The 71876-nt window shown below is 49.4% G+C and overlaps 4 protein-coding genes across 4 annotated transcripts; 3 read left to right on the forward strand and 1 right to left on the reverse strand.

Annotated features, from left to right (window-relative positions):
• Positions 1 to 19922: 19922 nt before the first annotated feature.
• On the reverse strand, positions 19923 to 21447 carry LOC100303800 (RING-H2 finger protein ATL3J). The gene has a single exon (NM_001165434.2). It carries the CDS (start codon positions 21206 to 21208, stop codon positions 20015 to 20017), a length of 1194 nt encoding a protein of 397 aa, NP_001158906.2. The 5' UTR covers positions 21209 to 21447; the 3' UTR covers positions 19923 to 20014.
• A 14788-nt stretch (positions 21448 to 36235) lies between these two features.
• LOC100274866 (uncharacterized) lies at positions 36236 to 37135 on the forward strand. The gene has a single exon (NM_001149127.1). The coding sequence runs from the start codon at positions 36395 to 36397 to the stop codon at positions 36695 to 36697; it is 303 nt and encodes a 100-aa protein (NP_001142599.1). The 5' UTR covers positions 36236 to 36394; the 3' UTR covers positions 36698 to 37135.
• Positions 37136 to 43571: 6436 nt separating this feature from the next.
• LOC100278820 (uncharacterized) lies at positions 43572 to 44467 on the forward strand. The gene has a single exon (NM_001151970.2). The coding sequence runs from the start codon at positions 43579 to 43581 to the stop codon at positions 44134 to 44136; it is 558 nt and encodes a 185-aa protein (NP_001145442.2). The 5' UTR covers positions 43572 to 43578; the 3' UTR covers positions 44137 to 44467.
• A 3050-nt stretch (positions 44468 to 47517) lies between these two features.
• LOC100275085 (uncharacterized) lies at positions 47518 to 48342 on the forward strand. The gene has a single exon (NM_001147658.1). It carries the CDS (start codon positions 47639 to 47641, stop codon positions 47942 to 47944), a length of 306 nt encoding a protein of 101 aa, NP_001141130.1. The 5' UTR covers positions 47518 to 47638; the 3' UTR covers positions 47945 to 48342.
• Positions 48343 to 71876: the final 23534 nt, after the last annotated feature.

The following is a 71876-nucleotide window of genomic DNA, read 5'->3' on the forward strand; positions in this document are numbered from 1 at the left end:
CCGGTGCGCCATCGAACAGACAGCCTCCCAACGGCCACTTTTGGTGGTTGGGGCTATAAATACCCCAACCACCCCACCATTCATTGCATCCAAGTTTTCCACTTCTCAACCACTTACAAGAGCTAGGCATTAAATTCTAGACACACCAAAGAGATCAAATTCTCTCCAATTCCACAAAAGGCTTTAGTGATTAGCGAGAGAGATTTGTCGTGTTCTTTTGAGCTCTTGCGCTTGGATTGCTTCTTTTCTTTCTCACTTGCTCTTGTGACCAACACTCAATTGTAATCAAGGCAAGAGGCACCAATTGTGTGGTGGCCCTTGCGGGGAAGTTTTATTCCCGGCTTTGATTTGAGAAGGGAAGCTCACTCGGTCCGAGGGACCGTTTGAGAGAGGGAAGGGTTGAAAGAGACCCGGCCTTTGTGGCCTCCTCAACGGGGAGTAGGTTTGCAAGAACCGAACCTCGGTAAAACAAATCCACGTGTCACACTCTTCATTTTCTTGCGATTTGTTTTGCTCCCTTTCTCGCGGACTCGTTTATATTTCTAACGCTAACCCGACTTGTAGTTGTGTTTATATTTGTAAATTTCAGTTTCGCCCTATTCACCCCCCCCCCCCCCTCTAGGCGACTATCACACATGCGTCCTTAACACAAGGCGCTGGGCACTCAGATACCTATAAATACCCCCGCACAGTGCCCGTGAGAGGCTAGATTAATAGAGCTATTGCCCCCGAGCACGTAACCCTGTTGTCGCCACTGTTCACCCCTGTTGGCCTCCTTGCTGCTGAGAGCAAGTTCCAACAGCAATCCACTCATGCTAAATTGCCTAAGAAGAAAACTCCTATTGCATCAAATGAACCTAATATTTCATTTAAAACTTTTGATGCTTCCTATGTGCTTACTAACAAATCTGGCAAGGTAGTTGCCAAATATATTGGGGGCAAACACAAGGGATCAAAGACTTGTGTTTGGGTACCCAAAGTTCTTGTATCTAATGTCAAAGGACCCAAAACTGTTTGGGTACCTAAAATCAAGAACTAAATTTGTTTTGTAGGTTTATGCATCCGGGGGCTCAAGTTGGATCATCGACAGCGGGTGCAAAAACCACATGACTAGGGACAAAAGAATGTTCTCCTCCTATGAGAAAAACCAAGATCCCCAATGAGCTATCACATTCGGGGATGGAAATCAAGGTTTGGTCAAAGGATTGGGTAAAATTGCTATATCACCTGACCATTCTATTTCCAATGTTTTTCTTGTAGATTCTTTAGATTACAACTTGTTTTCTGTTTCTCAATTATGCAAAATGGGTTACAACTGTCTTTTTACGGATACAGGTGTTCCTGTCTTTAGAAGAAGTGATGATTCAGTAGCTTTTAAGGGAATATTAGAGGGTCAGCTATACTTAGTTGATTTCAATAGAGCTAAACTCGATACTTGCTTAATTGCTAAGACTAACATGGTGTTGGGGCGAAGGCAAAGACGCCACCCTTTGCTCGAAGCCTCCGCCGCGGTCGCTGGTCTGACAAAGACAAAGCGGGCAGGGACACCCTTCGCTTCATTCAGCACCAGACGAAGGCCTGCGGTGACGTCTCCCCGCAGCGCGGCCTCGTCCTGCTCTAAGGCCCACGCGTGATCTGGCCCATTGTAACGGGCCCCGCGTGGCCGCCTTTGTGTTACGGGCCTAGCTTGTAAAGGCATTCTTGTAGTCACAGCTTGTAACCCTGCTTTATGGGAATATTCTGGGGATAAACTAGGTGTCTGAGGGCACATGCGTCCTTAACACAAGGCGCGGGGACCTCAGATACCTATAAATACCCCCGCACAGTGACCGTGAGAGGCTAGATCAACAGAGCTATTGCCCCCGTGCACGTAACCCTGTTGTCACCACCGCTCACCCTTGTTGGCCTCCTTGCTGCTGAGAGCAAGTTCCAACATTTGGCGCCCACCGTTCGTGCTACGACCAAACCACCCGCGATGGCACCCAAGAGAGCTAACCCGAAGGCTGACGAGGCTGCGAAGGCAGCACTGCTCGCCGCAAGGAAGGGCAAGGCCCTCGCCCTCACCCAATCCACCCACCAAGAGCCCACCGGCGACAATATTCCCCGCATCAGCGAAGATGACACCTTCCGCACCTGCGGGCCCGAAGGACAATCGCAGCCGCCCCCAGGCTTCGCCCCGCTGGAGGGCGCGGATCTCACCGAGGACGGTGAGGTCCTCGGCGTCTCAACAGAAGAACAGCTACAGCTACGCGCCCTGTGCCTCAAGAACCGCAACCTCCAAAGGCAGAAAGAGATACTGGAGGCCAAGCGCCAGCGTGTGTCCGCACTAGCCAAGGTGCGGCAAATGATACGCGACGAGGAGCAGAAGGCCCAAGACCTCGAGCGCGAGATCGCGCTGATGCAGCGCGAAGGCCACCTCGGTCTACAGCAAGAGCCACCCCTCCAACAGCGCGCGCAACCGGAAGACACGCGCGAAGGCCACCTCGGCCTGCAACATGGCCCACCCCTGCAGCACCGGGCGCAGCCGGAGAACCCGCGTTTCCCCCACCATGACTACGCCTTCCAACACGGCGCGCCATTCCAAGGGGTCAACTACCTCGACGAGCGAAGTCCCCTGGCGCCACACCTGCAAGTGACGCCTTGGCCAGCCAACTTTCGAGCAGGGGCGTATCCCAAGTACAACGGCAGCACCGACCCGGCGCAATACATAATGAGTTATCAGGTCGCCGTTGCATCCGCCGGAGGGGACGACGCCACAATGGCGAAGTCTTTCATCATCGCCCTAGAGGGCCCAGCACTCACCTGGTTCACAAGATTGCCTCCGCTGTCCATTGATTCGTGGAGAAGTCTCAGGGACAAATTCCTGCTCAACTTCCAAGGGTACCGCCCAGACACCGACGCCTTGGCCGAGCTCTCGCTTTGCAAACAGCTGGAAAAGGAGACTCTGAGGGAGTACTACCGCAAATTCTTAACACTCAAGTCACAGCTGCCCTCTGTCGATGATCAGATCGCTATCCACTACGCCATCAACGGCCTTCGGGTCGGCGTCCTCTACAGCCACTGTATCAGAGATCCACCCAAGAGCTTGCAGGAGCTATATCAGCTCTTCGAAAAATATGCCAAATCCGAAGAGCTCCACCAGCGCAAGGTTGAGTCACAGCGGAAACCCAAAGATGCCCCGCAGTCCAGCCGCACGTGGACGAGGACTCCGCAGCCAGACTCCGGTCGAGACGGCCGCAGTCAGCAGCAAGTGCACAACATCGCCAACCAGCAGCCTGCTGCGGACCCCCCCCCCCCCCCACCGTCGCCAGGAATATCCCCCCCAGGGCCGCGGAAATGGAACTCGTGGCAGGGGCCGAGGGCGCGCGCAGCCGCCGCGCCGGTTCTACTGCCTTTTCCACGGCGAAGACTGCGCCCACCAAACCAAAGACTGCCCCGAGACGAAGGCAACCAGAGACAGAATGGCGCGGGCGCAGCCAACCGACAATCCCAGAATTGTCGCGCATAATTACCAACCACCCCCTCCACCATATATCCACGCTCCCGCCCCGCATCCACCGCACCACGCTTACCAACACCATCAGGAAGTACAAATCGTACCTCCTCCACCCCCACCGCCACACCAGCAACATCAAAACATCCCCCATGCCCCAAAGCAGGAAGACTTCGCCGATCAACCATATCGCGGAGTCATTCACATGATAACAGGGGGCTCCAGCACCGACTTCGACACCAAGCGGCAGAAGCGGGACCACTACCGCAGCATCAACCACGTCGCCGTCACTGGCCCAGTCGTGCAGACGAAGTGGTCCCACATACCGCTAACCTTCGACGCGCGAGATGTCGACCTGCGCAGCGCCTCCCGCATCGACGCTATGGTCATCAATTGCAGCGTGGCGGGCTGGGACTTACACAAAGTCCTAGTCGACAACGGCAGTCAGGCGGACATCATCTTCCTCCATGCCTTCGACCGCATGGGTATAAGCCACAGCTTGCTGAAGCCTTCGGACAACCCCTTGTATGGTTTCGGCGGCAAGGGCACCTTTCCAGTTGGCAAGATAGAGTTGCCCCTCTCCTTCGGTGTAGCACCCAATGCCCGAAGTGAGCAAGTAACCTTCGACATTGTCGACATGGTATATCCATACAACGCCATCATGGGCCGGGGCTCCATCAATAAGTTCGAAGCTGCCATCCACGGGCTGTACCTATGTATGAAGATACCAGGTCCGCTAGGCGCCATTACAATCTACGGCAACCAGCAGACGACGCGCAACATAGAGCGGGACTTCGTGCCTGGCCAGAGGAACGTACACTGTCTCACGACCCAGCGCGAGGTCCCCGCGCCCGCCAGCCCAACCGATAAGCAGCACGACAAGGCACAGTTGCAGAGCCAGGACGGGACCAAGACTGTCCCCCTCGATCAGGCCACGCCCAAGCAGACAGTCACTATCAGCGAAGACCTCACCTCACTTGAAGAAGAGAGACTTCTCCACTGCCTGGCCAAGAATAAAGATGTCTTCGCCTGGTCTGCCCTCGATCTGGTCGGAGTCAGCCGATCCATAATCGAGCACAGCTTGGGAATTGACCCTTCGGTGCGACCCAAAAAGCAGAGGCTTCGCAAAATGTCAGACGAAAAGACAGAGGCCGCCAAGGCGGAGGTGCACCGCCTCCTGGAGGCTAAATTCATCGAGCCAGTGGCTTACCCCACGTGGCTCTCCAATGTTGTAATGGTGCAGAAAAAAAGCGGGAAATGGCGAATGTGCATAGACTTCACCAGTCTCAATAAGGCCTGCCCAAAGGACAATTTCCCGTTGCCACGGATCGACAAAATAGTCGATAGCGCGGCCGGATGCGAGGTCATGTCTCTCCTTGACTGCTTCTCCGGCTATCACCAGATATACATGAAAGAGGAAGACAAGGCTAGCACCAGCTTTATAACACCCTTCGGCACTTATTGCTTCGTCAGAATGCCGGAGGGTCTCAAGAATGCCGGGTCCACCTTCTCCAGACTCACCAAAACAGTACTCGAGGGGCAGGTCGGCAGAAATATATTTACATATGTGGACGACATCGTCGTCGCCAGCAAGAATAAGGAGGACCATCTCGCCGACCTAGCCGAGACATTCGCGAACATGCGAGATGCACGACTCCGCCTAAACCCGGAAAAATGCGTCTTCGGTGTTCGTCAGGGCAAGATATTGGGCTACCTGGTGTCGCACCGCGGCATCGAGGCCAACCCAACCAAGATCCAGGCCATCGTCGGCATGTCGCCCCCACAGTCCGCCAGGGACGTCCAGCGTCTGACAGGCAGACTGGCCGCTCTCAACAGATTCATCTCCAGGTCCGCCGAGCGAAGTCTCCCCTTCCTCAAAACACTCCGCGGAGCGAAAGACTTCGCCTGGGGACTAGAGCAAGCAGCGGCCTTCGCCTCACTAAAACAGTACCTGTCGGAGCTGGCCATCCTCACAAGCCCCGACTCCTCGCTCCCCCTATTGCTCTATGTCGCGGCTTCGCCGCACGCGGCCAGCGCGGCACTAGTGCAGGAGCAGACAGTCAAGGGCGCAGTCAGACAGTGCCCTGTTTACTATGTCTCCGAAGTCCTGACACCGTCCAAATGCAACATGACAGAGCTGGAGAAGATCGCCTACGCAGTTGTTATGTCCTCGCGCAAACTGCGCCATTACTTTGAAGCATTCAAGGTCCGAGTCACCTCAGACAGGGGGCTCGGCGAACTATTCAGAAACCCGGAGGCATCAGTGAGGATTGCCAAGTGGGCAGCCGAACTCTCCGGCTACCACATCAGCTTCGAGCCCAGGACAGCCATCAAGTCGCAAGTCCTGGCAGACTTCGTCGTCGACTGGACTGGGCCAGTAGCACGGCCGGACCCGTCCACAGAGAAGATCTGGACCATCCATTGCGACGGCGCATGGTGCCATGCGAGGGCAGGCGTCGCTGCAGTCGTCACCTCACCAGCCGGAGTCAGACACAGATATGCAGCACACCTCAACTTCGCTCTGGAATCCGACAAGTGTACAAACAATATAGCAGAGTATGAAGCGGTTATCCTCGGCCTCCGCAAGCTAAGGGCCCTCGGAGTCACCACATGTATCATCAAGACAGACTCCAAGATAGTTGCTGGCCAGGTCGAGAAAGACTATGCAGCAAAAGACCCCGCGCTCATGCAATACCTCGCGGCTATCCGAAGTCTCGAGAGACAATTCAAGGGATTCACCCTGCAGCATGTGGATAGGGCCAAGAACAAGGAGGCCGATGCATTAGCCAAGGCCGCCGCCAGGGGCGAGCCCCTGCCCTCCGACGTGTTTTTTCACACCATCGGCACGCCAGCCGTCCGGAGCCCCGAAGGGCTCCAGATAACTAATGATAGCGAGGGCCACCGAATAGTCAACCTAATCATGACCGAAGACTGGAGGGCACCAATAACCCTGTTCCTACAGGGGTACTATCATCCAACCGACGTCAGTGAGGCAAAGCGCCTCAGACATCGAAGCCGGGACTTCGCACTGATCGAGGGCCAACTATACAAGAAAGGGGTCAGTCAGCCAATGCTCAAATGCGTCACCGAAACCGAAGGCATGCAGATCCTACGCGAAGTCCACAGTGGCACGTGCGGCTCGCACGCAGGGCCAAGGGCCCTGGCAGCCAAGGTGATCCGACAAGGGTTTTACTGGCCTGCAATGATCTGCGCCGCAAATCGAGTCACAAGGTCCTGCGAAGCCTGCCAGAAGTTCTCTCCTCGGTCAGGCAACCCCTCGCAATACACAAAGCTGATCGCCCATACATGGCCTCTCCAGCGCTGGGGCCTGGACATTGTCGGGCCCCTGCCCACCGCTCAGGGGAACCTTAAGTTCGCCTTCGTAGCCGTCGAATACTTCACCAAATGGATTGAAGCGAGGGCTGTTTCCACAATCACATCAAAGACTGCCCAAAAATTCTTTTGGCAGAACATTGTTTGCCGCTTCGGAGTACCGTCCGAGCTAACAGTTGACAACGGCAAGCAGTTTGACAGCCAAGATTTCAAGGATTTTTGTTTCTCCATCGGCACCAAGCTTGCCTTCGCTTCAGTCTATCATCCGCAGTCCAACGGGGTCGTGGAGCGTGCCAATGGGAAAATCTTCACAGCTGTCAAGAAGATGCTCCTCGATGAAAAAAAGGCAGATGGACCGATTTGTTACCGGAGGCAGTCTGGGCGCTAAACACAACTGAGTGCAGGGCGACCGGGTTCACTCCTTTCCGCCTTCTATACGGATCGGAGGCAATGACCCCGCAAGAAATAAAGCATGGGTCCCCGCGTACAGTTCCGTCAGCCGTCCCTGACGTGGACGAGCCAACCTCAAAAGATCTCATTGACGGAGACCGGGTCTTCGCCCTACAGGCCCTAAACAAATACCAAGCCCAGACCAAAGCATGGCGCGACCACGCAATCATCCCGAGGGAGTTCAGCGCGGGGGACCTCGTACTCATCCGAACAGCTCGGACGGAGTCCAAGGGCAAGCTGGAGCCCAAGTGGGAGGGCCCCTTCATAGTCAAGTCAAAAGCTTCCCCCAGTGCTTACAGGCTCACAACGCCAAATGGCGAGGACCTGGAGCACTCCTGGAACATCGACAACCTTCGCAAATTTTTTGTTTGACCCATTTAGAGCTGATTTCGCCCTTGTAATTCGCTGCAACCAATCATGTACCGGCCCGCACTCTTTTCCTCCCGGGGGGTGAGGTTTTTAACGAGGCGGAGCCATGTAATATATGTGAGAAAAATCCCCCGCAAAAACACGTGTCGAAAAAAGACCGCGACAACGGTCTTCGGCATTCGACCAATTCGAAGTCACCGCGAGGCTAAGCGCTAGCCACCCTCGCGTGCGACACATCCGCGCAGAAGTCGCCTAAGGGTGCAGCCGGACCAAGCACAACAAGTGCGAAAAAATCCGATGTCTATCGCGAAGACTATCCGCGCAGAAGTCGCCTAAGGGTGCAGCCGGACTAAGCACAACAAGTGCGAAAAAATCCGATGTCTATCGCGAAGACTATCCGCGCAGAAGTCGCCTAAGGGTGCAGCCGGACCAAGCACAACAAGTGCGAAAAAATCCGATGTCTATCGCGAAGACTATCCGCGCAGAAGTCGCCTAAGGGTGCAGCCGGACTAAGCACAACAAGTGCGAAAAAATCCGATGTCTATCGCGAAGACTATCCGCGCAGAAGTCGCCTAAGGGTGCAGCCGGACTAAGCACAACAAGTGCGAAAAAATCCGATGTCTATCGCGAAGACTATCCGCGCAGAAGTCGCCTAAGGGTGCAGCCGGACTAAGCACAACAAGTGCGAGAAAATCCGATGTCTATCGCGAAGACTATCCGCGCAGAAGTCGCCTAAGGGTGCAGCCGGACTAAGCACAACAAGTGCGAGAAAATCCGATGTCTATCGCAAAGACTCCGCGCAGAAGCCGCATAAGGGCGCAGCCGAACTAGCACAACAACAGCAGAAACGATAGCATCAAACCATCCGTGCTAAGAACGACTATAATCACAACAGCACAGCATAACCAACCATACCAGACAAAGGCACACAACGTCCTCGCAGGCACAGGCACGCGAGGGCACACAACTTCATCGTACAAACCCCCACACATATACAAGCGAGGGCACCACACTCTACATCGGCTCAACCTTAGGAATAAGTCCCATCTCTCTATAATTAAATAACATCATCCTAAGCTCCTCACCCGCAAAAAGACTTCGCAGTTCCCTTTCCCCTGTACTCGCAGCGGCCGGCAAAGACAACAGTTCCTGACGACCAGCCCTACTCACACGAAGCCGAGCCCCCTCCTCCGCGCTAACCCTACATTTTGCAACCGCCCTTCGTCGTCGGCGCCCGGTGCTAGGACCTGGCACGTCTGGCGCGTCCGCGGCGTGTAGCGAAGCCTCCGCCGCAGCCACGTCCAAGGCCGCAAAATAATCCAAGTCCTCCTCCGACGACTCCTCAGTCTACTCAACCGAGCTCCCAGAGTCAGTAAAATCAAAAAACTCAGATACCGACCCACCATATTCATTCCCACCTTCCGCGGTCGAAGCCGCCAAAAACTCAGTAGTAGCGGTTGCGTACGCAGGCCCAAAATCTTGAACCTGCGCAGCAACCAAAGTTCAGCACAGCATCCAAAAATTCCCCAACCCTAAACACCTTCTACGCCACCTGCGAAGACCCTGACACTGCGGGAGCCTCCGCCGTTGGCTCCGTCGTTGGCTCCGCCGCCACCGCCGCGGGATCTTCAGCACTCGGCACTGCAGCTGCGGGGGCATCAGGGGCGCCTTCGGCCACCTTCGGGGGCAGGTCTTCACCGGCCACAGCGGATGTGGGGGCAGCCGTCGCGATCGCTGCGGTCTCCGAGGTTGGCTCCAGGGCGACCCCAGTCACAGCCTTCGCGGGGGTCGGCTCCGGGTCTGCCAGCGCACTGTTCAGAGCCCCGAAGTCGTCCACCCGCTCGCCGCGCTCCGCCTAGGACAAGACACACAGATTCAGCAAACACACGCACAGCCTGCATACAGCAAACGCCAAACAAACAAACAACGTTACCTGAGCCCTCGCAGTCTCGGCCCGCTCCCTGACCACCTCACGACCGTACAGACCCCACATCCGGTCATAAAGGGCCCCGGCGGATTCCTTCACAACGGGGTCTTCGACCTTATAGATATCTCGCTCAAATTCTTCATCCGCCTGGTCGAAGGCCTCGAAGTGCCGGCACCCTTCGCGGGAGAGAGCGTTCATCGCCCCCTCGCAGGTGACCAGGGAGGCGTACGACATTAACCCCCCCGCAACAGCTGGAAGTTCCAGCAGCTCCTCCTGCACCCACTGCAGACAGCGAATCCCGGGCTCTCGGTCCGGCACCTCGAAGTCACCGGTCCGCGCACCCAGCTCACGATATGTATCCATGAGCTGCGTGCGCGTCCGTTCGGCCTCCGCATGCATCGCGGCCTCGGCCTCCTTCGCGCGGCTCTCCAGGGCGGTGAGCCGCTCTTGTAGATGTTCGGCGAGCTCCTTGGCAAGATTGCCCTCCGCCCGCGCCAGCTTGGCCTCCGCCTGCGCAGCCTGCCCCTTGGCGACGGCCTCGTTGGTTTCCCTCCTCTCCGCCGCCAGCTGGCGCCGGAGGTCGGCCTTCTCCCTCTCCAGGGCGGCCACCCTGTCCGCCAGCTTACGGCACTTGCTGTCGGAGGCCGACTTCTCACGGACAGCGTCAGCATGTTGTGTCCGAAGTCTCTCGACTTCGGCAGACACATCTGCCGTGAGGGCCCCCGATGCAGTACGACTGGCGAAGTCAGCCACCTGCAGAACATACGTAAGGCCATTGACGTAAAAAAAGGGGGGGAGAGACTATAGCTCAGCGGACCTGACTCAGCGCCTCCGTCGCCTGACTCAGCGCCTCCGTCACTCCCTTCAGCCGGCGGGTCGCCACGCCCGCCTCGTCCCTGACCAACGCGAGGGTCGACACCTCGCCTTCGGCGCCAAGCGCCTCGCCTCTCGCCTTCGGCACCATGACGGCCGTCGCGATCGCCGCGCCAGGCGCAGCTATAGCAAGCTGGCCCTCGCCCGGCCCTGCAACGCGTCAACAAATTAAAAAAAATATATATATATATATATATATAATAACAATAATAGGCCAGCGACTTACCACCAAGATAGTCGTCCACAGTAATATCGGTGCCGAAGTCGGCAACACGTTTGCCCGACAACGGCAACGCTTGGGCTGCCTTCGAAGCCTCCGCCACTCCGCTGGCCGGCGGCACCGCCTTCGTTGACTTGGAGCCTCCGGCGCCCGCCGTCGCCTCCGGCGCCTTGCTAGGAGCAGCGGCGCCCGCCTTCGCCGCCAGCGGCGGCTTACCTCCGCCGGAGGCCACAGCCTTCGCAGTTCCCCGCTGCCTTTTCGGCCGAGCTTCGTGAATCCTGACAGTCGCCTGGCGTTTTTGCGCCGCCCCTTGGCGATCCTTGTCCATCACTGTCCACACAACAGCACCGATATTTCGCCCGTAAGGAAAAACTCTCCACTGATGAACCATACGAGATGTAAAACAGTCCTCCTCAGCCGCGCAGGGGATAGGAACATTTTTCGGCCAGCAACCCCCGGTAACCCTCAGCATCCGAGCCGAAGACTCCCGGAGCTCGGGCGAAGACATCCTTTCCCCCGGGGCCGCACACGTCCTCATTAACTCTCTAACAAAACTATCAGACACCCCAAGTCCTCCCATCGCAGTACCTAATTTTCTCTTTTTTGAGAGGAGGGGGGCGGCCGCCAGCGCAGGGTCGCCTCCAGTCTCCACCGCCGGTTCTTCCCACGGCGGTCCGCTTCGTCTTGACCAGGATAGCCATCGTACGGCAATTGATTTAATTCAAAGACCCTGTTCAAGCGCTCATTTGACCCGCGGATATCAAAGCTGCGCTGGCCTTCAGTCCTCGGCACGTAACGTCCCACGAGCCGCACCGCCAAGTCCTCCGCATCACGCACAAAGGCGGCCGGGTCACGATTTCGCAAATTCAGTGCGAAGGCAGGACTTCGCACCACCCTTCCTCCGTGAAAAGGCATCTGGCGAGGGCACGCTTCGCCCAGCGCCCAGCCGTGCGCCAAGGGCCAGACCCCGTACGCCACGAACTCTTCAACTAAATCACGCCCACTGCTCTGACCGGCGGCGCATCGGAGGGCCCCTTCGTCTGCATCCTCTTCTGCCACTTCAAAAGGCGGATACGCAGAATAATAATGAGAGCACATCTCAGACACGGGGAGTCCCTCATGGCCTTCGACAGTACCCTCAGCAACGTAAAACCAAAATTCATTCCAACTGCCCCACTTGTTGCGGGCGCACGGAACCAACTCCACTACTGGCATTGTGGTCTTGCCGGTCTTCGGCGTGAATGTGCATGACCCGAACTGGGCAACTCCGTCCCCAACCATCCTCTTCTGCCAATGCAAACAATAATTCTTCGCAAAAACTTCAACAGACGGCTGCCCGCCGTACGAAGTCGTCGCCCAGACATACTTCGCCAGCGCCACCATGGCATTCGGTGTCAGCTGATGTATTTGAACATTGAATCTACGCAGGACTTCGCCAACAAACCGGTGCGCAGGCAAGCGGAGACCGGCGGCGAAGAACGCCTCGAAAACGACCAACTCACCCTCCGGCTCGGGGACTTCCTCCGTCCCCGGAGCACGAGCAACTCCGCCGCCAAAGTAGCCCAACCGCTGCATATCTTCAACGCGGGCTGACGTCATCCGTGACACACCAAAATCAACAGAGTCGCCGGCGCGCAACTCCTCCACCATCACGCTACTCAACGTCTCCTCAGACGAGGCGGCGGCCGGCGGCGTGGTGTTGGAGGAAGAAGAAGAGGACGGCATTGCTACGTACCGTCGGCGGCGGCGGGCGGTTTGCTTCACTCGAGCCAGAACTCCGGCGAGCAAAAGGAGCAGCGGAAGAAGAAGAGCAGCAAGACGGCGGGAGGCTAGGGTTTTTACGGAGCGCGGAAGGCAAGGTTCAAACAGCGCCGACCCTCGCCCCCTTTTATAGGCAGAGCGCGGCTCTTCGGGAAACCCGCAATCCGAAAGGGCGCGGCGCCTCGGGAAACCCGCAATCCAACAGTACGCCGTCCATCAACGGTCACATCAAAAACCCCCGCGGAACCACTTCGAGCGAGGGCAGCGTCTCCGCCATCTAGCGACGTCTTCGGCACCAGGTGACTCTGTCGAACTGGTCCCTCGGAGGGCAAATGTTGGGGCGAAGGCAAAGACGCCACCCTTCGCTCAAAGCCTCCGCCGCGGTCGCTGGTCTGACAAAGACAAAGCGGGCAGGGACACCCTTCGCTTCATTCAGCACCAGACGAAGGCCTGCGGTGACGTCTCCCCGCAGCGCGGCCTCGTCCTGCTCTAAGGCCCACGCGTGATCTGGCCCATTGTAACGGGCCCCGCGTGGCCGCCTTTGTGTTACGGGCCTAGCTTGTAAAGGCATTCTTGTAATCACAGCTTGTAACCCTGCTTTATGGGAATATTCTGGGGATAAACTAGGTGTCTGAGGGCACATGCGTCCTTAACACAAGGCGCGGGGACCTCAGATACCTATAAATACCCCCGCACAGTGCCCGTGAGAGGCTAGATCAACAGAGCTATTGCCCCCGTGCACGTAACCCTGTTGTCACCACCGCTCACCCTTGTTGGCCTCCTTGCTGCTGAGAGCAAGTTCCAACACATGGGTTGGCTCTGGCACCACCGACTAGCCCATGTTGGAATGAAGAATCTTCACAAGCTTCTAAAGGGAGAGCACATTTTGGGACTAACAAATGTTCATTTTGAGAAAGACAGGATTTGTAGCGCATGTCAAGCAGGGAAGCAAGTTGGTGTTCATCATCCACACAAGAACATCATGACGACTAACAGGCCACTTGAGCTCCTCCACATGGACCTATTCGGCCCGATAGCTTACATAAGCATCGGCGGGAGTAAGTACTGTCTAGTTATTGTGGATGATTATTCTCGCTTCACTTGGGTATTCTTTTTACAGGATAAATCTCAAACCCAAGAGACTTTGAAAGGATTCTTAAGACGGGCTCAAAACGAGTTTGGCTTAAGGATCAAGAAGATAAGAAGCGACAACGGAACGGAGTTCAAGAACTCTCAAATTGAAGGCTTTCTTGAGGAGGAAGGCATCAAGCATGAGTTCTCTTCTCCCTACACGTCACAACAAAATGGTGTAGTGGAGAGGAAGAATAGAACTCTATTGGACATGGCAAGAACCATGCTTGATGAGTACAAGACTTCGGATCGGTTTTGGGCCGAGGCGGTCAACACCGCTTGCTACGCCATCATCTTCCTCCATGCAAGCACATGTCCATTCGGTTTTGGGCTGAGGCTCTTCGGATTCCTTAGGAACATGTCCATTCGGTTTTCACGCTAAGGAACATGTCCATTAGGGATGTGTTCCCTAAGGAATCCGAAGAGCCTCCACAAGCACAATATCAACCATCTTCCTCCATGCAAGCATCTCCACCAACTCAAGATGAGGACGAGGCTCAAGATGATGAAGGAGAAGATCAAGAAGATGAGCCACCTCAAGAAGACGGCAATGATCAAGGGGGAGATACAAATGATCAAGACAAGGAAGATGAACAAGATCAAAGACCGCCACACCCAAGAGTCCACCAAGCAATCCAACGAGATCACCCCGTGAACACCATCCTAGGAGATATTCATATGGGGGTAACTACTCGATCTCGTGTTGCCCATTTTTGTGAACACTACTCTTTTGTCTCCTCTATTGAGCCACACAGGGTAGAGGAAGCACTTCAAGATTCGGATTGGGTGTTGGCGATGCAAGAGGAGCTCAACAATTTTTGTCAGTTTCTGGGAAGATCCCTCGTGTCTTGGGCTTCAAAGAAACAAAACTCCGTAGCTCTTTCTACCGCCGAAGCCGAGTACATTGCCGCAGGCCATTGTTGTGCACAATTACTTTGGATGAGGCAAACCCTTAGGGACTATGGCTACAAATTTAGCAAAGTCCCTCTCCTATGTGATAATGAGAGTGCAATCCGCATGGCGAATAATCCCGTTGAACACAGCCGCACTAAGCACATAGCCATTCGGTATCACTTTCTGAGAGATCACCAACAAAAGGGGGATATCGAGATAGCCTATATAAACACCAAAGATCAATTGGCCTATATCTTTACCAAGCCTTTAGATGAGAAAACCTTTACCAAACTTAGGAATGAGCTAAATATTCTTGATTCTCAGAATTTTGATTGACACTTTGCACACATAGCTCATTTATATACCTTTGATCATATCTCTTTTATGTCTATGACTAATGTGTTTTCAAGTGTATTATTATGTTTACTCATAGATATTGAAAGGGAAATGGAGTATTCGGCAAAGAAGGCGCTTCCACTCAACTCCATTGATATTTGTCGGTACTCTGTATCGTTCTCCACTTTGGTATAATCTTCCCTCATATTTTTTTGTTTTCCAAAGGGGGAGAAAGTTTGAGAAAGGGCTTATATCTCACTCACAAGTATCCATTTTTGGCGATTCATGCCAAAGGGGGAGAAAGTATGAGCCCAAAGCAAAAGGACCGCACCACCACCGAATTTTAAAAATGAAGTTTTTCAAATTGATATCTTATTGTGTTCAAAAGGGGGAGAAAGTAGTATCTTCAAAACTTGCAAAACCCTCTTGAACACTAAGAGGAGAATTTTATTTAGGGGAGTTTTGTTTAAGTCGATGGAAAAGCATTTGAAATAGGGGGAGAAAATTTCAAATCTTGAAAATGCTTCTTCCAATCTTATTCATGTACCTTTGACTATTTGCAAAAGGTTTTGAAAAGAGTTTTACAAAGAATTTGCAAAACAAAACTCGTGGTGCAAATGAGGTCCAAAATTTTAATAAGAAGAAAACCATCCATGCACATCTATTGAAATAAGTTTATTGGTTTCGATTCCAAGCAACCTTTGCACTTACCTTATGCAAACTAGTTCAATTCAGCTCTGTTATATTTGCTTTGGTTTGTGTTGGCATCAATCACCAAAAAAGGGGAGATTGAAAGGGAAATAGGGTCAAACCTTTTTCTATATAAATTTTGGTGGTTGAATTGCCCAACCCAAATTATTGGACTAACTAGTTTGCTCTAGATTATGAGTTCTACAGGTGTCAAAGGTTCACAACAAACCAATACAAGTCAAAAGAAAGGGTTCAAAACTAAGGAGCAAAGTATACCGAAGGCAACCATGGTCTGGCGCACCGGACTGTCTGGTGTGCCACCGGACAGTGTCCGGTGCACCAGGGAGATCGACGCTGAACTTGCCAGCTTTGGGAATTTGGTAGGCCGCTCCGCTATAATTCACCGGACTGTCCGGTGTGCCAGCAGAGCAATGACTACTTCGTACCAACGGTCGTCTGTAGAGGACATTAAATGCGCTACAGTGCGCGCCTACGCGCGCAGAAGTCAGAGCAGGCGCCAGAAGGCGCATCGGACAGTCTACAGGACCTGTCTGGTGGCCCTAATTGTCAGAGCTCCAACGGTCGGATCCCAACGGCCTGGTGACGTGGCTGGCGCACCGGACAGTGTCCGGTGGCGCACCGGACTGTCCGGTGCACCATACGACAGAAGCCCTCACCAACGGCTCTTTTGGTGGTTGGGGCTATAAATACCCCCCAACCACCACACTTCAATGCATCCAAGTTTTCAGCCTTCAAACCTCATACAAGAGCTATAGCATTCAATACAAGACACAAACAAAGAGATCAAATCCTCTCCCAAGTCTGGAATCACTCCAAACAAATTAGTGACTAGAGAGAGACTTTTGTGTTCTTTTGAGCTCTTGCGCTTGGATTGCTTTTCTTCTTTCTCATTCTTGTTTCCATAACACTTGTAATCAAAACAAGAGACACCAATTGTGTGGTGGTCCTTGTAGTGGACTTAGTGTCCCATTTTATTGAGAAGAGAAACTCACTCGGTCTAAGTGACCGTTTGAGAGAGGGAAAGGGTTGAAAGAGACCCGGTCTTTGTGACCACCTCAACGGGGAGTAGGTTCGCAAGAACCGAACCTCGGTAAAACAAATCACCGTGTCATCCATTCTTATTTGCTTGTGATTTGTTTTCGCCCTCTCTTTCGGACTCGTTTATATTTCTAACGCTAACCCCGGCTTGTAGTTGTGCTTAAGTTTGTAATTATCAGATTCCGCCTATTCACCCCCCCTCTAGGCGACTTTCAAGTGCCTTTGGGTAATAACTGGGTTTATTACTAAAACTTGGCTTTACTAATAGTACTAAATGTTTGACCAACTAAAAGCAACTGCTTAACCTCAACCCCACATACAGCTAGTCCACTTTAGCCACACAGGACATTTGCTGAGTACGTTGATGTGTACTCACCCTTGCTTTACAAACCACCCCCACCCCAGGTTGTCCCCACGTACTCAGTGCTCAGGAGGTGATGCTGTCAACATGGAGGACTTTGAGGAGTTCTAGGACTACGACGAGTTCTAGTTTATTTTAGTGGCAAACCCCCAGTCAGCTGCCTGTGTAGGCTTATCATCTACATTTCGTTTCTCCGCACTTTGATATTTATGTTGAACACAATGGTTATGTATTAGACTCTGTGGATGTCTTGGACATCTTGTTGTAATAAAGTACCTATCTGCTATTTATTTCGAGCATTGTGTGATGATGTCCAATTATGTAATCGCTGTGTACGTGAGTTTCTGATCCTGGCACGTACATGGTTCGCATTTGGTTTACCTTCAAAACTGGGTGTGACAAGGTGCTAGAAGATTCGGTGATCATGTAATCGAGGACTAGAGGTGACATGCATGGAGATGGCAGAGTGAGAGGATACATTATGCAAAAGACCAGAGTGGTTTGGGCCTCCAAACCACCACTGGATAGTTGCCTGGTTTGGGTCTTAAAACTTGGGTGGAGTTCCAACATAAACTAGAAACGGGACATGGAGTCATCACGAACCTTGCGTCGATGCGAAGCAAAATCATGAAAAGCCCATGGTCGTGAGATCTATAAATCTTAAGTTCGATCGTAACGCCCTTAGAGTTAAAGTGGTTTATCTTTAATTACCTAGGAGCAAGTTAGGAATGTTCAATATATCCCTATAAATAAGGGGGGATGTTGGTCCAATGAGCATCACCTCTCCATCATATCATTTTTTCATCATTGTTAGGTTTTTTTCCCTCATCTAGACTAATGAGTGAGATCCACAAATCCATATCTAAATTTTGCAATCTTGTCATTTGTATACATTCTGGCACAGTAGGGCTATCTACTAACTCATTTGGTCAAATTCTTCACGGTAAGATCCCGATTCAATTTGGAGCATTTTAGTTCGTTGGAGTTTTGTTTGGAGTTTAGACTTGATCTTCTAGGAGAACATTTTAACTCCATTCCTAACCTTTGTGCAAAATTTCATCTCGATTCGAGTCCATTTGAGCTATTTTTTGCACTTTTGGAAGAAAAAACGAGGGTTGAACAAGCCAAACTCGATTGGACTACCCCTCAATCTCGACCGGGCCAAAATCTCGACTAAGACGACCCTACACCTAACTAGGTCGGCTTTTGGTTAGTCATGAAAGGACAAACCTGACCAGGTCGACCCTTCGCTCTGGTCAAGCCACTTTTTGCTATGTGCAGTTTGTGTATTGAGTGCCTTTTTTAGTTTTCGTGTGTATAATAGTATAAGCCTATCTCCATCAGCTTACTCATCTTTATACACATATTCAAACTCCACTCTACCAACAGTGCAATCTATAGTGCAAAATAGTGTTTTGGATGACTATGGTTGAACTGTTGGACACGGTCTAAGATCTGATCTATTGTTCTAGCGGGTTTCAAAATTTGCATAGAAACTTTTTATTCATCAAACAAGCAACATGTAGTTGGTTTAGGTTATTTGTGTGCACTCTTTCTTCGCCTTTGCTGAGCTTAGGAGCGACGTTTTCAGGCTTCAAAGTGTTCCGTGTGTGCATTGAGTTTTCCGTTGATTTTAGTGCTCTGCTATGTTCTCAGGTCATATCCGAGGATATTCTATCACTAGTTTGGCTCGAGATCGAGCTACTCGTTTGGAGATTTGGAGGGGGGAGGGGGGGGCGGGGTTGAAGGATTGATTTGAACAACAACCACTTCAAAAGCGCCTTTCATTTATCTTGTTTGGTGGACTGAATTGGTCCTTTGTCGGCACCTTCCAGTGTGGAGCTCCCGTACGGGCGTACCACCCGTAACAATGTCGCGTGGGTGATCAAACCAACAAAATCCTGTAGGGAGCAGTTGAGCATGAGCATGCATGCTGATGCTGCTCCAGTGCTCTCCCGGCTCCCGCCTACCGAAATGGTATTGGTAAGCTAAACACGACGGTGAAGCGTGAAAACTATAGTGGTGTGGCAAGTGACAAGGGCTCGCTCCCGCCGGAATCGTTGCACCAAACCATGCGGGCTGGGTGGGCGCTGGCCGTTGCCTGCCTCTGCCAAAAGCAACGCCCGCGCCGTGGCTTTGACCACGGTTGCAGGGGCGCGCGCCGCCCTCGTCATGATCCTCAGCTCCTCAGTTGGTGGCCAAACCATATCCACTGCTGTGCTGATGGCAGGGGCACCGCCACAGAGGACGCATCGTCTGCGCCGCGATGCCTTGGCCCCCAGGTCGCCGCTCCGCTAGCTGCACGGGAGACGGGTGAGGGCGCTCAGCTCCTCCGGCTTTGCTTTCAAGGGGGGCGCGCCGCCACTCATTCGCGCGCTGCGCGTGGTGGCATATGGCAATGGCAAGCGGCTCCCGTGTTCGAATGCGCTGGTACTCAGCTGGGAATAGGCATGTCATGAATTGCACAGATCCGGTTTAAAGTGCAATGCCTGCTCGTGAGTCGTGACAGTCATACTCGTACGAGACAATGCCTGCTACAACAGCGATGCATGTACATGTACTCCTGCTGATAAGAGATTTTTCGACAGTCTGAACCAGACAGAGGCCCGTACGTAGTTTCTGTGTTGTATTGTGCACGCAAAGATCAATTTCGCTTGAATTTGCCTGGAAGGGAGGAAAACGTGAGGTGTACTGTCCATGCTGGCATTTGCGAGTGTGTAAACTGCTACGTTGTCAGTTGTGCTAGACACACGGTCCACACGCACAGAGTGAGATGGACGGTTGACACTGGACGGTTGACACAGGAAAGGGGGAAAACGAACGAACAACTGAAAAGCATCACGTTGTTGGTTTAGTATGCTACATTAACCCACATGCAAGCGCATTCTCGTATCCGTCTTTGTTGGCTTCTTATCTCCTCGTGTTCCAAAATGCGAACTCCGAGGATATATCCATGAACTGTGTGACTGCTGCTGCTTACGCCTCCCATGCCATGCATCACAGTCGTCACAATCAACACAAGGTTCCAAAACATTTGGATCACCTCAACTCAACTCCTGAACCAGAAACTTCTGACACAGAAGCCCCCTGTAAGCTGTAACCTTACTCGACTACGTTTTAGACCCCGGCGATCCAGCGGTACATCGCCATGAACGCCGTCTCCTCCTCGTCGTCGTCGGACCCCGGCGCCGCCGACATCTCCGCGGCCTCCGCGTCCCACAGCCACGGCTCTTCCTGCCGTTGCTGCTGGCTCTGCCCCTGGCTCCAGCGCGAGCTCCACCGCTCCGAGAGCGTGTAGGCCGACGACGCCAGCCGGTCCACGTACTCCCGCAGCCACCCGCGCGAGGAGCCCGCCGCCTCGGCCACCGTCTCGCCGGGAGGCGGCGGTTGCGAAGACGGCGACGGCGCTGGCGCTGCCGCTGGCGCCGATCCCTGCTCGGCTGAAGGCTTCTCCTCCTTGACGGCGCTGGATTCCCTCGCGGCGGCGATGCGCGCGACGCGGGACACCACGGCTTCCACCTCCTCGTCGATCTGGTAGTCGAAGGCGGAGCCGAGCGAGTAGGTGCGGCTGTTCCTGTTCCTGTCCCTGTCCCGGCCGCCACCGGCCGCCGCGGGCGAGCCGCGGTTGCTGACGGTGCCCATCTCGACGAGGAAGCTCGATCCCGGTCCGGGCCGGTCCCTGGCCCTCGCCTGCGCGGCGGCGAGCATGCCGGAGAGCGAGGGGTGCGGGAGCGCGACGGCAGCGCGGCAGAGCGGGCAGGACGGCGTGGTGCGCAGCCAGGCGTCGACGCAGGCGGCGTGGAACGCGTGGCGGCACGCGGGAAGCAGGCGCAGGTCGGCGTCGGGCGTGAACGGCGACAGGCAGACGGCGCAGTCGGGCGAGCTCTTGGGGAGCGCCGCGAGCGCCGACGCCATGGTGAACAGCGGCAGGGAGTCGATCAGCCGCTGCTTCTCGTCGCCCGCGTCCTCCTCCTCCTCGTTCTTCCCTGCGTCGGCTGGAGCCGCGGTGGCGGCAGGCCGCCTCGCCACGGATGCGGCCGCCGAGCCCGCGTCGTCGCGGTAGGTCCGCGGGCGCGGATGTCCGGACAACGGCGGGGAGGAGGAGGAGGAGGAGGAGGAGGAAGAGCGGGCGGAGAGGAAGCGGAGCAGGAGGTGGATGGAGACGGAGGCGAGGAAGACGAATGCGAGCAGCGCGGCGATGATCATGAACGAGGGGAGGAAGGACGAGGACGCGGAGTAGGGGGAGCTGCCGCCGGTTGCACCGGCGGGAGGCGGCTGTAGAGACGGGGAGGAGGAGGAGGAGGAGGACATGGCGACTGGCGAGCGAGGCTAGGTGCCTAGATAGACAGGGACGATGGGTCTCACTCTCACCGCGAGACCCGGGCTGCCGCGGCTTTTATTCGCGGGGATCTTTGGAGTGCGTGGCACGGTGCGGTGGTGCGGAAACAGAGGCCGGCGCGGGAGTAAATAGTGTGGGTTGCTTTGCTGCCGTGCCGGGTGGCGGGTGTGCTCAGCTCGGTCACTACTCCTGAGTCCTGACCCTACACTACAGAGGTCAGCCGTGTAAACCAATCCATGTATGTATGCACTCCGCAACTGCACAGCTACACTGATGAACAGACAAGGCCCGATTTGTAATTGCGTAAAGCTGCTCTTTCTTAACATGTACTAGTAACAACAACTCCTCCTCCCCCCGGCCTGTATAATCCTTCACAAGGGAACTAAACTAATGGATGTTACTATGTTAGCACATCCATGCATCGACGGAGTGCCGCAGTGACCGACGAGCATTGATTGCAGAAGACGGAGGAGCCATCAATCCGACCGAATCCATCACAGAACAATCGATCAGATCGACATCGATTCTCTGTTGATGCATGTGGGGCCCGGGCCGTCTCCCGGCCGAACACGACAGCATTACGGCTGTACGTATATGTACCGGCGCACCCCGTAGATGCTTAATGCTTTGCTCGCTGCTGCGCCACGAAACTACAGCAGTACAGCGTCAGTGGAAGCCCATAAAAGCCGTCGGATCCGGAGACGTAGTACCGACAGGTAGCGTAAAGCGGCACCGCGTGCACGTATTGTCGACCTATCGTACTGCATACGCTTAAATGGCGCCAAAACATTCATTTGCGTGTGCAGCACAAGTATATATATTACTACTCATTCCGCACCCTTATGGTGAGTAATGACGTGTCATCGTCTGACAATCGCGAGAACATCTGACTGGCCTAGGCCCTAGAGGGGGGGAGGAAAACTGTTACAAAAGTTTCACATGTGATCAATCCCAACTGGTGGCAGTTATTGCCTAAGGGTCGCACCCCTTGGGGACCCTGTGTACTACACTATATATACATCTATCTCTGCAATAAAGAAACGATCCCTGTCATTTGTCTCTGTCTTCTCCATTTTGCCACTGAGCACTGCAATAGAGCGCAACACGTTATCAGCACTGTCTCAAGGGAGAAATCAGAGAAGGGGAAGAGGAAGAACACGCTGTTCTTGACAAGAACAGCAAAATCGATCTGCACATCAACAGCAAGGTATGGAGCATACCGTTTCCATGCGCATACGCCGTATGCGCGAAGTTCTTCATATTATTGATGATGCGATGTTGGAAGCGTTCACCGTTGGGCAAGCCGCAGCGCTTCCACCGGTGCACGCGATCCCTGAACGCCGTGTGCAAGTGCAAAATGTGCACTTCTGCGTTACCTATGGATGGACTGCGGTGGTTCCGCTGCCAGTGGTGGAGTGTGGACTCCCCACTGCATCCCCATCGCCACCGGCGCCGGTGTTTGACGCGGGATCGTCTGCATCGGCCCCCATGGATGTCGATTTGGAGGCACCACCACCGCCTCCGCCCACTGCAGCGGCAGTTGCTCGTCGTTCGCCAACTCCACCAGTGCCTGTGGTCGTTGGGACCATCGCTGCCCGTCGTGGGCAGCCCCCTCGCGCCGTCAATGCTCCACGCGGACGTGTTATCCTCACTGGCCACCGCCCAAATGGGGTGGCACCATCTTCCTCCTCCAGTAGGAGGGCCTAATGGCCCTCTGCCCGGCCCGTGGCGGTTACCGCTGCGACGGCCGGTTTGGGGGGAGGGGTGGGGGCGCAGGGCGCTCCTCGGTCGGCACTCGGCCGGCGCACGGTGCGGATCCGGCAATGGCGAGCCCCGGCACATGGCGCGGCCGCACGCCCCGGCGCGGGTGGCTCCGGTCAGGCGCCCCAACGTCGGCGTTGTCCGACCTCGGACATGGCGCGCAGGGAGCAGGCGGGCTCCCCTGGCGCGGGCCCCTCCCTCGGGCGCGGCCCCGGTCAGGCGCGCTCGGCGCGGCTCCACCAGAGCGCGGGCGCGGAGCAGGCCCCGGCGGGCGCGCGCAACTCGCGCTGGGCGCGGGCGCGGCATGGCTGCCTCCGAGGGCGCTCGGCCTCGGGTCCGGTGGAGGCCATCTCCGTCTTGGCGAGCCAGGCGGCGCTCGCTGGCTCCATGGCCGGCTCCACGTCCTGGCGACGGCGGCTTGGCGCACGGCGCGGAGGCGCTAGCTCGTCGCGGCCCTCGGCGGCCGCACGGGCGCGGGACGGTCCCCGGCCGGCCAGACGGGCCGGCGAGGGCACTCGGCGCGGCTCAGCGCCGGCAGCGGCACCATGCGCGCCCGAGGGCACTCGGCGCGGCTCAGCGCCGGCAGCGGCACCATGCGCGCCCGAAGGCACCCGGCGCGGCTCGCCACCAGCCATGGCGCGCGCGGCCACAGGCGCTCGGCGCGGGCCCGCCGCCCTCCCTGGGCGCGCTAGAGGCTAGGACTTTTGGGCTCCCTGGCGGCGGCTGGGAGAGCCCTGGTGGCGGCGACGGCTACAGGGGCGGTTAGGGTTAGAAACCCTAGCCGCCCCAATATAAAATAGGCTTTTGGGCCTCTGTTGGGCCGCCTGGGCAGGCCAGCTAGGCTGGGCCGGCGTGCAGGCCTTCTGGCCGCTGCCTGGCTCGCCTGGCAGGCCGCCTGGGCTACTTTCAGAGGCCTAATATAGTCTGTTTTACCATTTTAAATTCTGAATTTCAGTATAAAGACTCCGTTTTATATGTGTTTCAATTCAAAGTTATCTTAGGCGTCTAAATTCGTAATTTAGACTGCATATATTGTAAAGACATATCTGTTTTATTGTAAATATAGCAGATTTTAGTTCGTGAATTATTGTTTGTTTTTACATTAATAATTCACATATCTCTACTTGCTATTATTTACGCATTCATTTATGTTTGCATATAAATATAGCATTTATTAAGTTCAGACTTAATAAAACTTATGCAAAAATGAAATTACATTATTTTGGATTAAGAGCATAGGGAGATAGAGTCCTAAGCATTGGCTGCACTAAATTCTTTATAGAATTTAGTAGCCCAGAGACCGTGCTTGTGGCAGCATTTGGAATGCCTATCTCTATGAGGTCTACATCCCTCGGGATGATTACCTATACGTGCTATCCAAAATGACAAGATATGGAGTTATTGAATTTTACTTTGATAATTAGTAGAGCATGGGTAGTGGAGACCTAAGCATTGGCTGCGATTTGTTCATTCATGAACTTATCTGCCTAGAGACCATGCTTTTAGGCAGCAAGTTTCTTGCCCACTACTAGATCTACCTCATTAATTTGAGGATTATCTATACTATGCTTACTAAAATTCAAAGTATTTATTCAATTGGAAGGTTTGGAACCTTCAGGCAACTCATATCACATGTAAGAGTTAGTGAATTTTACTTTGATAATTAGTAGAGCATGTGTAGTGGAGACCTAAGCATTGGCTGCGGTTTGTTCATCCGTGAACTTATCAGCCCAGAGACCGTGCTTTTAGGCAGCAAGTTTCTTGCCCACTACTAGATCTACCTCATTAATTTGAGGATTATCTATACTATGCTTACTAAAATTCAAAGTATTTATTCAATGGGAAGGTTTGGAACCTTCAAGAAACTCGTTACATATGTAATTTTGCATATTGAGATTACAACATCACCATTGTGACTATTAATTTATGCGTAAATTAATGGATGTCCATGGTAATGACTGTAGGAACATGTCAACCAAAGAGTTCGAGGAACTCGCCCTTGATGGGCATAACTACCCAACTTGGGCTTCAGATATTGAAATAACTTTTGCTTCTCGTGGGATCATTGATGCAATAGCAGCACCCATCACTGGTACTGATCCAGTGAATGAGGTTAAAAAGAACACAGCACTTTTCCTTCTGAGGCTTTACATCCATAAGGACCTTAAGCAAGAGTACCTTATGGAGAGATGCCCTCATAACTTGTGGAAATCTCTCAAAGAGCGCTATGAACAGCAAAAGGAGCTCATATGGCCGTCAGCCAACCATGAGTGGAACCACCTTCGTCTGCAAGATTTTAAATCTGTTGCAGAATATAACCATGCTCTTCATAGCATTTGTTCTAAATTGAAATTTTGTGAGAAAGAGCCCACTGAAGCAGACAAGATAGAGAAGACTCTATCTACCATGCTTCCAGAGGATAGGATATTGCATCAGCAGTATCGCTCTAGCAATTTCCAGAGATATTCTCAACTCATGCACACATTGACCCAAGCAGAAAAGCATCATGAGCTTCTTCTAAAGAATGCTCAGCAGCGCCCTCCTGGGTCTGCCCCTCTGCCTGAGGTACATTTCAATGTGCATAAGACTGAGAATAAGAAAGGATTCAAGAAAAACTTCAAGAATCCTCCTGGACCTCACAAATTCAAGAAGAACAAATTCCACAAGAAAGGTAAAGGAAAAGGAAAAGGAAATGGCAAGCCTCTACCATCTAAGGGCAACAGAGCTTGCCTTAAATGTGGTACTGAGGGCCATTTTGCTAGGGACTGCACTTGCCCTAAGCACCTTGTTCTTTTGTATCAACAATCCCTAAAGAAGCCAAAGTCTGATAAGCCTGGTTTTGAGGCTCATTTCAATTCTACTGAAGCACCAATTGAGGTTGGAAGTTCTTCACTGGCTTCTGGTGACCTGAAGAACACTCTTGCTAAAGAGCACCTCAATGGGGTTGACAACAAGCCTCCACTTCTGCAAGAAGATGAATCTGATGATATGATCATTGAGTATATGTCAAAGGATCCATTTGGAGATTTGGCATAAATCTCTCATGCTTGGAGATTTGATCATGATCACTGTGGCTTGTGTGGTTGTTCTATACTGTCTTTATAATGTTGTTGTAATAAGTAGAGGTATACAATCTCATGTGTTGAGATGTAACACACTCTACAAGACCAGTGTTGGGTCCTGTGTGTAATGCGAACTCATTGGATGAGTCGCCATACCATTATTGTAATATTGTTTCGACATTGTGATATTTAAATATCATGTTATGTACAGTACTAAGTTGCATCACACAAATTCTTATTCAGAATTTTATTTATGTATAGATGCATAATGATGACAACTCGACGGAAGAGGAATTATGCCTTGTGGACAGTTGTACCACAAACTCTATACTTAGGGAGATCAAATACTTTCAGACTCTTAAGAAAAGAGATGGGAAAGTTTTGACCATCGCCGGACGCGATGCTGTGATAGTTGGCTCTGGTCGAGCAACTATTACACTCCCCATGGGTACTGAAATTGTGATCGAGGATGCATTATTGTATCCTGATTCTACACGTACCCTCCTAAGTTTTAGAGATATCCGGCAAAATGGATTTCATATTGAAACCCATGATGAAAATCAAGAAGAGTTTCTCTTCTTGACCAAGCCGAATAAATATGGCAAGCGCATATGCGAGAAAATTCCATCACTCACGTCAGGGTTGTACTATACATATATTAAAAGCAATGCACATGTTGCATACAAGGTAATTTTCCAAGATGTTGATGCATTCCAAATTTGGCATGATCGACTTGGTCATCCTGGCGTAGGGATGATGAGGAAAATTACAGGCAATTCAATTGGCCATAATCTGCCCACAACAAGTTTTCCCAAATCTCAGGATTTTGTTTGCACCGCATGTGCAACTGGGAAACTTATTTTGAGACCATCATATCTCAAAATTAAAGCTGAACCGCTTAAATTCCTTGAAAGAATTCAAGGAGATATTTGTGGGCCAATTATGCCAACTTCTGGGCCATTCAGGTATTTCATGGTACTGATTGACGCATCTACTAGATGGTCACATGTGTGTTTACTATCAACACGCAACCATGCATTTGCCAAGATAATGTCTCAAATTATCAAGTTAAAGGCAAATTTTCCTGAACATCGGATTAGTTCAATCCGAATGGACAATGCTGCTGAATTCAAATCTCAGGCATTCAATGATTATTGTATGGCGCTGGGGATTCAAGTACAGCACTCGGTACCGTATGTCCACACCCAGAATGGTCTGGCTGAGTCACTAATCAAGAGGATTAAACTCATAGCAAGGCCATTATTGATGAATTGCAAATTGCCTTCGTCGTGTTGGGGTCATGCAGTTCTGCACGCTGCCGACCTTATACAATTACGACCAACTGCATACCATTCAACATCCCCAATACAAATGGTACGTGGAAATCCTCCAAGTATTTCCCATTTGCGCAAATTTGGATGTTGTGTATACATTCCAATCTCACCACCTCAGAGAACAGCTATGGGCCCACACAGGAAAGTGGGGATCTATGTGGGATTTCAATCTCCGTCGATCATTAAGTATTTAGAACCCTTAACAGGGGATCTATTTACAGCCCGTTTTGCTGACTCTATTTTTGATGAGGAACATTTCCCGGCATTAGGGGGAGAATTTAAGTACCAAAAAGAATGCCAGGAAATAAATTGGAATACTCAATGTGTTCCAGGTTCTGATCCACGTACTTCAGAAACTGAACTGCAAGTTCAGAAAATTATACATTTGCAAAGACTTGCAAATGAACTGCCAGATGCATTCACTAATTACAAAGGTGTCACTAAATCATTCATTCCTGCTAGGAATGCACCAGAAAGAGTGGAAGTACCGAATAAGGCCACTCAACTCCTAGAGAGGAGAAGTATGGTGAATAAGCGCTGTTCTGTTGCTAAGAAGCAAAGAACAATAGTGAATGCAAAAGGACACCAATATGATACAATGTATCATGTGGATTGTGATGATCCACAACCCAGCTCGGATGTGCACATAACCGAGGCTGGGACATCGGAAAATCCTAGACACATCAATTTGGGAAATTCTGATGAGTCTCTAAGGAATGATGAAATTGCCATCAACTATGTTGAGACTGGTGAAACATATGATAGAAAAGCTACCAATGTCGACATATATTTCTCCGAGCAGATTGCTGAGGACCTTCAAAATGATCTAGATCCAAAGACCATGGCAGAGTGCAGTAAGCGCTCGGATTGGATCAAATGGAAGGCAGCAATCGAAGCGGAGTTAGCCTCGCTTTACAAAAGAGAAGTTTTCTCTGCTGTAATACCTACACCACGTGATATCTTCCCTGTGGGATATAAGTGGGTTTTCATTCGGAAACGAAATGAAAATGGTGAGGTAGTGAGATACAAAGCAAGGCTAGTAGCACAAGGGTTTACGCAAAGACCCGGCGTTGATTTCAACGAAACTTATTCACCAGTCATGAGTGCAATAACATTCCGATATTTAATATCTTTGGCAGTGCAAAATCGTCTATCTTTGCAGTTGATGGACGTAGTGACCGCATATCTCTATGGGTCACTGGATTCTGATATATACATGAAAGTTCCTGATGGAATAAATGTACCGAATCCAAAGGCAAAGCGCAACATGTATTGTGTAAAGTTGCAGAAGTCATTATATGGCTTAAAACAATCGGGCAGAATGTGGTACAACCGATTGAGTGAATTCCTTTTACGTAAGGGATACACGAAAATTGATGATTGCCCGTGCGTCTTCATCAAAAGATCCAAAGTGGGATTCTGTATCATATCAGTTTATGTTGATGACCTTAACATCATAGGAAATAAACTTGATATTGATGAAGCACGTCATCATTTAACGACGGAATTTGAGATGAAGGATTTGGGTAAAACCAAATTTTGCTTAGGTCTACAACTTGAGCATTTACCTTCTGGAATCCTTGTACATCAAAGTACATATACCCAAAAGGTATTGGAAAAATTCAATATGCATATGTCTTATCCTTCAAAGACTCCTATGGTGGTCAGATCTTTGGATTTAAAGAAAGATCCATTCAGACCACGGGATGATGAAGAACAGACATTGGGACCGGAGTTCCCATATCTCAGTGCTATTGGTGCATTGATGTATCTTGCTAACAATACCCGGCCGGATATTGCTTTTGCAGTAAATTTGTTAGCAAGGCACAGTTCTGCCCCAACGAAAAGACACTGGGTTGGCATTAAGAATATTTTCAGATACCTAAATGGCACAAAGGATCTAGGACTCTTTTACAAAAGAAGTAATGATCCTAGTTTAATTGGGTATACAGATGCTGGCTATTTATCTGATCCCCACAATGGCCGATCACAAACAGGATTCGTATTCTTACAAGGTGGAACTGCCATATCGTGGAAATCATCTAAACAGACTTTGGTGACCACGTCCACCAACCATTCTGAAATAATTGCATTATTTGAAGCATCACGTGAATGTGTATGGCTTCGTAGAATGGTGAATCATATACTCACAACTTGTGGTATTGGTTCTCTTGACTCACCAACAATTATATATGAAGATAATTCAGCTTGTGTTGTTCAGATGGATACAGGTTATATCAAGAGCAATATCAATAAGCATATTTCTCCTAAACTGTTTTATCCCCATGAACTTCAGGAAAAAGGGGATATAAACATCTTGCAAACAAAGTCTTGTGATAATCTTGCAGATCTATTCACAAAGTCTCTACCATACTCTACATTTCAGAAATGTGTTGAGGGGATTGGTATGAGAAGACTTAAGTGCTTGCAAGGTTCAGGGGGAGTAATTCCCCATGATATATAACCTGTATTGAACCATCATATTACACTCTTTTCTTTGTATGAGTTTTGCCTTGCTAAGGTTTTCTCATCCAAAGTTTTTAACGAGGTAATATCAACAAAGCTATATGCTTCATCATTGATTTTCCCTACAGGGGTTTTTATACATGATGATTACAAGCATATTTTTCTTTTTGGAGACAATGTGAGATTATTCTCATTATCCAAAAGATATTGTGTACTCCTTATTTTTCCCACAGGGTTTTTGAGGAGATCAAATATTGGATGACAACTTGCAGATGATCAAATGTATTTGGGTTGATCAAGGGGGAGTGTTACAAAAGTTTCACATGTGATCAATCCCAACTGGTGGCAGTTATTGCCTAAGGGTCGCACCCCTTGGGGACCCTGTGTACTACACTATATATACATCTATCTCTGCAATAAAGAAACGATCCCTGTCATTTGTCTCTGTCTTCTCCATTTTGCCACTGAGCACTGCAATAGAGCGCAACAAAAACGACGGAGGGGACGAGTTTTCTCAGCAACATCAAAAAATGATACGTCGTCATCTCATCACAGATGTGTGTATGGCATTTCTAGAAATGGGCGGAGGCCCGTGTGGTTAGCTTAGCTCTGCGTTTAGCCACTTGGATTGGATCCACCGGCGGCAGCACATGCACATAGGCCGTGCAGGGGAGAGGAGAATTGATTTCTTTTCTGTACCGATCAGTAATCAGTAGATTAGCAGTACTGGTGGTTGACAACTGAGACAGGCGTCAAAAGGCGTTGTATGGACCTGGGATGTCACTATGTCAGACTGTTGGTACTATTAAGCAGTCCGGTTTGATAGTTGAGGACCAGGTTAGTAGTATTCTTGTTCTGGAAGCAAGCTAACCAGTTTCAGAGTTACTGGTGACTCACAGTCTGCTTCAACCATATGCCTCCGTTCTTACTGCAAACTGTACACACACACACAAAAAAAAAACCGCCGCACAGTACGGATCACAAGCTCACAAGACAAGCTGAAGGCGTCTTTCGTTCGTTAGTGCGCGAAAGATCAATCAAGACGCCCGTGCCTTTTAATCCAAAGGAAGGAAAACGCGAAAAGGGTTGCTTGGATTGCACACTTGCCATGCGCCGGCTCGGGTTGGCTCGCCGATCGTGGCTACAGGTGGAGGGCCGTATGTATCGCGGGGAGGGGAGGGGTGGTGGTGGTGTAAAGCACCGGCGCTTTGGTGATGAATTCATGCCTGCCTCAGTTATGATGAGCATGCGATGCACTTGTGTGCACTGCCCGCCCATTTCTTTTCTACTGCCCCTTTTTCCGATCGATCTCACACTGGAGTCCGCTCTCATGAATCATGATGATGGTGCGGTGGTGCGGAAACAGAGGCCGGCGCGGGAGTAAATAGTGTGGGTTGCTGCCGTGCCGGGTGGCGGGTGTGCTCAGCTCGGTCACTCCTCCTGACCCTACAGGCCTACACTAGAGAGGTCAGCCGTGTAAACCAATCCATGTATGCATTCCGCAACTGCACAGCTACACTGATGAACGGACAAGGCTGGATTTGTAATTGCGTAAAGCTGTTCTTTCTTAACAGGTAGTAACAACAACTCCTCCTCCCCCGGCCTGTATAATCCTTCACAAGGGAAGGGAACTAAACTAATGGATGTGTAGCACATCCATGCATCGACGGAGTGCCGCAGTGACCGACGAGCATTGATTGCAGTAGACGGAGGAGCCATCAATCCGACCGAATCCATCACAGAACAATCGATCAGATCGACATCGATTCTCTGTTGATGCATGTGGGGCCCGGGCCGTCTCCCGGCCGAACACGACAGCATTACGGCTGTACGTATGTACCGGCGCACCCCGTAGATGCTTTGATTTGCTCGCTGCTGCGCCACGAAACTACAGCGTCAGTGGAAGCCCATAAAAGCCGTCGGATCCGGAGACGTAGTACCGACAGGTAGCGTAAAGCGCCACCGCGTGCACGTATTGTCGACCTGTCGTACTGCATACGCTTAAATGGCGCCAAAAACATTCATTTGCGTGTGCAGCACAATACTCCCGCAGTAAAGGTAGTCGTTTAGTACATGATTGTGCATATCAAGGAGTGATTAATTATCATAGAGTTTTCCCTGTTTTCCCCTATTAAATAGGGTATGGGTGCATTAACGTCACTAAAACAATCAGGCTTGATTGGTTGCTGCAGCAGGTCCAAAGCATTTTAGACTGGAGGTCTCAAGTTCGATTCCTCTTAAATGCATCTTTTTTTGTGCAATTACTAGGGGCAACAACGTCCAAATCCCAAACCCACGCGCGCTATGACTTCTTTTTGTGCACGCTCGGTCACGCGCAGGATGACTTCTTTTACTGCACCGGAGGTGAGTAATGACGTGTCATCGTCTGACAATCGCGAGAACATCTGACTGGCCTAGGCCCTAGAGGGGGGGGGGGGGGGGGGGGGAGAGAAGGAAAACGACGGAGGGGACGAGTTTTGTCAGCAACAACAAAAAAAAAATGATACGTCGTCATCACAGATGTGCGCATGGCATTTCTAGAAATAAGCGGAGGAGGTCCGTGGTTAGCTTTAGCTCTGCGTTTAGCCACTTGGGTTGGAATTGGATCCACCGGCGGCAGCACATGCAGATAGCCCTTTCAGGGGATACGAGTATTGATTTCTTTTCTGTACCGATCAGTAATCAGTAGATTAGCGGTACTGGTGGTTGACAACTGAGATAGGCGTGAAAAGGCGCTGTATGGAATGGACCTGGGATGTCACTATGTCAGACTGTTATTGGTACTATTAAGCAGCCCTGTTTGATAGTTGAGGACCAGGTTACTACTTACTAGTATTCTTGTTCTGGAAGCAAGCTAACCAGTTCCAGAGTTACTGGTGACTGACAGTCTGCTACAACCATATGCCTCCCTCCGTTCTTACTGCAAACTGCACACACACAAAAAAAAGGCCCCGCCGCCCAGTACGGATCACAAGCTCACAAGACAAGGTGAAGGCGTCTTTTCGTTCGTTAGTGCGCGAAAGATCAAGACGCCCGTGCCTTTTAATCCAAAGGAAGGACAACGCGAAAAGGGTTGCTTGGATTGCACACTTGCTATGCGCCGGCTCGGGTTGGCTCTCCGATCTCGTCTCCCTCGCCGATCGTGGCTGCAGGTGGAGGGCCGTATGTATCGCGGGGAGGTGTAAAGCACCGGCGCTTTGGTGATGAATTCATGCCTGCCTCAGTTATGATGAGCATGCGATGCACTTGTGTGCACTGCCCGCCCATTTCTTTTCTACTGCCCCTTTTCCGATCGATCTCACACTGGAGTCCGCTCTCATGAATCATGATGATGGTGCCTGGCCGGGCCCTGAAACATTCGAATGGAGTAGCTCTCGCCCGCGGTGGCGGTGGCGGTGGCGCCACCCAAAGCGGAAGGGAATGCACTTGAAGAACCGTCCCGTCAGAGCCTCCTTGTCGCAGAGCGTTCACCTTTTTTTTCTTGCAGGTAACTTGGGCGGGACTTTACTGACACGAGCAACAATCTCTGATAACGCTACAAGATAGGCACCGCTGCGCAATGGTCGCAGCCACCTACCAAATCCCTTCTCTAGAGTCTAGACTGACATTGAGCGCCGCCGCGCAGACGTTGTTTACCTGACCACGTGCCACGGGCTACTAGCTGCTACGACTGACGAGTAATCAGCAGTTGATCAGCCCAATGATGCAGCTTGCGCCAGCAAAACACAAGCTACCTGAAACTCCTGCTGGGACTACTGGGAGACGAAGAAATCCAACCAGACAGACAGACGTGTCTAAGCATGGGTCGCCCACGGATGACACACCATGCGATTCTCCGACCGTGATGGTGCCGCAAGTGACCTACTAATTTTCCCCCCGTGACATCACCCGGGAATGCTCTGTCGCGAGACGCGGCGCGGGCTCTCTTTCCTCGATCCGCACGGAAAACACCCTTCCAAGCCTCCGTTTCGGTTGGTCCACCACGAATTCTGGCCAGGTGCGTACTCCGTGACGAGCCAGATTTGTTAGCGACTTTGTTGTTGGCCAAGACGAGCGGAAAGCAGCGGCAACCTAACCGGAAACATCTGTCCGCCGGTGCATTAGCACGTCACGTCACGTCACACAGGAGAATGAAGCTGAAGAACAGGGAGGAAAGAAGAAAGTTTGGGCTGCCAATGTATCTTCCGTATTAGAGTGGCCTACACAGTTTAGTTGCGGTTTGGGTCACAACCTGTTATGGGCCGTGACGGAGAAAACGTAGGTTTCTGTTGGGCCATGGAGGACAGGAGACGGTGTCTTATGGACCGGCCTCAGGCACGTGGACGGCACCCGATCCGGCCTTCCACTTGAGTCTGCACTCAGTAGCCTAGCCCACGAGCACCGCAACGAGGCCACCGGCGGCCGCGGCCCATCCAGACACAAACGCGTTAACAACTAGTAGTCAACATAATTGATTCCACACAATATGTCAAGATCCAAAACAGCCCCATCTAATTTTTAGTTGCAGATAACAATTAGTCCTAGCCGATCCAATCAAATCCACTGAAACAATTCAAGCAAACATGGCTATTCAAAACACAATATTCACCAACCATCTTTTTACAGCATTTCCTTGTTCTAACAAAAATACAACAGCATTTACGTTACCCCTGGATAAAAATGGATTCAAACATGAAGCGGGCCGCCACGAAAAAAAGAAGCTAAAGCAGAACAGTGGACAACTATGAACAGTGTTCCTATTATATTTACATTCCTACGATGCAAGTGTGCCTCGTCCTCTGAAGTCCTGAATTGGTATAATCTTCTCAGCGCATAAGGAACAGCAGAAGACCTGAGTTGCATAATGATTTATCAAGCCTAGGATTTTTCATTCTTGTCGCCTTTCATCGTTCTTCCAGAGGGAGACGGTTCGCCACTGGAAGCTGGTGAGGCAGCAGCCTGTTGAGGCTCCTTCAGAGAAGTGGCCATTCCTGAAACTTCCTACAGAAAAAGAGAAAGCAAATGATGTATGTTGTCATTATCCATGTGATTGGTTGTACGAGCGTCTAGCGTCTGGCTAGCTGTAGCCTGACTAATCGGATACGCGCTTGGATCACGTCTGTGTGGATGCAAGAAAAGATGTATAATTTGGCTATGATTACACCAGCACATCCGGAACCTGTTTGTTCCATACAGACAAGCAAACATAGGATGAGGTCTGGTCAATGCATGTGAAGAGCCTAATTGATCTAACGCAGGTAACCAAACATATGGTATATGAGCGTAATGGATCACAACAAGCGTGAAAAGCAAAATTACAAAAACCGCATTATAGAATTTGGTGGGTGGGGGGGTACAACTCATAGTTGAATACTTGAATATATTTGTTTACCCGAACAAATTGCATATCAATCTGTAGTCATTACCGCCGCCAACTAAAACCCATGCAACTTGGAACCCCAAACCAATCATGCAGTTTACACAATTGAGTTAGTCACTGATGTGCTGACATGCACCTCACCTTATGCACTACAAGCAGACAAGCTGAGGAACTTATGTGCCTGAATACTAATGCACACAAAAACAAATCTGACAATAGTACCACACCTTTTAAATTTCTGAATCGTCCCAATTATGTTTAAATGCAGTGGAAGCTTAAATTACTAGACATTGTGCCACAAGCATACCCACAAAGATTAAACATATACAATATACAAATGTAAAGTATATACATCTACATATTATTACAGAATTTCTAGCATCATTCAATCATCTATTTAAGAGCATCATAGATAATTGGATAAAGTAGCAGCACTAAGATAATACCACGTAACACATTACATATTCCATAACATGATCATTAAATAGTTGTTAAGCCTTCAGCTGCCTTCTATGACATTATCATTCAAAATGTTGTTAATTAGTCAAAAGAGATGAATGACGGGAGGTCAAGTTCATGCTTTGGGCTATGTTTATAGCAGGTATTTTATACCCACGGGTTAATGGGTATGAGTGAGGGTTAATGGGCATGGGTGAGGACGGGACGCCGTTTAGCCATTGAGTGAAGGTTTTTGAACATTTAGTCTATATACATATCATAACAGCTAGTTTAAAAACTTTATTTTCTCGAGTGATCTCTATTTTTTTAAGATAAAATGTAATAATTTTTCTTTAGAAAAAGAGAATCCTAAGGAATAATGGAGTCTCTAAAATAGCCATAATAGAGTAAAATTCATCGGATATGGGGTCGCAGGTGTTGCCATCTCTGCTCCCGTCGCTAGCTGGTTCGAGAATCACCCATGGCCCCAGCTTTCCGGTAAGCTCCACGTCAGTCCCGCTTGTCGTGTTCCTCAGCTCGCAACGATAAATACGCACCCGGTCTACTTCGCTGCGAGCCAAGCTCACCAGAGCAGAGAAACTCGCACGCACTCACTCTCTTCCCCCCCTCCTGCCCACTCTCCAAAGCGGCGCAAGCATCTAGCAAAGCTGCGCAGCGCAGCCAGCAAGCTTGGTCTGGAGAGACAGATATAGCCAGCCAGAGAGCAGCAGACGAGGCATGGCGACGTCCGTGGCTTGCGCCTTCTTCTTCGACGCGGAGCCGCTGGGCGAGCCCGGGCGGCACGCGCTGGACGCCTGCGCGCTCTGCGCCAAGCCGCTGAGCCGCAACAGCGACATCTTCATGTACAAGGGCGACACCCCGTTCTGCAGCGAGGACTGCCGCTACGAGCAGATGCACCACGACGCGGCGTACGCAAGGCAGGCGGCCAGCAGCCGGCGGAAGCAGCAGCAGTCGCAGTCGCAGCGGAGCAGAGGGGCCTCGTCCGTGGGCGCCAAGGCGGACGTGTCCGTGGCCAGCTAGTCAGTAGTAAAAGCAAGCACAGCGACGCCGAGAAAGGAGGAGGAGGAGGAGGAGAAGAAGAAGGCCGTGCTGGTTGAAGCAGCGTTACAGCTGCAAGAGATCCCGTTGGGGGGGCGGCGCTCCGCTCCGCTCCTGGCTGGCCGGGCGGGGCGCTGCGCCGCACAACGAGTTTCGTGCGCGGAACAGAGGCAAGCGGAGGTGGATGGATCTGAAGACCGAAGAAGGTGACAGATCGAACCTGATCTGCGGGTTGGAAGCTTAAACCGACGCCATACGTGCTCTGCTCCCCTTGTTTATGTGTTCCCCTGACGGGATCTTCTGGGCTGTGTGTGCTAGAGCTTGAGGCGTGAGGGTGTGTGCGGGAGCACCATCGGCCTGTAATAACTGTACGAATCATTCCAGCATATGTTATGTGCTAGCCCTAAAATTTTGATCGCAGACATGTTCTTGTTCCTGACTGCTTTTTGTGTGCCTTCACGTGTTTCGATTGATCTCTTCCGCACCAACCGATGAGATGAAGCTTGGCAAACGATATGCCTGCCGGGTCTCCTTTGAGCGTTCAGACGAAGACCGCGCCACAAAATCTGCGGCCGGGCCGTTTGATCTCGAGACTGATTAAACAAAAAGTGTACATCTGTCTAGCTAGCAGACGGTGGAGATAATTAATTATAGCAGATTCTCAAAGTTTTACCACTAATAAAAGTCTTGAATTCACCTCAGATTTCTGGAATCGAATCTCCAGTCATGGGAAATGGCACCCGGGGTGAACCATAATCACCTCAGATTCATCAGTTCTTTTTCCGATCGAAGTCCGAACCCCGTCCGGCCGTCGGCCCCAAGGCACAGACTGACTGACAAGTTACGTCTTGGATCCGTCCGAAACCTGCGAGTAAACGGAATTCTGAGCGACCAATAGTCTGACATGACTGTGCAGCGCAGGCGCAGCGGCTTCGTCGAGCTGAGGTGTCGACAAAACAACTAGCTGCGCAAGTGTTCCAGTCGCGTAACCACAGCTATAGATACATACAATTACTACTAAAGTAGCAGTATTAAGTTTTTTATATCCGGAGTCAGTGTGAAGCTAGTGAAACAAAAGATCCAAAAAAATGTCCGAAATCAATGCACACACGTCAGAACACCCTTGGTTCTCCTTTTATCTTTTGTTTACGTCGCACTCACTACTCATCGCTGAGTCACCGGCAGTCCCCACCTCACCCAATCATGGCGGCGAGAGACGTCATGGGGCCGGCCATGGGGCTGGCTGTGGAAAAAAAAAAGAAAAAGAGAAGGCGTGGTCCGTGGACGCGCAGACCCAACATGTGTCGAATCACCCGCTGCCTTGTTGTGCGTGACTCACCGCCTGCGCCAACCGCAGCATGGCCCGCCCGTCCACGCCAAAACCAGCGCAGCGGCCCCGGCCCGCACTTTTACGCGTCAGCCCCCCCCCCCCCCCCCCCCCCCCCCACTCAGCGCCCAACAACTGTGCGATGGAATGCGAACGCTTCCCATCGTTTTGTCTTTTTTTTTATCTCTATCTCTTTCTTTCTTTGACAGTGAAACTGTGAAAGAGGATCAGGCGAGCTGTCCACGTTGCCACATCCCGCAGGTGTTCGTCCGTCCGTCAGTCCACCGTGCGTCTCTTCTCTCGCCGGCCGCCGAACAAGCAGCTCGCGTGCTACGCACGGGACGGGATACAGTCGCAAGCATCCGTAAACAAAGCTGGGCGCGTATCTCCAGAGATGCTGCTCCCCGGGGCGAAACCTGCCTGCCTGCCGGACCGATGGAATCTCGAGCGCTTCGTGCGGCCGCAACGCAACGCAAGCATGCGCCCACGGCCCACCCCCGAAAGCGTGCTCGCACGGCCGCCCAAGTTGAAACCTGGCGACACAGAGTGGTGGTCTACTCTAAACAACGGAGTTTTCTTCCTTCCATACACAGAGCCAGCTAGCGTACCGTATAGGATTCTGTCCAAAGTTGTCAAGTTCAATGCCGGCGGGCGCAAGCACAACAGATCGCGTGCATGTGCGTTCTCGGCCAGTGCGTGCCCACCTCGTAGCAGACGCGCCACCTGCCATGCATTGGTTCCAGCCGCCGATGCTCACACGCACGGTGCTGCTGCATCGTGGCGTGCATGCACCAACTCGGACTGGTCCGGAGAGAATCTCTGATCTCTCGTCAGGAAGGAAGGAGACCTAGTAGTAGTAGTAGACAAAGCAGTGTCCATGCAGGAAAAGCCTGAAATCGTGTGAGTGAGCGTGACACGTACTGTGACTGTGAGGGAGGGAGCAAGGCTGTTCCAAAAACTCTGCAACTTGCGAGGGCGAGTGCCTTCAATCATACTGACACACATGTTGATGTTGGCATGGATGGCCGCGCGCCTGGCCATGCGGGGGCGCGCCCGCATCGGCGTGTTTTCGGGGGGATAAAAGGATGGCGCACCAATTATCACCCATGAATATACAGGAGGAGGAGTAGGTAACTAGGTTTAGTTTAATAATAAAGCCATAGTTTGGGAGTTGGGGACCAGCATCGTAGTGTTAATCTGATGATGCAGACCAATACTCTAATACGATTCTGATCGATCACGATGCGCCAGGATATCTGCCTCGAGATTTTTGCTGCACAAAGCGGAGCAAGTAGCAGCGTTTGTGTTTTTGTAACAGTCCACGGAAGCGGAGCAGGTTCACTTGCTCAGTCCGTGAGAGCGTCCTCTCTCCCCTGCGCACAGCTACTACCGTCGGCGCTCTCTCGCTCCCCTAGCTGGACCATATGCCTCGTCGCCTCCCTGCTCGGCTGCTCGAGCTTATCCGTGGCTGGAGCCCGCTGGCCCCCCCTGCAGCGGCGACGCGGCCTTGCGGCGGCTGGGCTCGGCCCCTCAGCCTCTGGCGTCTGGCCAACGTCGACTGCGCACTGCGCTGCGCACGAGTCTGCCCTCCGCCGAAACGGAAAAGCGCGGGAACAGGAACATCGGTGGATTGGGAGCTCGGTGGCGGCGAACTTATTTTTTCCTTTTTTTTTTTCTAAAATGAGGATTGGGATTGAGGTTTTGAGGAGTTATTAGAGATGCTAAGTCTTGCTATACTTAGGGCTGACAATGGGCTGTAAATTTTGCACTATAAGATTTAAGGATCAAGTCGGATTAGAATCGGGCTTCATTTCTAGTCATTTTTGAACTATAATTTATTTAGGGCCTTGACATTTTGTGAAAAACCATATGGATCACAATCCATTACCACCCTTAGCTATACTTGCTCGTAGCGAAAACAGACAACAGAGGCGCGATGCGATGCGTCTCTGTCGGGTCATCGGGATCCGGTAGACGCCACCACGTCAGACCTCATACGCTGGGACCCGCTCCCTTGGCCTGTAGTTCTGGTACGGGTGGACCCGCGTGCACGGACCACTAAGCCACAGACACCAGCTGGCGCCATCAAGTCAAGTTAGCCTATCACGGTATTCCACTTTTTTTAATTTTACTCTAAGTGCTAGTTTAAAACTCCAATTTTTTCAAAAGATTTCTATTTTTCCAATTAAAAATAACTAATTTTTTTTGAGAAAAATGAAATACACTCAGGAAAATGTGGTTCTAAACTAGCCCCCAAAAAATAGATCAAATAACTAGTTTGGTAACTTAAAACCTCTCTAAAATACTAGATTAAAACGGTAATTTCCGGAAACGGTCGGAAGAGAGCTAAACGGTTTCCGTTTTCGATTCTGATTTTTTCTACCGATTCTATTTCTGTATTTTCGGTGACCGTTTTCATTTCCATTTAGAACTAAATTTCGGTAAAACTTCGAAAACGATTTTCGGTATCTGAAAATTACTGTTTCTGTTTTCACCCCTAGACATATAGCATATGCCGAAAATTCGCTATTCAATCAATAGTGCCGCTGATTGGTCACCGCGGGCTGGGTGGCCCCGCCCGGCGCGCGGTATTTGGCACGTCCGTGGGCCATCTCGAATTCTTTTGATCGTTTCAGTTATTCGTTCCGTGGGCCATCTCGCTGCCGACTGCCGAGCCCGTCCAGTCCCTATCTACCCGCCTGTCGAGTTCGACTCAACTTTCTCACAAAACCTGCCGTCCACCCGCGGCCCGCCCACCGGAAGCGCAGAGCAACCATGGGCACTTCGATCACCTGTGTTGTGCGACGGCGAGCCCCGATCTGCCCGCGCGTTCTCTGGCTCTGCTCCAAACCGCTGGCCTGCGGCTGTGCGACAGCGACATCTTCGTGTACAGAGACAGAGGGGAGACGTCCTTCTGCAGCCAGGACCAGGAGGGCCGCGCACTACGAGCAGATGCAGGCAGCACAACGTCATTCGCTGAGGTGTTCGTTTGGTTCCACGGTGATCGGCGTGCCATGAGCCACTCACTCTTTCCGGCATTGGCTTCGTGGAACTAACACCGTCGGTTCCTGAAATCTGGTGCATGTATCAGAATCTCGTTTCCAAATTCTGATGGAAATTTTTTTATGTAAACAATGTCTGCACTGAACCACGGGATCAGCTCCGTCGGGAAACAAATGGCTGCTTACATTTTATTTATCGTACAAGTGTACTTAAAAAATTGATTGATAAGGAAAGAGGGCACCGGTGAGTGCGCTAATTGCGTGATCAGCTGCTCATCAGGTGGCTAAAACAAAGGACCGGAGTGGAGGGGAATCGTCACATCCGCGTCAGATTGGAGATTCGAGGACACACGACTACACGAGTTGCCCATCGCTGAGTCACTGCAATGTGGAGACAGGAGAGAGAGGCCCCGCGTCCTCGTCATAGCTTTGCTGGACATCACAAGCCGTTGAGACCTGACCGTACGAGTATAACTGAACATGTGTCGTCCACACTACTACCAGTCTACCACGTAGGTCATGACTGGGCAGCATATCGACGCTGTCCACCACCACCATCCCAGCGCCCTGGTGCCTCGGCGGATGATCCATAAAGACTAGTAGGTACTCCGTCCATTCCTTAATATCTGTCGTCCCTTACCACAAATTTGAACTACTAGCCGACAAACAAAGAGAAACGGAGGTAATGCGAGAAACAAAACTAAACTAAATTATACTCCCTCCGTTTCGTTTTATATGTCGCTGGATAGTACAAAATTGAACTATCCAGCGACAAATAAAAAGAAACGGAGGGAGTATTTTATTTCAATTTATGGAACACCAAGAAGATATTTGATGTGAAGTATTTCGGGAAAAGTACAATATTACTTGCATGACTCATTGAAGAATGAACCATTACCAACAAATTTACTTATAGAAACAACTAATTAAAACGGGACCTCCTCTTTTGCTTGTTGATCAATAAAAATAACTTATCTAAAGTGGTGCTCAACCATAGTCTCCATGAGATCTAATGTAGTCTCTATATACTTTAGTCATATTTGGACCTAGTTTTTCTAACCAGTGTGGACGCCCCTACAGCGACATGTGGTTCTAGTGTCCGGCGTCGCTCACGCTCAGGTTGCTGCTTCACGTGATCGTCTTCTCTGGACTCTGGTTGTGACGGAGGCCAAGTCAAGTTATTAGCGGCAACCGTCAACCGCCCAACCAGACAACAAAACGAATCATGAATTATGTTTGACGTCTCAGGATCTGAGCTTTTGGCCGAACGCTGCACATGCAGGGTCAATCTATCGATTGACCATCCAACAAGTATATTTATCTTACATTATTTGTATATTTATAGGTTTTGGGTGACATACTACAACAAAGTTATGGATCATATATTACAAACCACTATATTAAACCTTTGATTATTTAGAGTGCACAGAGTTTAATATATATACGTATACACACACCACAGCTTTGGGAGGAGTCATGGCCCCTACCGCCCCTGCCTGTAACTGTGACGTTTGCTTCAATCCATACATAACAACTACAAAGAGAAGAAAAAAAAGAACTACTAGAAAGCAGGACATATGGACTACAAAGAGCTAACTATTATATGGATTGAAACATGACTGGTAGAGATATATATAATCAGCAGTGGATTGGATTATTAGTCTTGCTGTAAATACAAACGTGCACTGCGCACTTTGCACGCTGCAATTATGGTTTCGACGTTCTCTAAGCTGCTCCCCTGGGCGAAATCCCAGTGTGGTGCTTGTCTATGAAGCGACCTAAACTAATTCAACTCGCCGATCTCGAGAAAGAAGCTGCTCCCCCGGGCGAAACCTGGCATATATGCCTGACCAATGGTCGATGCAATCTGGTGCCGTGCACCAATGTGAAGGCGAAACCTGCCCACCCCCGAAGTTTTCTAAGCCATTCCATTGATTCTCTCCAAACTTTTTTTTATACACCAGAGGAGTGCAGAACCACCAGTCCCCTAGCGGTATTACGCAGTGCTTCGGATGTGCCGTGGTGCCACCTGCCTTAAAACCGGTGCCATGATGATATTCTGGCGCCAAGTGCTCTCTGCCACTTGCGTGCTTAACATGTGGGTTTCCGGCCTCTAGGTTGGCAAAAGGAGGTTAAGATTTATGGTTAGTTTATTAAGCCAAGTTGATATGCTTTTCCATAGAATATTTACTCATGGGTAATTCAGTTTGGTGGAGTATCTCTATACAAATGATAAATTTGGCTTCTAGATCCACCGTTTTAGTGGATTTGGATTTGGTAGATTTAGATTGGTTTTTGTACTGTTTTTACGAAGCTATCTCGCACACATTCTGATTCCCCGCATTTGCTACACAAAAGCTGAGCAAGTGGTGCATTTGCTTGGGTTCCTTCCTATGAGAGCGCAGCACACGGTTTTTGCATGTAACGGGGACGCGTGCGTGGCGCGGACACAGCTGCCGCCAAGCAGAACCTGGCCGGAAGCCACCGAACCATTGGTCCATCATGTCCATGGCCCCTTGTCTTAATAATAAAGAATGGAAACCACTCCGTTGTCCTTCCCGGTTTGTCGGCTCCGTCAATGCGGGCGGGCGGTATTGCCAGTTCGCCCAGCGAGACGGCTCGCGCGCCCCAGAGACCGCCGCGCCATCTTTCCTTGCACGCCCAGCGCGAGCGCCCGCCCAGTCCCTGACTCCCAGCCCGCCATATATACTGCTCCGCAGTTCGCGTCCGAGCTGAGCTCAAATCGCCCATCCCGTCCTCTCCAGTCTCTAGTTCTTTCTCTACACTCTTGCAGTGCAGCTAGCAGCGCACGGAGAGCCAAAACCAAAGCCATGGCAGCACATCTCGCCAGCGCCTTCTTCTTCGCTGCCGAGCCCGTCGGCGAGCCCGGCGTGCACGCGCTCTGCGCCAAGCCGCTGGCGCGCGACAGCGACATCTTCATGTACAGAGGGGACACGCCCTTCTGCAGCGAGGAGTGCCGCTACGAGCAGATGCAGCTCGACGCCATCCGCGCCAGGCAGCCGTACGCGTCAGGGACGGAGGCGCGGAGGGGGCACCGGGAGGCCAGCAAGGTGTCCGCGGTGGCGACCTGATGAACGCCCGCCGGAGGGTGGCCCGGAGCTGCGCCTGCACAGATTGAGAGACTCAAGCCAACGGTTTGGTTGGTCGTTTGCCTCGTGAAGGTTGGGATTCGGAGAAACGTACTCTTAGATCAGATCGAGCGGCCCTGAGCCGAGCTTCGCGGTGAATGATGCCCGCGGATGCCGGAAGTCGGAGAAGACGATCTCCATCGGAGTTGCTCTGGTTGCACGAGGCTTGGCCTGCGTGCCACAGTCAGTGCCTTAGTCCTAGTGTAACATGATTTTTGTAAATTCGATGCATTTGGAAAGCTTTTGCCTCCAAATTCAGAGCCAATTTTTGGAACACCGTGTGCGCTTCAACTGTTCATGAATTGGTTCGAGTAAACTGTACTTGCTTACTTGTGTTCTCTTTCTCCACACATGGCTACAAGGGAGAGGGGTTACAACTGCTAAGTGGACCAGAAAGGCGCCTGTCCTACCCTATATTAAGGTCCCGTTTAGCTCCTTCAATCACCTGACTAAAGTTTAGTCACTAAAATACCATATTTAGTTTAGGTGACTAAACTTAACTAAAGAACATTAATTACTACACAAAATGACCGCATTACCCTTATTTACTACCAGCATGGGCACGTTGCCTGAAGCAAAATACAGGTGGGCGTGCAGGTTATTAATGAGAGGGTAAAGATGGTAAAAATCAACTTTTACTTCCTTTTAGTCACCCATTTGGTGACTAGAGGACTAAACTTTAGTCACCTTGTTTGGCTCTTTAGTGACTAAAAATAACTAAAGTTTAGTTTAGTCACCCTTAACCAAACGGGGTCTAGATGTAAGCCTGTCCGGTCCTGTAGAAGTGTTACAGGTGCTATAGATGCATGTCCTGCTCGTACTAGATGACTCGGACGTGGCAGATCGAGGAGTGGGCCTCCACAGTGATACAAACGAACCCTGGGAACCTGTGTCTGCGCATATCGCGGATGAATGGGGCTGTGCACACCATGACGTATGCATGGGTCACCTGGAACGTGAAAGTTCATGGCACGTACCGTCCACGTCGCGATAGGTGTCGTGGCAGGCCGTGCCGCATGCCACACACGCTACCACATTTCCACACCGCAAATTTTTGGGGCCTGATAGTCAGAAAGTGGGCACGATGTTGCTACACTAACGCGTATTCTGTCGGACATGCGCGACAACGTCTTTTGATTCCACCAACTCCTTGACCGATTATGGTGTAGGCGGCCGGCCACGTGGCGCGGGAGCCCATCGGCCAGGGGCATCTGGAGCCACCTGTCGTCATCGTAGAGGCCGAAGAACACGTGGCTTGCCCTGAACACCGCAACAGACAGAGCCTCTTGGAACCCGGAAGCATAGGGCTCCCAGGCCCTACGCAGACGTCGATGTTGAGTGGCTTGAACAAGTCCTCTCGGGGGGTCCAGGCCCCAATGGGACCCCCGAGACACATGGCGCCATCGGACCTTGCCAATTGCCACGTGGTGCGTCCGCTCGCCAATTGGTTGGCAAGGGCTGTTGCAGAAGAGAGTCTGACGAAGGCTTGTGTGACAAGGGCCTCTCGTAGTGACTCGTGGTAGGGGTCCTAGCCACTAGGGGTACATCTGAAGTGGAGGTTGGGGGCTACATCCGTGAAACTCCGTTGAATATAGAGGTGGAGGATAGAGGAAAAGGAAGGATGAAGAATATAGAGAAAAAATGAGCCCTCACTCCATTGGAGATATAGATGGATGGTAGAACAGAAGGGATGAGGAAGAGGAGAGAAAAATAAGTCTACCAACTTGTGCCACCTTTACCACTGGTCACTATAAAATTAGGCTACAATTTAGTCCAATCCTGCAGAGACGGAGGCTGCGGTGGGCGCGGGCGGGGCATGAGCCCCTCCTACGCTGTTAGTCCATAGAGCTCCAATAGAGCCTTCTCTAATATTTTTAGTGTATACGTACAATATAGAATGAGCTTCTATACTACAGTGGTTTAGTTCAGTCCATCCTAAAAAAATTTCTGGCTATGTCCCTGCATTCCTGGATCCGCAACTGCGAGCCACATATTGTCTTGTATCCTTAGAGGAGTCTTGTCGCTCCGATCCGCCTCGAAGGTGGACTTGTAGGTTGTACTCTCCAGGGAGACCTAGTTTTATTATCGCCTAAGGTACCTGTACCCAGAGCGCTGACAGAGGTGTTTTCACATTATTGGACGCCACGACGTTGGATACCTTGATGTTATGATCTATGGTGACCACGGTGGTATATATCATGACATCAACCTGTTTCTAAATCCGGTTATAATTATAGTAGAAATCTAAATGTGTTTTTTATATAAATGGTCCAAGATAAGAAAAAAAAATGGTCAGACTTCATGCAGCAGCTGATGGGCGATGGCCTGATGCAATGGCCAATTGGCCATTGCCTATTGGACACCTGCCAACAGTCCCCGCACGCCGCAAGTACGTCGACGAGCCACAACCCACAGGTGTGCCGCCTGGCGTGCATGTCATGAACCCCACTTCCCCGAGATTCCCGTAATAAAGCAGCTAAAAAAAACAGTGGTGGGCAGTGGCCAGTGGGCACTAGAGTAGTATGTTGGGGAAAGGTCCGGTTCCCTTATTACCGGCGCCAGGGCGTTTACATTAGTTTAAGCCAAAGTTTGGAGCTTTGCCTAATGGTATAGATTTGTCCCAAACGATTCCGACCTCCTCTTTTCCATTGATTATTACAAAATCCATGGAATTATGTCGCCTGCTTTTTATTCCTATGGGAAAACCGGGAAAGGTTGGGTGATTGGAGTCCACTGGGGGCTTTGCCATGTCTGGTATTAGAATGACTAAAATCTTCTTACTCTTTAAAATTGTACAGCAAAAGAAATTTTTCTCTGTTCTCCCGGCCCCCGAACAAGCTTGTCGCATCATCGCACACGGTTTTCGTGCAGTACCGGAAGTTGCCATTCCGGGGTGTTCCTTTCGAACCACAGCCCACGGCGACGTCGCTGTCGAGCGTGACTTGCCTGTCGCCTCACGTCGTTCTCATCGTGGTGGCCGGTGGAGGCGCGGGCGTGGGCCACGCGCCCAGGGCACGGGCGCTGCGGCCATCAAGTCGTCAGGCCGAAGCCAACCACTGCAGGAATAAAGAACCGAACCACTCCATCCCGTTCGCCTGCCAGGTTCGGTGGCTCCGCCCGTCTGGTGGGCGGTATTGCCCTGCCCCGCCCTGCCCTGCCCCTACCCGTGGGCCGTGGTGGGCCACCCCGCCCGCGCCTGACCCCTGTTCTCTCACGCGCCGTGTTGGCGTGTTGCCCTCCTGCCCCGACGTCGACTCCTCGTCGTCTGCACTATAAACGCCTCCCCAGTGCCCACCTCACATCACATCGCCCTCCCCCGAGTCTCCGACAACCTGTAGCTGTAGCAGCACCAGGCAAATAGCCAACGACAGGCAAAGCTTGCTTAGCTCAAGGCATCAGGCCGTCCTAGGCTAGCCAGAGCCACACCAACGCCTAAACGCTCGCCATGGCCTCCTCCTCCTTCTTCTTCTTCGACGCCGAGCCGGTCTACGACTACGAGCCTAGCCTGCTGCCCACGATGGACGCCTGCGCGCTCTGCGCCAAGCCGCTGGGACGCGACTGCGACATCTTCATGTACAGAGGGGACACGCCCTTCTGCAGCGAGGAGTGCCGCGGCGAGCAGATGCGGCTCGACGCCGTCCGCGCCAGGCAGGCCGCCAGGTCCGCCGGACGGAGGCAGCAGCAGCAGCAGTACTCCTCCAGAACGGAATCCAGGCACCAGGAGACCATGGAGGTATCCGTGGCGACATGATGAACGGCCGGAGCCTGGTCCTGGTCCTCAAGACCACGAGATGTCTACACGAGATTTCTGCGCCTGAGGAAACGTCGATGGAGCCGGCAGGACATATAGGACTTCGATTTCTCCGTCACTGTTGTCCTGCCTGAGCACTGCGCCGATGGCCCGAGGGCGAAGGGACCACATCGCCTGGAGAAGAACTTTCAGTCACTGAAATCTGCTTGCCTGTGGCTTTGGCTACTGTGATGAATCGCCCGCTATGCACACGCACCCATGGCCATCTTGGACGCGCTAACCTTTGCTCGTACAGGGTGTGAAGAGTGTGATTGTACACCGGTTTGTTCTTTGTAAAACCAGTGCATCTGGGGATTTTATTTCCCGTCTGAGATTTCAACACGACCTCGACTCTACCTACCACAAGCCAAGTAGTGAGCATGGGCAATTTGTAGTATTGCATATGTGGTTTCCTCTACATGAGTTCCCTCCCGCTTCTCTTTAATCTACAAAATCCGGAGAACATAAAAAGGCAACTTACGTGATAGAAACAGTTTTTTTGGAAAAAATTTGCTAAAGTTTAGTGTCTTAATTTTTATGAATAAGAGATAGCTCCTCTAATAAGAAGGAGATTCTAACACCTTCAATCCACTCGGATTTTATGACTCATAAACTGGACCTTAAAATTTTTATATAATTACCACAGAGTAGTATTTTTTATTTTTTAATATATGTACAAGATTTACGTATTTATATTTCGATTAAGCCGGTTTCGGTTCTCCCCACCATGTTTCAATTCTAGAAAACTTAAAGATTGTCGTAATTCGATTTTCGATTATAGTGAACTATTGATTCCGTATGAAAGTATAGATCAAACATGCCCTAAGATAAAAGGAAACTTATTAAATTCAAACCACGTTTTGGTGCAAACTATATACAAATATACTAAAAAGGTTTCAAAAAATTCTAAAAGAAAACATGAATGTAATCTCAGCTTACCTCATCTATATACAAAATTTCATGGTCAAATTCATCTTACTCTAGCAGGTACAAAAAAGAAAATTTTGATGCTTTTGAACTACTACTGTTTTTCAGAAATTTTGTCTTTTTTGTAACTGTTAGAGTAAGATAAATTTGACCATGAAATTTTGTATATGAATGAGGTAAGTCGAGATGACATTCATGTTTTTTTCAGATTTTTTTGAAACTTTTTTTAGTATATTTGCAAATGGTTTACACCAAAACGTGGTTTGCATTCAATATGTTCTCAAGATAAAAGCATACAAACATTACCTGCTTTAAGCGATCGTTCTAGAAGATCAAAAAGGAACAACGTAAGACTACAACATCTAGTGTCTAATTCATCTCTACTCTTCTAAAACACTAGTTTTCTATGGTACAAGTATGAAACACTTGGGTCTATTTATCTTCTTCGCTTCTCACGTAACAACAATATTCAATAGGTTGTTACAACACAAATAGGCTAGGAAAAACTACCTATACCTAATATGATAGAAAGCTACATGAACTAAAGCGCTATCGCATAGTACCACCTTGCTTTCTTAGCCTTTTTGCTAAGATAAAAAAGGGTCAAACTCTTTTTTAACTTATAACTTACTTAGCTTTTTGGCTATATAAAGTATAAAATGTGTTGTTATCAGTTTCAGATATTAGTATGTGAACCATATATTTGTTTTGATATTGACTTTTTTCATTAAATATCAAATAAAATTATATGTCATCACAAGTGCATAGACATTATACTTAGTAATACTATGTTATATTGCACAGAGGTTAAACAACCAAGAGACGGACGACGCGTGAACTTGAAACGTCCTTCCATCATTGTTTGTTTTTTGCACATCGTCTTTAACGGAGGCAAAGTGGCCCCTTTTAATTTTGTACAATCTCTTATGGTTATTTATGGTTAAGTATGAAAAATCGAAGATTTGGATAGACTAAGGCCATATTCCAAACCTCAAAAACTAATAGCTAGTAGTTGAAATTGGCTGAAGGTTTAGAATGGATCAATTAATATCCATCAAACAATCATTAGTTGTAAGTTATCTCAACTCAGCTCAAATCAGTTAACAAATAGCTCTAGAGGTTTCGAACAGGGCCTAAAACAACCCTATTATGAGTCTCCTCATCGGGCCAGTCTAGTCCTCTTGACTGTCGTCCTCTTTGGCCCAGTACTCACATATGTACGAACCTAGGTTCTTCCTGATGCCATCCAAACCAGTCTACCTTGATGCCCGTTTTCGCTGCCGACCCTTCCCGACGCGACACCACCTGACCTTGTCCCTTCCTGGTGCCTCTGCCTTCCTACCGTCATCGCAACACCGGCCTGCTCGACAAGTCGGATCTCGCTCATCGCAACAAGCGACCCGTCCTTAGTGGTCGGCGACCTTGGTAAACCAGTGAACCCCTGCTCTCGGCTAGAAACATCGCCTGACACCACCCCTTTTCTGGTGTTCCTGCCCTATGAGGAGATCGACATCCGACAAAATACACACTGCTTCAATTCGATCATCAAGAATTTAATGGTGTGTTTGCTTTTTTGTTCATATAGTTTTATTCTTTGAACTTATGTAGTGCATCGATATAAAACTTAAATTCTATGCTACACTTAATTTTTTGGTCTTACTTGACTTTGTCATATGGTCTTTTTGACCCATGAATTCTCGTTATGCGTCCGCCATTGCCCCACTTCGATGTCCAGGAATAGAGCACGCAAGACATCCATATGGGAAGCACTCAGTCCGGGTTGAAGTGTTCCTCGTATGACTTCTTTCTAGATGCGCTTGGCCTAGGTAAATTTAAGGAGCCAGATGTTTTCACTCTTCAACGTTTTCTTAACTAGATCTACAAATATTTGTGTTACCTAATCGTTATTTCTAGTTCTACCTTGTTAAAGATAGAGGGCAAGTTTCTCTATTTAATGCTAGAAAAACGTCTCCCCTTTTTACAAGAAACTTCAAATCGTCTTATTTGTCACTTATTTCATCTTTTGTTCTCTATTTGACATTTCTTTTATTTGTTGGTTGTAACGGTGTTAAGTCTTAAGATGAAAAGACCATTATGTCGCCCTTACGTACTTTCTCCGCAGGATTTTTAAGGTTTGGTATTAAATAGTAAATTCTCACTGCCAAATGGAAACTCCAAATTACCAAATAAATTGGTCGAGGTGAAGATATACAAAGTGCACCTGATTGGGCACCCACACACCCAGTTCCACATGAGCATGGCCGGCCAGCGGGCCAAGTACGGCAATTTCTGGCGTATATGCAGATACAGGTAAATAGTCTCAGAATGACTTTTTTTTGCATCCACTCATACAACCACCGTTACTCTTGTATAGGCAATCAAACAGACGGTTAACCAAAGTCAAAACACTCGATGATTCAGGATGGAATGGTACGGGTAACCAATCAGTTGGATTGGTTTTTTTGTTAGGGAGGTCCCAAGCTTAAAGAAAAGATCATTATAGTTACAGATGCTCCAAGGAGGAAAATAACGGCTCGGCGGGTTTACAGCTGCAATGAAAAGATATGCTATGAAACATGTGTAGAGCACATACGAAAGGTTTTTATAGACATATATGTTAAGGACTTGTTCGATTGTCCAAGATTCCATATAGCAATCGTTCCAGCTAATAAAAACTTGTATAAATTACAACAGCAATCAATCTAGAAATAGCTCCAGTCCACGGTTCTAAGGAAACCGGCCGTCCCTAAGAGATTAGTGCTCCATTTGGATACCTAGCTCTTCTCTATGTGCGCATTCCTCGTGGTTTTGTTATTGGTGTTACCATTGCAAAACCATGTTATACCACTGATTAAATTTTACATTGTTAAATCTCACAATATCTGTTCTATATGTGTTGTATTATTTATTCTCTATTTTTTTGATAGGGCTAGACACTACAGTACGAATCTACATAGTTGATGTGAACAAAGTATTTTAGCCTTTGATAGTGAAACAGATAACACTGTATGCTAGCATTTTATTTGGCAGTCCCAGGAACAGGAAAAATCCTATCGTGCTCGGATCGAGGACAAATCAGTAGGAAACGAGGAAACCAAGTTGAGAGGCACCATTAACCCTTGGTCCATGGCAGTGAAATCATTTTTTAAGCAAGGAAGTGGAAATCAATCAGTCAATTGGGAGGGACTTGGTAAAGAGGAAGACAGAAAAGAGCACAAGCACAACTGAACCAGGAAGAAGATGAAGCTGCATACTATCTTGTCCTCCGCTTAAACTCAGATCGGATCTTCGTAAATGCATATTGTTTGAAAGTTAAAAACATTTTTGTTCCTGTTAACCAGATAGATCAACTGAAGCTATGAGATCTAGCCGCCTGAAGGGCTCGTCGTCACTCGGCCCGCGGAACAAAGAGCCTGGAGCTAGAAAGAAAAGCCAGCACTACCGGAATCCAAGGCTTTGCCGAGTGTTGCAATCTTTGCCGAGTGCCTTTTGTCGGGCACTCGGCAAAGAAGGCTTTGACGAGTGCCGCACTCGGTAAAGCTAGGCTCTCGGCAACGAGGCTCTTTACCGAGTGCTGGACACTCGGTATAGGTAGACACTCGGCACAGACTGGTTTGCCGAGTGTTAAACACTCGGCAAATGGGGCTCTCGGCAAAGGGCCGTCAACGGCCGTCCCAAAGCTGACGGCCGGCAGTCTTTGCCGAGAGCCAGAGGCTGGCACTCGGCAAAGATGATTCTTTGCCGAGTGTCACGCATCTAGCACTCGGCAAAGACCTCTTTGCCGAGTGTCATCCACTCATCCATAGACACTCGGCAAAGTATATTTTTATTTTTTTGATTTTGTCTCCCAAACTTTTTGTGATATGTTCCTACACTATGTAGACCTACATGTATCATTTGTGGACAATTATAACAGAGATTCAATCGTTAGTAGATTTAGTTCGTTTATTTGAATTTCTTCGGAAAATTCAAATTTGAACTGCAGGTCACTCGAAACGTGGAAAACCGTGCATGAAAAAATGATATTCATGGTACTTAGCATAAGTTACGACCGATTTCAGAAGCGTACCGGAAACTTCGAGCAACATGCTCACTAAACATGGCCGTGAACTTGGCATCCACGTGTTTAAAAATTGTATAAAACACAAACAAAGTCAGAAAATCATGAAACTTATCCCCGTGTCATGATATCATATGTATAGGCTGTGATAAAAATTTTAGAGTATTTGGAGAAAGTTGTGAGACACTATGTGTAGAAACCTAAGAGGACTACACATGAAATCATAGAGTTTCAATGTGGATCTCTTAGGTTTCTACACATAGTGTCTCACAACTTTCTCCAAATACTCTAAAATTTTTATCACAGCCTATACATATGATATCATGACACGGGGACAAGTTTCATGATTTTCTGACTTTGTTTGTGTTTTATACAATTTTTAAACACGTGGATGCCAAGTTCACGGCCATGTTTAGTGAGCATGTTGCTCGAAGTTTCTGGTACGCTTCTGAAATCGGTCGTAACTTATGCTAAGTACCATGAATATCATTTTTTCATGCACGGTTTTTCACGTTTCGAGTGACCTGCAGTTCAAATTTGAATTTTCCGAAGAAATTCAAATAAACGAACTAAATCTACTAACGATTGAATCTCTGTTATAATTGTCCACAAATGATACATGTAGGTCTACATAGTGTAGGAACATACCACAAAAAGTTTGGGAGACAAAATCAAAAAAATAAAAATATACTTTGCCGAGTGTCTATGGATGACACTCGGCAAAGAGGTCTTTGCCGAGTGCTAGATGCGTGACACTCGGCAAAGTATAAAGAACAAAGCTTTGCCGAGTGCTGTACACCTAGCACTCGGCACAGAAGCCTTTGCCGAGTGCCCGTGATCCGGCACTCGGCAAAGGTTATTTTAAAATTTTAAAAAAATCTTTGCCGAGTGCCGGATCGCGGGCACTCGGCAAAGAAGTTTAACTAACCGGCCGCCCGGCCGGCTTTCTTCTTCCTTCTCCTTTCCTTCTCCTTTCTCTTCTCCCTCTGCCTCACCGCCGCCACGCCCGCCGCCACGCCCGCCGCCTCTCCCGGCCGCCCGCCCGCCGCCTCTCCACGCACGCCGCCCTCGCCCGGCCGCCCGGCCGCATCACGCGGCTCACGCCGGCAAGCCCACGCCGCCCTCGCCCGGCGCCTCTACCCGCGCCCACGCCGCCCTCGCCCGGCCGCTCGCCGCCTCTCCCCGCGCCCACGCCGGCAAGCCGTCGGCGCCTCTCACCGCGCCCACGCCGGCACGCCGCCCTCGCCCGGCCGCCCGCCCGCTCGCCGCGCCCGGCACGCCAACGCCGGCGAGCCGACCGCCGCCCGCCCCCGACGCGACTGGCAAGTCGTCACCGGCCGCCCGCCCACGCGCCCGGCACGCCGCCGCCGGCCGATCGTCGCCAAACCGTAAAGGTTTATTAAATTTATGTATGTTTATTGTTATATTATTGTTATATTGTCATATGTATGTTTATTGTTATATTATGTGTTTATTGAATTTAGTATGTGTGTTTATTAAATTTATAATACATGTTTATTTAATTTAGAGAGTTTCTACTCTGTGTGTCAATTAGATATATTTTGTGGATGTCGGCCATCGCGCCGATAGTTTTATTTGCAGGTTTTGTAAACATCCCCGTACAGGGGAGGTGCTGCCAAATTTTTTACATGTTATATTAAACTATAGTCGGTTATATATGTTATAGGATGGAGGACCGTGAGTGGATGTACACGGGTCGTAGAGGAAGGAACGATGTCACCACTGAATGGATTAGAAAGACCGATGATTTCGTGGAACGGGCATACGGCGAAGCTGCTAAAGGAGCGAGTCTAGTCCCATGCCTGTGCAGCAATTGTGACAATCGGAAAAGTAAACCAAAGAAGACCATGGTAGAACATATTTGGAAGAATGGATTTACGCCAGGCTATACTCGGTGGATATTTCATGGTGAAGCGCATCGTAAGAGAGAGGAGGTGTTGAGACAACGTGTCGAGGATTATGACGCGGATGCGGGGGTAGCAGATATGTTGAACGACTATCAGGAGGCACAGTACACGGGAGGATGTATGGATGACGAGCCAGAGCCGACTGCATAGGCGTTCTACGACATGTTCGACGCGGCACAGAAACCCCTTCACGGCCAAACAAAGGTTTCTCAACTGGATGCCATTGGGCGTGTAATGGCGTTCAAGTCGCAGTACAGCATGAGTAGAGACGCATTCGATGGCTTGTTGACGGTTATTGGGAGTCTGCTTCCGGATGATCACGTTATGCCAAAGAGCATGTACGAGGCACAAAAACTACTTCGTGCACTCAAGATGACGTATGAGCAGATTCATGCTTGTCCGAAGGGCTGCGTGCTATTTAGGAAAGAATACACAGAGGCAAAGTACTGTCCCAAGTGTAATTCGTCTAGGTTTATGGAGGTAGACTCTGGAGATGGACAGAAGAGGCAGCTCGACATCCCCTTGACAATCCTACGACACCTTCCGTTCATACCGAGGATCCAGCGTCTTTACATGACAGAGGAATCCGCGAAACAGATGACATGGCACAAAAATGGAAAACGATACAATCCTGACAAGATGGTGCACGCATCAGATGGTGAAGCATGGAAACACTTTGATGACATTCACCGTGAGAAAGCCGAAGAGGCTCGTAATGTACGTGTTGCGTTGGCCACAGATGGGTTCAATCCCTATGGAATGAGCGCTGCCCCGTACACATGTTGGCCCGTGTTTGTTATCCCAATCAATCTCCCCCCTGGTGTGTGCTTTCAAAGGCAGAATATATTCGTGTCGTTGATAATTCCAGGACACCCGGGCAACAAAATGGGCGTGTACATGGAGCCTTTGATCGATGAATTGGTACGTGCATGGGAGGAAGGGGTATGGACGTATGACCGAGCTACGAAGACAAACTTCAGAATGCATGTTTGGTACCAGTACTCCATGCATGACTTACCGGCGTATGGGCTATTCTGTGCCTGGTGTGTTCACGGTAAGTTCCCATGCCCAGTTTGCAAGGAAGCTCTTAGGTTCATTTGGTTGAAAAAGGGTGGCAAATATTCGTCCTTCGATAAACATCGACAATTTCTTCCTGCTGACCATCCATTCCGCCTAGACATCAAGAACTTTACGAAAGGTGTCGTAGTGACAGACCGCCCACCTGCAACGATGACTGGTGCCGAAATTCGTCAACAGATAGATGGGCTCGTGGCCAATACAGAAGGTGGTTTTGTGGGATATGGTGAGCAGCATATGTGGACACATAAGTCTGGCTTGACTCGGCTCCCCTATTATGACGACATGCTCCTTCCACACAACATTGACGTGATGCACACTGAAAAAAATGTTGTCGAGGCACTGTGGGCAACAATTATGGACATTCCTGATAAGTCAAAGGATAATGTGAAGGCAAGAGTGGATCTGGCAGCGTTATGTGATAGACCAAAACTAGAGATGAAGCCGCCAAGTGGCGGAAAGACATGGAGAAGTCCTAAGGCCGATTTCGTCCTAAGCAGGGCCCAGAGGAAGGAAGTACTTCAGTGGATCAAGATGTTGATGTTCCCTGATGGGTATGCAGCTAACCTGAGTAGGGGGGTGAACTTATCTACTATGCGAGTCTTAGGGATGAAGAGTCATGACTTCCACATATGGATTGAACGGATTCTTCCTGCGATGGTTCGAGGCTATGTCCCTGAGCATGTCTGGCTAGCGCTTTCAGAGTTGAGCTATTTCTTCCGTCAGCTTTGTGCAAAAGAGTTGTCTCGGACCGTTGTTGCAGACTTGGAAAGATTGGCCCCCGTGTTACTGTGTAAGCTTGAGAAGATATTTCCACCCGGCTTTTTCAATCCAATGCAGCATTTGATTCTTCATCTCCCGTATGAGGCACGAATGGGGGGCCCCGTGCAGGGACGTTGGTGCTATCCAATCGAGAGATGTCTAAAGACTATTCGAAAGAAATGTAGAAATAAATGCAAAATCGAGGCTTCCATTGCAGAGGCATACATTCTAGAGGAGGTCTCAAACTTCACAACAACTTATTATGGTGACAATCTGCCGAGCGTGCATAATCCACCCCCTCGTTACAATGATGGCGACAATGAATCGAACCTTAGCATATTTCGAGGCCAACTCGGAAGCGCAAGTGGCTCGACCACCAAGACCCTGAATCATGAAGAGTGGCGACATATCATGCTATACGTATTGACCAACCTTGAAGAGGTGACGCCATACATGGAACAATTTCTTCATGAATTCTGGCGTCGATCAAGGGACCCCACTCCACAGGAATGAATACCGTTTTCGCACAACACACCACTCCACAGGAATGAATCCCTATGCGAGTCTTAGGGATGAAGAGTCATGACTTCCACATATGGATACCGTTTTCGCACAACACACTACGACCAAAGTCGGCCCAATCGGAAAACAACGTGTTCTGGAGTCTTTACGCCGGGCCTTGACAATGTCGATTATTTTGGACGAATTGAAGAAATATATGAGCTCAATTTTTATGGTTCCAAACCTCTTACTCCAGTGATATTCAAATGTCATTGGTTTGACCCTCAAGTGACGAGACGGACACATTCTAATCTTGGGATAGTCGAAATTCGACAAGATTCCACCTTAGCAGGAGACGATGTCTATATCGTGGCCCAACAGGCCACACAAGTGTATTATCTCCCATATGCGTGTCAAACGAAAGAACATCTTAAGGGTTGGGATGTTGTGTATAAGGTATCGCCGCATGGGAGGTTACCTGTTCCTAACGATGAAGATTACAACTTAGACCCGGACACATATGATGGAGAGTTCTTCCAAGAAGATGGGCTAGAAGGGCGATTTGAGATAGACTTAACAGAAGCTATCGGAATGGACGTAGATATTGAAATGGTTGTTGATGAGGAGGATGATGAGGTACAAAATGATAATGACTTAGTAATCCTTGAAGGCAATGATGAGGTTGCGTCTTCCGATGGTGTTGAGATTGAAATGCTTGATAGTGATGATGAGAGTTTTGATCCGGCTAACCCCGACACATATGAAGATTATTTTTAATCGATGTAATGCTATATGACTTTTTATTTCGCACCTGTTTTTAAATACATCTTTTTATATGTGCTTATTTGTTTACTCTTAATTGCAGGTTGTTGGACAAATATGGTGGGCGGTTTCCTGAGGAGGAGGAGGGGGAGGAGGAGTAGGACGGCGGACGATGCAGAGCAGGCAGCGCAGCAGCACGAGGCAGAGCAGGCAGCGCAGCAGCAGGCGGCGCCTCAGGACGACGACGACCAGCAGCAGGACGACGACGACCAGCAGCAGGACGCCTCAGGTTCAGGCGGCTCTAGTTCGAGGAGCATCTACCTGCGAGGCCCCGCGAGTCTCCCGCCGCGTCCCATACTTCGTGACAGACGACCGTTGATTCGGCCGGAAGGGGAGAGGTATGTAACTTTATGTTCTTCATTCTTGTTCATATTATGTGTTCAAAATCATAATATAAACTAATACTTTTTATTTATCACTTGGACAGGTCTTGGACGGTTTTGGATTATGCCGGGGGTCATCGTCGCCCCCCCAACAACATCCTCGGCCTGCTGTGCAGGGAACACTTCCCTGGACTTGTGGAGTACGCCGGAGTGACGGGCCCAGCCTTCACCTTCGACCACTACGCCGTCGCCCCCGATGCAGTAGACCGGGACGGCAGGGAATTCAATAACAAGGCGGAGCGGGTGAAGCAAGAGTTGTGGGTAAGTCTTAGTATAATAAAAAATATGTCGCATTCGTTGCAAATTCTTGAAATAATGTATGGATACATCGTTTTTGTATGCAGGATTTCTTCAGATGCGATGCTGGATACGAGGCTAGGGCGGATGTGGTGGCCACCACGTCCTGTAAGAAGCTCGTCGTGGACATGCACTATGAGGCCCGCATCCAGGCCATCATCACCTACCACGGCTCCGTCCTTGGGGAGAAGGTGACCAAACCTCAAGCCTGAACCATGTCGTTGACCAGGGAGCAGTACCTGCAGGTAAAGTAATGCATGTTTGGTACTAGTACTCCATGCATGAATTTTATTTTATCTTCTGATATGCACTTTATGTGTTTACTTTGCAGGTGATTCCACATTGGTGCGCCGCACATCCTCTGTGCTGGGAGCAGATGGTGGATAGGTGGTGTTCGGCTGAGTGGGACGAGGCGCACACAGCTAGCCGGGAACGGCGTTTGATGATGCAAGGCCCCTCGCACCACCAAGGCAGCCGGAGCCTGGGCCAATATGCCGAAGCATGGGTACGCCACCTATTTTATTTAGATATATAGCACTAAGTTAGATATTATTTCTAACTATCTCGTTGGTTTTCGTTACAGTCGGCGTCACATGGTGGCAGGCCTTGTTCCACCTTCTCGGCCTATGCTATGGCCCATAAGGGTAAGGCGACGTCCGACGTCACCTACAACCCGGATGACGGGCCCGAGGCCTACACCAACCCCGCCGTCTACAGCCGCCTCCATGACTACACCGCCATGGCGCAGGAGGTCCATGGCCCAGACTATGATCCGAGCACCGAGCCTATCGACCCCGATGTGCTCATGAGGGTCGGAGGAGGCAAGAGACATGGGCGGTACTGGATTGCCGACGGGGCAATCGACTCGTCCTCCACTCCCACTCTGTCTCAGGTGAGAGCAAGGAGCACGGGCTCGAGCCCAGCCATTCGACCTCGGCACGACAGCTCACAGCATCGCATACAGCAACTCGAGGTTAGTGCTTCTATAACTCGTCCTTCCTTTAGTTATATATCTAGTCTTTGAGTTACTATAACGTTGGCTTGTAATATTACAGACCCAACTAGAAGAGATGGAGGCGAGGATAATGGCGGAGCGGGCGGCGGCTGATCAGAGGATGGCAGAGATGTTCCAGTACATGCAGAGCCTTGGCGCCGCACAGGGCATCGCTCCGCCACCTCCATTGTTCCCCCCAGTGGACCCTACTGTCTTCCACACTCCTGTGAGTATCAATATTGTAGTTAGATGTTTGTAATGCATCTGGTATAACACATGCTATCTCTTCTCTGTGCAGGGCCAATCTGGGGCGGCATCCAACAACCCTCCGGAAGGGTTCAGCCCAACGCAACCCCGGCCAAACCGCCCACCTCCATGAGTCATTGTTTTAGACTTCAGAACTTATGTATAATACTTATGTTTCTGTTTGATACTTATGTGAGAGCTTGCGACGTTTGAGACTTATGTTTGTGTTTAATACTTGTGTTGAACACTTATGTTTGTGATGGATATTTATGTTTGTGGTCACGGTTTTATGTTTGTGTTGGCTATTTATGTCTGTGATGATATCTGTGATGTATATATGTGATATATATGTAATATCTTCTGTTTGTGTGGATGGAAAACAAAAAACAAATAAAAAAGGTACATACTGGTCACTTTGCCGAGTGTAACACTCGGCAAAGAGCCTCTTTGCCGAGTGTCTGGGTCATAACACTCGGCAAAGAGCACAGACCTGGGCACCGGCTTAGGTTCTTTGCCGAGTGTTATGTCGCTAGCACTCGGCAAAGAGCCTGACATGGGGACCCTTCCTGGCGGGCTCTTTGCCGAGTGTGCCAGGAGGACACTCGGCAAAGATATCTTCGTTGCCGAGTGTCGCCGCTGACACTCGGCAAAGTCGCCGTCTCCGTCAACCGGCGCCGTAACGGTCGCTTTTCTTTGCCGAGTGCTTGCCGAGTGCCCGAGAAAAAGTACTCGGCAAAGAAGTCTTTGCCGATGCACTGTTTGCCGAGCCTTCTTTGGCGAGTGTTACACTCGGCAAAGCCTTTGCCGAGTGTTTTTAAGGCTTCGCCGAGTGCTTCCGGCACTCGGCGAAGCTATTGATTCCGGTAGTGCAGGCGGGACGCGGGAGAGAAGATCTCAAGGAAGTTGGCTGCTTCCCGGAAAGAGCTCTAGCCGCCTGCCGGCAAAGGCAAACGCAAAGCGAGACACCCATTGGCTCTTCCCGCACGGCGTACTACTCCTACTAGCTCACAGAGGCGGCACAAAAACGGGGAAATCACTCGAGATGGTCCCCCGCCCAGAGCAGGTTGTGATTCCGTCGGTTCTCGAAGGCGCGCTCTCGTGCTTGTCGCTCAAGCCAAAACGAATCCGCTGTTCCCAAGGCACAACCAACCTGGTGCCCATGGCTTCACCTTCACGTCGTCGTCCAAGCTCGCGACCGGGCCCGTCAACCCATCCCATCTGACGTCAGCGATTACGCACTCACCGCGCGGCAAAGCAAGAGCCCGGAACCTGCGCCCGCCACGGCTACTTCCCCCCGATCGACCCGGCGGCGGGCGAGCGCGACGCTGGCGTGCACACACCGCCTGCAGCACGCGCCATGATTCCCTCCCGTCGAGGAAAAGGGTACGGCGGATCAACAGGTCCGTAGCTGGCTGGTAGATCGGCAGTCAGCACAGCACAGCACAGCAGAGGGCTCCTTCCGTGGAACGACGCGCGGATGTCTCTGGCGTGCCTAACCTAACCATGTGCCGCTGCCGTCTGATAGGCGGGCAGAAAGGCAAGTAGCGGCGCCCTGGACTGGACATGCATGATGAGTGGCGTCAGTGCGCCAAGGCTGCGTTTAGTTTAACCCAAAGCACAAGCTTAGGGCCTGACCCCTGCCTAAAAGTGCTGCAGATTCGAACACATGGCTCTCTCCACGGGCCAGTTTCCTGCGGTTGCTTTGTTTAACTTCTCTCCCTTTTGCTGGCCAAAAGAGCGGCAGGCCGGCCGGGTTCCTGTTCGATTCCCCCCCGCTCGCAGTAGCATCAGTTTGAAACTAGCTAGCTAGCTAGGGTTAATTGGTGTGCAAGGAAAGCAAGGAATCGGTGGTGGTGACAGTTTGATTATTGGGGTTGGTTAAGCCGCCAGCCCCAGACACGTGTGCCGGTCGAGATCCAGCGGGCCTGTGCACGTGTATGTGTATGTGCCAGCCATGAGTTGTTGGGGGTCCTATAAGGTGCTGCTGTTTAGTCGAATTATTCATGAGTCGTTAGGTCCTATAAGATGCTGCTGTTTAGCAAATTTATTTAGCGCGGGGGAAATATGATTAGAGCAGCCCTAGAACTAGTTTTCTACAAGTGTGAGACACCTCTATGCAATAGACTTACCTACTCATCCATGTACCCTTTAAAGTACAATTAGAAGAAAAATAGAGGTCCTATCGCCAATCTATATGAATAGCAACTCCTGACACTTAGAATGTGCCTAATAAATCGTGTATATAGTCGTGCAAAATGTTGTTTTTGCGTTGTAGATAGCGTTCTTTGTAGATTGTATCTAGTTAGAAACAAGAAGTCTGATAGGGATTGGAATAGGAGAACCGCTGAAAATAGCCTTAGACTAAGTTATCATTAACCTTATCGTTCATCCTTTTAAAAAACAATTATAGATCTCTATCAATAGGGGTTTGAATATCATACAAGCCTAACCATTCTTCATTATTGTGACCTAACTCAAATTGTTTATTGCAAAAAATACATGTTAGTCACAACAGTTTTGTATTATCACTAATCACCAAAATCCAACTATGGCCCTATATGTTATCAAGTGTGTTGGGGACTTGTTCTCAAATGCTTCGAATTAAGAACAAGGCAACACGGAAAATGTTAAGTATTAAGGTCCTTCGTCCTTCATAACGATATATCCCTTCGGGATATATAGCATCTCGGACGAAGGTTACAAAGAACATACCTTCGTAAGCATAACAATGAAGAATAAAGCATTCACATAAATCATGAAATAAACATGTAAATATTATCATAGAATTATCTCTACTTGTATTAATAAATATAAATGACTTTGAAGTACAAATGTACCTTCGGTCTTGCGGAAGGCAAAAAGTACGAATGTGATGCGAAGGCAAAAAGCAGGTTCGCGTGAACAGTACAGAGGTACTGTTCATCTATTTATAGACACAGGTCGCAGCCTGTGACAAATTACAATTATGCCCCTTGCGGAAGTTTACAACATTGACTCGGACATACATGTATAAAAAGGTCATTCTGCCTCTATGTCGGTTTAAAACGCCGAAGCTCCATGAAAAGGGACCTTCGGCCATCTCTTAGAAACGACTTTGGCCGAAGCTGCTTCTTCGTGTGAGACCTTCGGCGTACCGAAGCACGACCCCAACAGTAGCCCCTTTCGCGGTGCTAGATCGTTCTTCGTAACGAGCTTGGCCCGTGAAAAAAAACCTCTTCAGCTTCGGGAAGCCGAAGGTCCAAAAAACACCTTCCCTGAGCTCGTTGCGGAGAAACGATCCGACTTCCGAGCGCGTGCCAAGCCCACTTTGTAGAGTTACTGTTTGGTCTTTGCGGTCCACTGCACAGCGGGTATGAGTTACTGCGCGCCTGGTGTAACAGTTCCACCGCTTCGCCTTCCTACCTGCAGCACTATATAAACAAACAGGTGGGTGTGAAGTTACCACAGCATTCATTGCTATTTGCACTGTTTCGCTGCCAAAATTTTTCACCATAGCCGAAGCTTAAGTCTCAGAATCGAACGAAGGTGCCTCTCAACGTCCGCTTCGTCAGAAAAAAGAGCTTCGGAGAAAAGAAAAAAGGAAAAAAGTTTTTGACTTCCCAAACTTAGAATCAAATGGCGAGAATACGATCTACTGCCAAAGTTGTACGTGAGGGAGACGAAGCCGAAGGTTCAGACACTGTGCCCATCTCCGAAGCAATGCAGCGTTCCGGTCTACTGACTACAGAAGAAATGCCTGCTGCTGAAGCAGGCCCAACAACTGCCGAAGGAAAAGAAAACATTGAAGGGACTGACTCCGAAGATGACTATCACCTTGCTACGCCCAGCAAGCCCAGTCACCTGGATTTTGGGAAATCAACTGTTTCAAAAGCTGACCTTTCGAAGATGGTGAAAGCAGGTTATTTCAATGAGGACCAGAAGAAGCTACTCCGCTTCGGGGAAGAAGAAACCACCCCGAAGCCAAGGAAGGATGAGATTGTTATTTTCAAGAGTTTTTTAAAAGCTGGGCTTAGATTCCCTCTCCACGATATTGTTGCGGAGATACTAAGGAGGTTTGGTATCTACTTTCATCAATTGACTCCTAACGCCATCGTTAGGCTCAATGTTTATATCTGGGCCCTCCGAAGCCAAGCTGTGGAACCATTTGCTGACAGCTTCTGCCGAGCTCACGAATTACATTACCAAACAAAGGCCAGAAAAGATGGGCTACATGATAATTTCGGTTGCTATAATTTTGCCTACCGGAAGACAACAAAGTGTCCTGTCATCAGCTACCGAAGCAAATGGCCAGCAGGTTGGAAATCTGAGTGGTTTTATGTAAAAGTCGATGAAGACAAAGAAAAATTGGTACAAAGCCCTCTGGAGTTAATCTTCGGAGAGACAAGGCCACAATGCCGCATTGGCGACCTAAAAGGTCCCACCTGGGCTGCTCTGGGTGAATTTGAAATTATCTCAGAACATATTGGCACCAGGGATCTAGTTCAAGAGTTCTTGGCATTCAAAGTTTTCCCTACTCTAAAAGAGTGGGAGATGCCGAAGCTGGAGGGAGAGAAGAAGAAGGGGGAGCTTGTCCGGCTTCCCTATTACTTCAAGTTCAAGAAGTTCTTCAAAAAACCCTGCAAAGAATGGTTAGACACTGTTGAGGTGATGTGCAACGAAATCCTGGGGAATTACTCCAAAAAAGAGGATCAACTAATGACAGCAGCCTTCGGTGCCCGACCGAAACGAAGGTTGAACCGAGTGCTTGACGCCCTAGGCTTCGAATACCCAGACTACGAACAATTGAACAAGGGCGCCGAGGGCCTCAAAAGAAAAAGAGTAGCCGAAGCTCTGATCAGGGATGAAGAAATACCAGCAAAGGAGAAGAAAGTTTTCAAGAAAAGAAAAATATCTGCTCCGAAGCGCAAATCACCCGAAGAAGAGGAGACCCCCACACCGCCTTCTACCAGCGACGTGGAGGAAATTTTAAAGGTAATGACTGAACCCATGCCTACGAAGCTAAGTCCACTAGGGCTCCAACTGACGAAGCTTTTTGAAAAGGTGGACGAGCCGGATCAACCGAAGATAAACAAACCCAAACGGCAAAGAATTATTGCGGTAACTGAGGTTATCGACAAAACTCCACCTAGGTTGTCAATTCAGAAAACGGCAGCTGCTGAAGGTAGAGCTTCGGAAGTCGCGGCTACCGAAGCTGTCACACCCGAAGATGTAAATTTAGAAACTACTCTTGAAAATATTGACAAAATTTTGACAGAAAACATTGAAGAAGCTGCCACCGTTACTGAAGAAATCCTGGCCGCAGTGCCAGGGAAAGGGAAAGAAATAGTCGAAGAAACTCCGGACGACGAAGCCTATTCTTTCCAGAATCTAATTGGGCAGAAACTGACGAAGGACGAAATAGAAGAACTCAAAGACTATGCCAAATCTTGCGGCTACAAGCCAGGAGCCCTTCTATTTGGGGGTGTAGATGATGAAAAACTAGGCTGTATTCGAGACCAGACTGGAGCTAAGGTAATCTGTACTCTATCGAAGAGTATCGGTTTTCCGAAGTTAGAGACAGACATCAGCCGCTACCGACGACAACATATCGTCGGCAGCTTGTTTTATTCTAACTTCAAGGTAAACAACCTTTTTCTCTGGTTTTTATTGCCGTTAACAATGAAAATATTACTTAACATAAGTTGTTTCTGTTCAGAGCATGCTACTGAGCAAAGCTCTGAAGATGCAACAAGACTTGGAGGACAAAAAACACGAAGCTATAATTGAAAACTTGGAAAGCAAAATAAAAGAGCAAACTGCCATCATTGAAAAGAAAGACTTCGAGCTCCAATCGACCGAAGGCTTGCTGGCTGAAACTGAGGCTAAAATATTAGAGTTAAATTCGAAGCTTATCAATCAATCAAAACAATTTGATCAGGAGAAGCTAGAACTGAATTCGAAGCTTAAAGCCGAAGTCCAGACCAGCTCAGAATTGAAGAAAGCATTAACAAGCCTTCAAGACAAATGCTTGAACTTTGGCAATAATTGTATTGGACGATTAAAGAAGATATTTTACTCTGTTGGAGCCAGCAGTGGGAAATTTAACCCTTCGGCGGAAAATTTACCCCAGGCCTTCGATCATATTGAAGCTGAAATCGAAGAGCTTGACGAAGTTATAGCCGGGCACGGCGACTTCTGTGCCTGGGTAGCTTCTCGGGGTACCGCTGCTGCATTTCTGAAGGCCGGCTGCGAACATGGAAAGGTTGTCAACAGGCCCAACTTTACCTTATCTTCATCAATCCTGGATGATATGCCCGACCTCGCCCGAAGTATCTCCAATAGATTTATAAAAATGGTATGGACAAAGGGCGGGCGAGACAAAGCTGGAGACGAAGCCCGAAGTCATCTTGAACCAGTAAGAAATGACATTTCGTGCTTACCTTTTCCTTTGGGCTTGATTCTTATGATTCCTTGACTCATGTAGGATGACGAAGGTGAAGATGATGCCTAGGATATGTCGCCGAAGTTGTCGTCGAAGCTGAAGCTTAATGAAGACTAGCAGAAGTGTGCTTTAGAAAAACTCAGGATAATTTTGTAACAACTCTTGTAAATAGAATTAAACTGTTCTTCAAGGAACTTTGTACATACCTTGTAATATATTCTTACCCTTCGATTGAGGTGCTTTGATGTGGACGAAATCAGTTTTTTGAGCCGAAGGCGAAAAAACACCTTCCCTTCTTTTCGTACACAACGAAGCATAAAAGGCCGCTTCCTCTTTTTGCCGAAGCCTTTCCTTACATAACAAAACATAAAAGACTGCTACTCTTATCTGCCGAAGCTTTTATTTACATAACAAAACATAAAAGACTGCTACTCTTATCTGCCGAAGCTTTTATTTACATAACAAAACATAAAAGACTGCTACTCTTATACACAACGATTCATAAAAAACCACTTCTTCGAAACCTTTCTTTTACATAACGAATCATAACAAACCATTTATCCGAAACTTTTCTCTGTGCCGAAGCAACCATTTAGGAACACAAATGCTATGAATGAATGCTTATGCATGCAAATGCCATGATGTAATGTGCAAATGAATGTCCGAAGCGTATGTCCGAAGCCACACTCATCCATCATTTTCTTAGGAGCAAACACACGTCAGCTCTGCATTCCCTTAGGAACGACTTTGGAGCATCTTTGCCTTTTACTTAGGCAGTATCAGCGTTGACTTTTCGCTGTAAGCTCTGCATCCCCCTAGGGACGTCTTTGGAGCTTCTTCGTCTTTTACTTAGACGGTATAAGCTCTGCATTCCCGTAGGAACGACTTTGGAGCTTCTTCGCCTTTTACTTTCGGCGGAATCAGCGTTGACTTTTCGCTGTAAGCTCTGCATCCCCTTAGGGACGTCTTTGGAGCTTCTTCTCTTTTTTAGTTTCGGCACTCGATGGTGCGCTCTCAGCTTTTACATTTACATTCTTTGGGGGATTTTGCTCTTATAAAACTAAAAAGGAAATTACATATGATGGCCCCATTAAAAACCTTTCTCCCCCTTTAGAAAGGAAAAGGGTGCCATGAAAAAGAAAAGAAAAGTCAAAATTACATCGAGTTATACATAAAACCGCCGAAGCTCATCCGCATTCCAAGATCTTGGAATTTCATTGCCATCCATGTCCTTCAGTCTGTACGAACCAGGCCTTGACGAAGATGCTACTAAGAAAGGCCCTTCCCATTTCAGTTGCAATTTGCCCACTGTATCCGGATTGGCCACTCTCCGAAGCACCAAGTGTCCTGGCTCAATATTTTTTAGCCGGACCTTTCTATCTCGCCATTTAACTGTTTCAGCCTGGTACTTATTGATATTCTCCACGGCCTGAAGCCTGATCCCTTCTAAGGCATCTTTTTCCACGAGACAAGTATCTTCGGGACCTGATTCTGCCGAAGCTACCACTCTTATTGATCCAGCTTTAGCTTCTTCCGGGGTTATTGCTTCGTCACCAAATAACAACTTAAATGGGGTAAAGCCTGTAGATCTTGATGTTGTTGTGTTATGGCTCCATACCACTTTGGTAAGCTGATCTGGCCACTTTCCCCTTGGTTGATTAAAGATTAGCTTCATTATTCCTGTCATTATGATGTCGTTGGCCCTTTCAACAAGCCCATTCGACTCCGGGTGCCTGACTGACGCAAAGTGGATCTTCGTGCCAATTTTATCACAAAAATTTCTGAATTCTTCGGAGTCAAATTGTGTTCCATTATCTACAGTTATAGCCTTCGGCACTCCGAAGCGACAGACAATATTCTGCCAGAAAAATTTTTGGACAGTGGCCGAAGTTATTGTAGCTAATGGCTTCGCCTCAATCCACTTGGAAAAATATTCCACAGCAACTACAACATATTTCAGATTGCCTTGAGCCGGTGGTAATGGGCCCAGCAAATCGAGGCCCCACCTTTGCAATGGCCAGATGGGTTGTATTAGCTGTGTCAAAGACGAAGGTTGTTTTTGATCTCTTGCACATTTCTGACAACCTTCGCACTTTTGAACTAACTCAGCTGCATCCGAAGCTGCCTTCGGCCAATAAAATCCTTGACGGAACACTTTTCCAAGTAACGGCCTGGATCCGATGTGGGATCCACAAAGGCCTGCATGTATCTCCTTCATCAACTCTATACCTTCGGCTCTAGACAAGCACTTGAGCAGCGGGGCACAAACTCCATGCTTGTATAACTCCCCTTCTATAATGATATACGGACGAGCTCTTGCCTCTATTCTTTTATTATAAGCTTCGTCATCTGATAGGAATTTGCCCTGAAGGTAAGAAATTATTTCAGTTCTCCAATCTTCACTGTACACAGGAGAAATAGTAAGAACTGCTCTTTCAAGTAACTCCACTGAAGGTGCCTTTATTGTTTCGAAGAATACATCCGAAGGTAGCGGCAGCCCCTGTGCTGCAGACCTGGCTAACAAATCAGCATGTTCATTTTGCCCTCGAGGGATATTCTTAACAGAAAATCCTTCGAAGGAAGCTTCGATCCTTCGGACTGTGTCTAGGTATTTTTCCAGCTTCGGGTCTTTAGCCTTGCAACTTTTGTCAATATGACCCGAAACAATCTGAGAATCAGTTTTAAGGATCGCCCTCCTGATCCCCATCGCCTTTAGTTTCCGAAGACCCAGGAGCAGGGCTTCGTACTCAGCAATATTATTTGTGCAGCTGAAGTCCAGTCTTGCTGCATAGCAAGTTTTAACCTTGGACGGTGAAACCAAAACAGCAGCTGCTCCTGCTCCGAAGGTTCCCCAGGAGCCATCACAAAACACTGTCCATGCTTCGGCATCTTTATTCGCTTCTTCGCCCTGAGCCCCTGGCGTCCAGTCGGCAATAAAATCTGCCAATGCTTGAGACTGGATCGAGGATCTGTGCACATAATCAATGTAAAATTCATTAAGCTCCGCAGCCCATTTTCCAATTCGGCCAGTAGCTTCTTTATTTCTCATGATATCTTTCAACGGCTGCGAAGAAGGAACAATAATATTATATGCCTGAAAATAATGCCGAAGCTTCCTGGATGCCATTAGAACGGCATACAACACCTTCTCCAGTTCTGTATAATTTTTCTTTGAGACACTAAGGACCTCAGATACAAAATATACTGGGACCTGCTTCTTGATTTGTCCATCAAACTTCTCCTGCACAAGTGCCGCACTTACTGCTGAGTGCGAAGCTGCCACATACAACAACAGAGGAGCCCCTGGCATTGGTGGAGTTAATGTTGTTAGATCTATCAGGTATTGCTTGAGTTCTTCGAAAGCTTTTTGTTGAGCTGGGCCCCATTGAAAGACTTCAGCTGATTTTAGCACCTCGAAGAAGGGTAGATTTCTTTCCGCTGATCTGGATATAAATCTGTTAAGAGATGCCAGTCTTCCTGTCAATCTTTGGGCCCCCTTTCTTGTGGTTGGTGGCTCCATTCGAAGTATAGCTTCGATTTTATTTGGGTTAGCTTCAATTCCCTTTGTTGAAACCAAGCATCCAAGGAACTTACCCTTCTTTACTCCGAAGACACATTTTTCTGGATTCAGCTTCAGACCAGCTTGTCTGAAGCTGGCGAAGGTCTCCTGCAGATCAGCAATATGGTCTTCTTGCTTCGTGCTTTTTACAATAATGTCATCAACATAGGTCAACACATTTCTGCCTATCTGAGATTGGAGAACCTTCGCAGTCATCCTGCTGAAACTCCCTCCAGCATTCTTAAGCCCCTCAGGCATCCGAAGATAGCAATATGTACCACTTGGGGTTATGAAACTAGTCTTCGGCTCATCCTCCTTTTTCATCCAGATTTGATGATAGCCTGAGTAACAATCCAGGAGACTCATGAGTTCCGAAGAAGCTGCTGCATCAACTAAAGAGTCTATCCTTGGCAGCGGGAACTCATCCTTCGGACAAGCCTTGTTGAGATCTGTGAAATCAATACACATTCTCCACTTTCCATTGGCCTTCTTCACCATAACAGTGTTAGCTAGCCATTCTGGATACTTCACTTCTCTGATAACTCCTGCACTTAGGAGTCTTTTTACTTCGTTGCGAGCCCCTTCGGCCTTGTCATCAGACATTTTCCGAAGCCTCTGCTTGCGGGGTCTGAAGGATGGGTCAACATTGAGCGAATGTTCAATAACATCCCGATTCACTCCACAAAGATCATTGGCTGACCATGCAAAAACATCTTTATTGTTGAATAAAAACCTTATCAAGGTTTTCTCTTGATCTTCAGATAATTGCGAGCCCAATAGCACCTTCTGCTCTGCTATATCCTCACACAGCAGCATGGGCTTCGGCTGATCAGCCGAAGCTGCTTTTTCCCTCCTGAACTTGTACTGTTCACAAGCTTCAACTCCATCTATATTATGGATTGCCTTGGAATCAGTCCAGCTTCCTTCGGCCCTTCTGGCAGCTTCCTGACTCCCATGAATAGCAATAGGCCCTTGGTCCGAAGGTATCTTCATGCAGAGATAAGCTGGGTGAAGAATTGCTTCAAAAGCATTTAGGGTACCACGACCAATGATGGCGTTGTAGGGGTATTCCATGTCAACAATATCAAACACAATTTGCTCAGTCCTTGTGTTATTAACAAATCCGAAGGTTACCGGCATGGTAATCTTCCCGAGTGCCACAATCTGCCGCCCTCCGAAGCCACAAAGAGGGTGCGTAGCATCATGAATCTTGTCTTCAGGCTCTTGCATCTGTCTGAAGGCTTTGGCAAATATAATGTCAGCTGCACTGCCTGTGTCAACTAGGACATTGTGAACCAGAAACCCTTTGATCACACAAGAAATGACCATAGCATCATTGTGAGGATAGTCCTTGAGCTGAAGATCTTCCTGAGAGAAGGTAATTGGAATGTGAGACCATTTTGACTTAATGAAGGGTCCCTGCACTCCAACATGCTGCACCCTTCTCTGAGCCTCCTTCCTCTGCTTTTTGTTAGCTGGCTCTGAGCAAGAACCGCCTGTTATCGGGAGCACCAGCTTCGAAGCCGAAGCAGCTCCAGCTTGAGTGTTGAACGAAGCCATCAGCTCAGAAAGGTGGAAGTGAGTTGACCGGAGGTGGGCGCCAATGTTGGGGACTTGTTCTCAAATGCTTCGAATTAAGAACAAGGCAACACGGAAAATGTTAAGTATTAAGGTCCTTCGTCCTTCATAACGATATATCCCTTCGGGATATATAGCATCTCGGACGAAGGTTACAAAGAACATACCTTCGTAAGCATAACAATGAAGAATAAAGCATTCACATAAATCATGAAATAAACATGTAAATATTATCATAGAATTATCTCTACTTGTATTAATAAATATAAATGACTTTGAAGTACAAATGTACCTTCGGTCTTGCGGAAGGCAAAAAGTACGAATGTGATGCGAAGGCA

Source organism: Zea mays, chromosome 2 (genome assembly GCF_902167145.1).
Source record: "Zea mays cultivar B73 chromosome 2, Zm-B73-REFERENCE-NAM-5.0, whole genome shotgun sequence".
NCBI lineage: Eukaryota > Viridiplantae > Streptophyta > Magnoliopsida > Poales > Poaceae > Zea > Zea mays.

Excerpts from the sequence above, each read along its gene's own strand:
- LOC100303800 (NM_001165434.2), bottom strand. The coding sequence starts at position 21,208 with ATGTCCTCCTCCTCCTCCTCCTCCCCGTCTCTACAGCCGCCTCCCGCC.
- LOC100274866 (NM_001149127.1), top strand. The coding sequence starts at position 36,395 with ATGGCGACGTCCGTGGCTTGCGCCTTCTTCTTCGACGCGGAGCCGCTG.
- LOC100278820 (NM_001151970.2), top strand. The coding sequence starts at position 43,579 with ATGGAAACCACTCCGTTGTCCTTCCCGGTTTGTCGGCTCCGTCAATGC.
- LOC100275085 (NM_001147658.1), top strand. The coding sequence starts at position 47,639 with ATGGCCTCCTCCTCCTTCTTCTTCTTCGACGCCGAGCCGGTCTACGAC.